This window comes from Tachyglossus aculeatus, chromosome 10 (assembly GCF_015852505.1).
Source record: "Tachyglossus aculeatus isolate mTacAcu1 chromosome 10, mTacAcu1.pri, whole genome shotgun sequence".
NCBI lineage: Eukaryota > Metazoa > Chordata > Mammalia > Monotremata > Tachyglossidae > Tachyglossus > Tachyglossus aculeatus.
Window position 1 is genome coordinate 7,001,158 of NC_052075.1, and position 72,089 is coordinate 7,073,246.

Below are 72,089 nucleotides of genomic sequence, written 5' to 3' on the forward strand. Positions count from 1 at the left end.
CCACATGATCCCTGTTAGTGGACACTGTTCTCTAGGAGCTTACCATCTAGCAGGGGAGACAGGCACTGAAATAGTTTATGTATAGGAAGAAAAAAATAAAGGAGATTGATACATGAGTTATCAGATTTTTTAAAAAAATGTGAATTATTCCAATAGTGAACTATTATTTTTTATATATTAATATTTTTTTTATTTAAATAAAAAGTATGTTTGCATGAGGTGGGGAAGTATGCTGACAAAGAAGCGTGGCTCAGAGAAGCAGCATGGCTCAGTGGAAAGAGCCCAGGCTTGGGAGTCAGAGGTCATCTTGGGAGTCATCTGTGTGACTTTGGGCAAGTCACTTCATTCCTCTGGGCCTCACTTACCTCATCTGTAAAATGAGGATGAAGACTGTGAGCCCCATGTGGGACAACCTGATCACCTTGTATCATCCCCAATGCTTAGAACGGTGCTTTGCACATAGTAAGTGCTTAACAAATGCCATTATTATTATTATTATTATTATTATTATTATTAAAGAGGTGTCCAGATTTCTTTAGTGCCATTATTGAGTGCCATAACCTTTGTAAAATGCTTTCCTGAAGAATAAGATATTGGGTGCAAATGCAGATGAAGATGAGAAACGTTTTTCTTCTTTGAACATGTTAAAACAGAAATGCACTTTTGATGTGGACATGTATTGAAAAATCTGTTTCGATAGCTCAATATCTTAGACTTTACCTAACAAACACATTCTTCTATGAGAGGAGTAGGGATTGTACCCAGTATGGTCATTCAATATTTGATAAGCAGGCAGAAGACAAATGAAAAAATAGTTCTGGATGATTCTCCTTTGGCATATTTTCTTTTTGACTAACTCTTTCAAAATTGCACATTGTGGCCTTTTTACATCCATGCTCTGTACAACAAATACCACTGATCAATTACTTTTTATAGTGTTGGTGGATTTTTCTATTTTTGAAAAACAAGCAACTGCTGTGTGACCTTGGGGAAGTCACTTCATTCCTCTGTGCTTCAGTTCCTTCTACTGTAAAAAAAAAAGGGGATTGAAACTGTGAGCCCCAAATGGAACTGGGACTGTGTCCAACTCGATTTGCTTGCATCCACCCAGCGAACAGCGCCTGGCACAAAGTAAGCATTAACAAATACCACAAAATATAACTGCATCACATATTAATAAGATGGTTTGGGAGGGGATTCCGTGACTTTGGAACTTACTGGATTATAAAGATACTCTTCCACTTAGGTTAAAGTGGTTTAAGTCCAAAAATAATCATCCTTTTGAATTACCTTGAGGCATTAGGTTTTCTTTTGTATTTAAAGTTGTATTAGATCTGTAAAAGTCGGCGAGCCAAGTTTGTCGGCAAGCTGCATGGAATTTGGGAGAGAATGGAGTTCAGGGTTAGAAGTTACAGGAATGGGACTTTTATATTAATACTGGAAAATAGCCACATTGATTCAAGAAAAACTAGAGTGTCTCTTTCAGTTTGAAACAACATGAAATCCCCGGCTCGTATTTCACTTCAAAGAGTTGAAACCGTTCGGAGTCGGACCGGCAAGGAATCAGTGCTAGAGGGAATATAAGCAAATAGAGTTGTGTGTCTGCTTCAAAATATGTGGGTCTCTTGACTGAGTCAGTTCATTTGCCCACTGCTCTTTGGTTTACATTAACTCCAAATTTTAACATCAATCACCTGGCAGCTTTCTGAAATGGCTCAGGCAATACGAAAAATATCAACTCCAACAATTTTAGGCTGCTGTACGCAAACATATTTTGTCTGACTCTTCAGGGAAGAGCTTCTGGGAGGAGATGGTGGACATGGGTATGAAGATACCTTCCTCTGAGTCTCCAGGGGGAAGAACCCCTGTGACGTGGGGCGGAGGAGAGGATGATGGAGAGTAGGCAAAGCCACAGACCACATCCATTAAGCAATCCCATGAAAGGCTCCAGCATTGCCCCCACCGCAAGCTGTTACCCACATCTAAAGTAATACACTATTGGTGGGCTGTATCTGGCCCCATTCCTGACACTCATCCAGGAGTTCAGGCTGGTGGTGGAGGAAGACTTTCCTTCCTTCCATGTGCAAAAGACCCCTTCCTAAAATCTGTGGGGACCCCATGGGGAGAATCAGTCTGAAGCCAGAGGCAAGATTCACAATAGGGTAGTTGGAATTTTCATTCAATCATATTTATTGAGCACTTACTGTGTGCAGAGCACTGTACTAAGTGCTTGGGAAATACAATTCAACAACAAATAAGGGGGACCACTTTAATGATCTTAAAGTGGACACCAGAGAGCCACTGCTTTGATGCAATCCTCTGGCTCAAACAAACGTTTGTAATCAATCATATTTATTGAGAACGTACTCTGTGCAGAGCATTGAACTAAATACATGGGAGAGTACAATATCATAATATAACAGAATTGGTAGATACATTCCCTGCCCACACAGAGCTTAAGGAGCAATTCTTTTTAGCATGCCATCTTCTGTGCAAAATCTTTCTGTGATTATAAAGTACATGAGCAATGCTGTTATTGAGTCTCAATGAATATTTATCCAATTAAGAATTCTGTTTCAGTGGCAACAGGACGATTAGAGGAACAGTGTGATGATTGCCCCCCGGATATTCATTCAATTGTATTTATTAAGTGCTTACTGTGTGCAGAGCACTGTACTAAGCACTTGGGAGAGTACACTATAACCATAAACAGACACATTATCTGCCCACAATCCATCCTAATGGTTAGGGGTGGGTATTCTAACAACCCTAGCCTTTTCTTTAGTGTTTATAAAGCTATTTGAGAAGCAGTGTGACCTGGTGGAAAGAGCAGCGGCCCAGTATCCGTAGGACCTAGGTTCTAGTCATGGCTCCACCCTTTGACTGCTGTGTGATCTTGGGCAAGTGTTATAACTTCTCTGACCTTCAGTTTCTTCATCGTAATATGGGGATCAAATCCAACTCCATCCTACTTGAATCCTGAGTCCCACGTTGGGACAGGGAGTGAGCAGACCTGATTATCTTCCATTTACCCCACTGCTAGTAAGTAGTACAATTCTTGGCACTTAGTGAGGATTTAACAAACACCACAATTACTACCAGTAATCTTTTGGAGTAAAGAATCAATAACAACCTATTATGTGCAGATCATTGTACTAGGAACTGGGGAGAGTACAACAGAATTGAAGATGGTGATAATGGTGGCTTCCTTGAAATCCTGTAGAAGAATGAAGAAGTAATAGAAACAGTGTGGCCTGGGAGTCAGAGGGCTTGGGTTCTAATTCCGACTCTGCCATTTGTCTGCTGTGTGACCTTGGATAAGTCAATTCACTTCTCTGAGCCTCAGTTGCCCTATCTGTAAAATGGGGATTAAATCCTCCTCCCTCCTACTTAGACTGTAAGCCCAATGTAGGACAAGGACTAAGAACAACCTGATAAACTTGTATCTCCCTCATCGCTTGGCACATAGTAAGCAGTAAACAAACATCACAAAAAACACTAATGTTCAACTCAGTTGTATTTCTCTCTTCCAAGTGCTTAGTACAGTGCTCTGCACACAGTAAGCACACAATGAATATTTTTGTCTTCGAAGTGCTTAGTACAGTGCTCTGCACGCAGTAAGCACTCAATGAATACCACTGATAGTTCGTTGTGGGCAGGGAATGTGTCTACCAACTCATTGTACTCTCCCAAAAACTTAGTACAGTGCTCTGCCCACAGTAAATGCTTTATAAATCCTAATGATTAATTGATTGACTCAGAAGAAACACTTAGATTTAGTCTAATCCTTGTTGTGCTGAGCAAGGTTTTTAGTATTTCACTTTCCCCTTCTTTGAAATGAAGATAACCAATACTTGGTCACTCACTTAACAAGGTAATGGAAGAGTTAGAGTTTGAATTGGGTGGCCTGCCTCAGATCTCACCACTTGATCTCTTTAAAAAATAGCATTTCATTGCCTTCTAATGAGCATACAGGGAAAAGGAGCTTAGAAATTGGCAAGGGACACGATCTTGGGCTACTAAAGGGTAATTCTCATTACTATTGCCGAACATATAATGGGATTCAGAAGAGTTAGGAGGTACTTCTATTCCAGGCCTCAAAAAATGGAGGGTTAAAATCAAATTTCCCTCATGGAAAATTGAGGGAAAGACTTGCTATTTGCTTCACCACTAAAAAAGTATTAGTGTTCTGGAAACACTCACCATGCTATTGAAATGTGCATGTGAAGTAAAAATACAAAAGTGAGTTTTGCTACGTATTTTCCCCAAAATGTTTCCTCGGAGGTAAACAAGTAGTTCTGTAGTCTGGGTGCAATATTTAAAAGCCAAGAATTGAGTGGTCAACTTCTTTGGGTTCATACATCTCTGTAAATAGATCAATAGTATTTTCATGTTTTTGTGGCTTTATAATAATTACTCGTTTTGAATTTCCTCTGAATGTGTTTGGTTGCCTTGGTCTTATATCTGCTTTTCTAAGTGCCCTTTAGTAATTACTTTAAATGAAAGTTTTATTCCTGAGATAATGTGCTTTCATGAATTCTTGGCAGCAGATTATTTCATATAGATTTTAGGTCAAGGGTTTAACTGGAAGAAAGAAATAGAACCAAAATAAATGGCAGAAGAGAAAGAGCTGTAATAAGGGATTATTATTACCACATTATTTCTTTATTGGGTCTGATTGTGTCATTCTCATTCTCTCTTATGGTTTTGCATCTGGGAGATTTTCTATTTCTTCTCCTTTCCAATGAGTCTGTGATTTGCTGCTATTGTAGAATCCTTAAATGTTCCCTTTTCTATGAGCTTTTTATTATTAAGAATGCAGTGTGCTTCTATGTTCCCTGGGCTTTTGTTAAGAAAGAATGTAGAGTCTCTTTGACTTGCCCATTTTTCTTGATTTTTGTGGTCACAAGTAATTGAGGGTTTACTTAGTTAAGCATCTGCAATGCCACCCCCTTTGCCTTTCCTTTCTGCCCTGACGTTTCCTTCAGCAGAAGAAACATTCGAGATTCTTTGGAAAATGGAATATACCCAGTTTTTCAGAGTCTGGGCTGATAAATTACCTCTTGGTAACTTGCAGGATATTCATAGTCTTGAAGAGTGGAATCGGTGCTATTTGCTTCAGGATATTTTAGTTTGAGGCAAAATCCTGGGAAGCATTTGGTAAATCCGGTAAAGTCTATAAAAGGATAGATATCAGTCGCTTTTAGAGTAATAATAATAATAATAATATTGACATTTATTAAGCACTTAGTATGTGCAAAGCACTGCTCTAAGTGCCGGGGAGGTTACAAGGTGATCAGGGTGTTCCATGGGGGGCTCACAGTTTTCATCCCCATTTTACAGCTGAGGAAACTGAAGCACAGAGAAGTGAAGTGACTTGCCCAAAGTCACACAGCTGACAAGTGGTGGAGCTGTGATTTGAACCCATGACCTCTGACTCCAAAGCCCAGGCTTTTTCCACTGAGCCACGCTGAGTAGCTTCAGATAACTCCTGAACATACTGATACTGCATCTTGCCAATGAACGAGATACTCCCGATTAATCTGCTTCTAAGAGTAAGAAGCCATGAGATTTGGTGGAGAGAGCAAGGGCCTGAAAGTCGGGTGACAAGGGTTCAGGTGACAAGGGTTCTAATCCTACACCGGTACATGTCCCTTGTGTGACCTTGGACAAGTCACTTAATTTCTCTGTGCCTCAGTTTCTTCAACTGCAAAATGGGGATTAAATCCCTGTTCTCCTTTCTATTTAGATTGTGAGCCCCATGATAGGCAGGGAATGTGTCCCACCTAATTAACCTGAACCTACCCCAATGCTTAGAACAGTGTTTAACATATACTAAGTGCTTAACAAATACCATTGAAAAAGTCAGAAAGCCACTTGGGGAAGCTATGTTAACATTCTTAAGACACTAGGGTATCATTTAGTAAGCTGCCGCTTCTCATTGCTTTCATTCAAATGTGGTCAAGTGTGGAGGGTATTTTTCACCGTGTTTTTCAGAGATAGGGAAGGAAGGGAATCAGTCTATAATCCAGACATTGAAGGACAAATTGCTTAACTGGTACACGAAGTAGCCTGAAGAGTTTAAGCATTTCTTTAAAATGTCTGACATAGTTTAAGTGCCAGGAATCTCTGGGTCATTAAAAGGCTTGTGGGGTGTGTGTCTATGTGTGTGTGTGTGTGTACACCATATTTTGCTCTGATGAAGCCATAGTTGTATCTCCCTCCATAAATGGGCTCTGACTTGGGCCAACTCCCCCCCACCAGGTCCCTGCCTCCAGCCCAATTCTGTTTTGCAGCCATTTTAGGTTTCTTTTTAAGTTTTCTATGTGAAAGGATCTCCTTCATATTTACCTTGAAGAACAATTGCACAAGAAGATCATTTTGATAAAGGCAGATGACTGGCAGTGAGCGACCAAAAAGTAAAACCCAGGAACAAATGACATTGTAGAAAGACTGGTCTCCTGGAACTTTCCTTGCCTAATAGCTTTTGTCAACGCATAATGAAAACTTAAAATACTTAAGTATCAGTGGAAAAGCAAACCTCTATGTCCATCACTTGAAGGTTTTTTTTTCAGAACTTGGTGCTTAGCTAATGTAAAACATTTGTGTTTAAAACAAAAGCAGCTGATAGCACTTTTCTTGGCAGTATTGATATTTACTAAAAACCATTCTTCTTTGGAAAAAGAAAGGAAAGGCAATTTCTGTGCACTGTTTGAAACAGAATAAAAGATATTTTGCCAAGTGGGGCTTCAGCAGTCAAAGTCCATTGTCTTTGGTGTGGCTTAGTGGAAAGAACACGGACTTGGAAGTCAGAGGGCACGGGTTCTAATTCCGGCCCCGCCACTTGTCAGCTGGGTGACTTGGGGCAAGTCACTTAATTTCTCTGTGCCTCAGTTACCTCATCTGTAAAATGGGGATTAAGACTGTGAGCCCCACATGGGACAACTTAATTACCTTGTATCTACCCCAGCACCTAGAACAGTGCTTGGCACAAAGTAAGTGCTTAACAAAGACCATAATTATTATCATTATTAATAAATACAATTGAATGAATTGTATGATGATGAATTGTATGATGATTACCTTGTATCTACCCCAGTGCTTAGAATAGTGCATGGCACATAGTAAGCGATTAATAAATCCCATTGTTATTATTATTATGACATTCCAAATCCATGGAGAAAATGGAAACTCCACTGTCCCATTCTGACTTCCTCTCGGACAGAAACTTGTTCCATGAGAGATGGAGAACCATGACAGAGACATTCTTATGACTCACCAAATCACTTAGAGTGGCTTAGTGGAAAGAGCATGCGCTTGGGAGCCAGAGGTTATGGGTTCAAATCCTGGCTCTGCCAATTAGCTGTGTGACTTTGGGCAAGTCACTTAACTTCTCTGTGCCTCAGTTACCTCATCTGTAAAATGGGGATTAAGACTATGAGCCCCACGTGGAACAACCTGATCACCTTGTAACCTCCCCAGCACTTAGAACAGTGCTTTGCACATAGGAAGAGCTTAACAAATGCCATCATTATTATTTCTAGACTGTGAGCCCATTGCTGGGTAGAGACCGTCTCTATATGTTGCCAATTTGTACTTCCCAAGTGCTTAGTACAGTGCTCTGCACACAGTAAGCGCTCAGTAAATACAGTTGAATGATTGAATGAATGCCAAGATGCAGGGTAAGACAAATCACTGTGAAGAGAAACCTGATTTATGTTGGAGTTGAGAATCTGGTAATTTTTCGTTAGGTGAAGATTTTCTCCATTGCTTTTTTTAAATGGAAAGTCTAAAAGGTTTTGTGACAGGAGAGGAAGGAAATTTAGTGGACTTTGCCTGAGCTCCTTGAGGGAGAATCCTAGTCACTTGACATGAGATCACACTGTAGGTCATTAGATGATCAGATATCTAATAGGGAATTATTTTGCCTACATTCCTTCCTACTAATCCTGAAAAGACTTTAGAAGATTGTGTAGCTGGGGAAGCAGCATGGCTCAATGGAAAGAGCCCAGGCTTTGGAGTCAGAGGTCATGGGTTCAAACCCCGACTCCGCCAATTGTCAGCTGTGTGACTTTGGGCATGTCACTTCACTTCTCTGTGCCTCAGTTACCTCATCTGTAAAATGGGGGTGAAGACTGTGAGCCCCCCGTGGGACAACCTGATCACCTTGTAACCTCCCCAGAGCTTAGACTGCGCTTCTAGACTGTGAGCCCACTGTTGGGTAGGGACCATCTCTATATGTTGCCAACTTGTACTTCCCAAGCACTTAGTACAGTGCTCTGCACACAGTAAGTGCTCAATAAATACAATTGATTGATTGATTAGAACAGTGCTTGGTACATAGTAAGTGCTTAACAAATGCCATTATTATTATTATTATTATTATTATGTGGGTGGAGAGTGAGTAAAGATGGCATTTTTTAAGTGCTTACTATGTGCAAAGCACTTATGGGTGGAGGCAGACAGCATCGACTCTTCCTAGTTTGATCCTAGAGGTGTCGGAAAACATGTTGCGTTTTAGGACCTTGAAAAACTACTCAAATAATAACCCCAGTTTTTAGCTGCTAATTGTCTAGGAGCAAGTATACGACCATCCACAACAACATAAGTGATGTGCTTGGCCAGACCTCTCTCATTTCCTGTTTGCTCCAAAAGTCACTGAAAAACTGAGGAATAATGTCTTATGTTTGGGACATTGCTTTAATATTTCCACAGGACTGTCATATCAGTTATGCCACTTGATCCCTACAACATACTATTGTGAGCTCCATGTGGGAAAGTGGTTGTGTCAGCTGTGACTTTTTTTAATGGTATTTGTCAAGCGTTTACTCTGCGCCAGGTACTATACGAAGCACTGGGGTAGATACAAGCTGATCAGGTGGGACACAAACCATGTCCCACGTGGGGCTTAAAGTTTTCAACTTAATTTATGAAAATCGTGTCTCTACCCTAACACTCAGTACCTAATAAAGCCATATTTAATGAATGCCATAATTGTACACATACACATATATATGTCTGTGTGTGCCATACATATGAACTGTCTCAAAATGGTATACATGTGACTGTTTGTGAATATAAAAAAGGTAATGATATTTTATAACCAGTGGACTTCTCAATTGCAGCAAGACAGTTTCTACCAGTGGCGTTTTTAAGAGCATCTTATTTGCGTTCATTGATTGGCGGTGTTTTTCTTAGGATCTGGAAGGGAGCAGAGATGTCCTTTGTAATCTACTCTGTCTCTGAACCAATTTCCTTGATGTCTTTAGGAATATCCAGGCCTTAGAGACCTGCCATTGTGAGTTAAGCACTGATGCAAAGCAGCAGGAGAGCTCACATGCAATTTTTTTTGCGACCTTCATTTGTACCGTTGGTTGGATTCTATTTTTACTTGATTTTTTGTGTCCTTTAAGATGGATAGATATTTGGAAGCCAGCTCATTAGAATTCAGAGAACAATCCTATTTAGAGTTTTGTGGAAGACTAGATTTGTGTGGATCCTAGCAGGGCGAGACATGCAATCCCTTCAGCTTTCCATTGAACTGATCGGAGAAAGGAGTCATTTATGGTACTCATGGATATAACATTTATTTCATAAGGAGAGGGAATTTATTAACTACTTAAAGCAATTGAAATTTAATGTGGGAGCAAGATGGGGAGGAAAACAGTGAACAAGAGGACTACGGATGGAGATATCCTGTGGCATGGATTGTTTCAGGATGGATAAGGCACTGATCGCTAGGTGCTTGGACCTTATGGAAGGGTTTTTGGGGTGGGATGTATAAGAAATAGTTCTGAGTTGAGGACTTGTACGAACTCTGTACAGTGTTATAAAATGTCTATTAAAAATAACAGTTGTGGTATCTGTTATGTACTTATTACGTGGCAAGCACTGTCGCAAGCACTGCAAGAGATACAATAATACAATACAATCACTATACCACAGTCCAAGGGAGAGGAGGAAGAGATATTTAGATTTTACAGATGAGGAAACGGAGCCATGGAAAAGTTAAGTGACTTGCCCAGGGTCACACAGCAGGCAAGTGACAGAGCAGGGATTAGAACCCCAGCCTCCTGATTCCCAGGCCAGGCCTGTGATCCCACTAGCCAGGGTGCTTCTTTATATATCTTAGAAGACCATTAAAAACTGATTAGGCCACCTTCGGCAGTCCCCCCATTTTGCTCACGACCAGAGGGTAAATTTCTCGAGGGCACTGATCAGGTCCACTAATTTCATTGAAATCCATCTATCACTGGTATTTACTGAGCACTTACTATGTGCAAAACATTGTACTAAGTGCTCAGGAGGTACAATACAGCAGAATTGTACTCTCTCAAATGGTTAGGGCAATGCCGTGCATAATGTAGTGCTCAATAAATTCTAGTTACCCAGGCAGTTTTCCTTGGTACTCTGTTGGTAGTAGACATGATGTAATAAAGCACAATCCATATTCAAAAGGCCTCAATTCAGAACAATCTCTTGTTCTCTTAGGAAATCAAGTGCAGCCATTAAGAGAGTTCCTTAGAAGAAAACCATTTTGGGGACTCCTTGTTTTCTGGGCTAATCCAAGGGAGGCAGAGAATCCAGGTTTGAGCCTGAGTTCTCCCACCGACTTCCTGTGTGACCAGGGGCAAGTCGCTTGACGTCTCTGTTCTTAAATTTTCTCATCTGCAGCATGAGGATAATAATACCTGCCTTTTCTACCTACCCTGTAGGATTGTTGTGAGGGCAAAAATGAGTAAATAAATGTGAGGATGCGTTGCATATAAAAAATGCAACAAAAAAGCAAGGAATCCTCTAGATTGTAAGCTCTTCATGGGCAGGTTCATGTCTAGCACATCTACTGTATTGTACTTTCCCAAGCACTTCAGTGCCAGTAATGGTTCAATCAAAGCTAAAACTAAAATACGAATAAAATTAAAAACAAATTGGTTACTGCATTGGCTATTTCTGCCTTGAACATTAAATAGGCAGAGTCCAAGTTGGCTCTGGGCTTTCTGTTTGGTCTGTTCGTCAGCAAACTCAAACAATTAGGATGCTTTCTACTCTGTAAACTCAGGACTGACCTTTCTTCATCAGAGCTAAACACTAATAGGAGTCAGCATTCTTCCTAGCAGCAATGCATGACCAATCCGTTAACAAGTCAGTAGACATTTTAGCAGTCAAATTACTGAACATTTACAAGCGCCCATTGATTCCCTCCTGCTGGTCTTTCGTCCAAATCTCCCACTTGCTTCAACAAATGAGTCAAACAGAAAAAAGGGGTGGTATGGGGGAGTTTGGTCCCAAAGATTTTCTGAAAGTCAAAAAACAGATTTTCCAGATCAGTACACTCCCTCGGTTTAACTTTGTAATACAGAAAATATAGATTGCATTTCTATGTATCTGAACATATGTATATATATATAGTCACTAAATAAAGACTTGCAGCAATTGGTTTTCATTATAACTAATTGCTTGTCAAAATCTGCTTTCGGAGAACAAAGCCATTTTGAGTTATTCAAGGACAAAATCTGGTATTAAACCCTCAAAATGTACATTTTATACATTCTTATAATTCAAAAATACCAAAAGCATATTTCTTCCTATTGGAAGAACAGGCTCTGATACTGAGACCATTCAGTCCAGTTTCAGGCAATGCGAAATTTTCGCATAAAAATCATGACTAAAAATAGATGGTAACCTAGAATGACAATATTATATCAATTTTAATAATAATAATAATGGCATTTATTGAGTGCTTACTATGTGCAAAACACTGTTCTAAGCGCTGGGGAGGTTACAAGGTGATCAGGTTGGCCCACGGGGGGCACACAGTGTTAATCCCCATTTTACAGATGAGGTAACTGAGGCACAGAGAAGTGAAGTGACTTGCCCAAAGTCACACAGCTGGCAAGTGGTGGAGGCAGGATTTGAATCCATGACCTCTAACTCCAAAGCCTGTGCTCTTTCCACTGAGCCACACTGCTTCTCTAATTTTGATTCTACTCTACTGTTACATGCCAGAGGCCATTTGATATATAGGAGTTTTTTTTAATAGCATTTATTAAGCACTTACTATGTGCAAAGCACTGTTCTAAGCACTGGGGAGGTTACAACGTGATCAGGTTGTCCCACGTGGGGCTTACAGTCTTAATCCCAATTTTACAGATGAGGTAACTGAGGCCCAGAGAAGTGAAGTGACTTGCCCAAAGTCACACAGCTGACAAGTGGCAGAGCCTGGATTTGAACCCATGACCTCGGACTCCAGAGCCCGGGCTCTTTCCATTGAGCCATGCTGAGTTCCTGAGAATTTTGCATATAGAAAGCGCTTAACAGTGTGACCTACTGGGAAGAACCCAGGCATGGGAGTCAAAGGACCTGGATTCAAAACCCTGTTCCACCACTTGTCTGCTGTGTGGCCTTGAGCCTATTACTTAACTTCTCTGTGCCTCAGTTCCTTCATTGGTAAAATGGGGATTAAGACAATGAGCCCCGTGTGGGACGTGGACTGTGTCCAATCCAATGATCTTGTGTCTACACCTGTACTTAATAGAGTGCTGGCACATAATTAGTGCTTAAATACCATTCAGAAAAAAAATCACTCACTGGACTGCTCATTCCTGATTCTTGGTCTCTATTTTGACTTCCCTAAGTCCAAATCAGCAAAGCATCAGTGTGTCGAATGTGGTAGGGATGACCTTAAACAGGATTTTCTCTTTGGACCGGTGAAACTGTGCCTCTGCCATTTGGATGGTAAAGCTCTCCCTGGGCCCGGTGGCTCACAGGGACACTATGAATTGGAAGGAATTGCAGTGATCTGCAGGAACAATAGGCCAGTTGAATGGGCAAGACCCATCAAGTTCTGTCTGGTCTGTTGGTTACAAAATTGGCCTGGGTTTAAGAAGGACTTGGGTTCTAATTCCCACTCCGCCACTTGTCTGCTGCATGACCTTGGGCGAGTCTCTTCACTTCTCTGGGCCTCAGTAACCTCATTTGTAAAATGGGTATTAAGACTGTGAGTGTCACATGTCCAGCTTTGTATCTACCTCAGTGTCTGGCACATATTAAGTGCTTAACAAATGCCATAAAATAATAATAATGATAATAATAATGGTATCTTTCTCCGTGCCAGGATCTGAACTAAGTACTGGGGTGGATACAAGCAAATTGGGTTGCACACAGTCCATGTCCCATGTGGGTCTCACAGTCCCAATCCCCATTTTACAGATGAGGTAACTGAGGCACAAAGAAGTGAAGTGACTTGCCCAAGGACACTCAGCAGACAAGTGATGGAGCCAGGATTAGAACTCATGATCTTCTGATTCCCAAGCCTGTGCTCTATCTACTATGCTAAGCTGCTTCCCTGTCAGGACTCCCTGGGCCTTGGACTCTCACCCCAATTCTCTGAATTCTTCAGCTAGAACCCATCCTATTGTATAACTGTATTGCCACTGGTCCAGAGCCCCGTAAACAAGTATCTGTACCGACCTGTCCTACCCAGCATTGTCCTAAAATCATTCCTAAATTGTCCCCAGTGCACTCAGCCTGCTCCTACCCCTCCTGTCTGGGAGCTTTTAATATTGTATCCCCAGACCTGAACTCAAAGCATCATTAGGTCACCTCACTTTAATCCACCACCAGATCCAACCAACTAGGTTTGGTCTGCAATTCCTTATGCAGGCTGGACCATCTCCGTCAGACAGAGCAGGTGAGAAGCAGAGGAAGGAAAGAAGGGCTGACAATCCAACATGAATGAAGCAGGAGTAGGATTCAAGATTCAGAACTGGACATAAATACAGTTAGTGGCTGAAGGCAACTTTGAAATCAGGGGCAGCGGATGTTGTCCTTTTGGAGTTACTAGGAATAAACTCATCCAGCTGTCAGGAATTACGATTGAGTTTGTGAGATAAATATTTTAGGTGGGAGTGGATCTGGGAGAAGTATGTTGGCAGGGGGTATGAGGAGGGGAGATGGGAATGTGTCACCTCCAGAATTTCAGTTTGCTCCAAAGGCAGCTTGGAGGTGGGGTTTGAAAGGAACAGTCTCAGAGTGTTGTTGGAGCTGGAGAAGAGGTGATTAACATTTAGGATGGACAAGATCTATGACTGAAGTCTATGCAGTCACAAGGATGATGAGCAGTCAGGGGTGGAGGAATTGAAAAGCTGTTTTAGGATTGTTATAAATGGTTAAAACATTTGAAGGTTGGGAAACTGAACCAAAATAGATGGACAAATCATGGTCAAGGACATGAGTCCATTCATTCAATCACATTTATTGAGCTCTTACTGTGTGTACAGCATTGTACTAAGAGCATGGGAGAGTATAACAATAAATGGGTACTTTCCCTGCCCATAATGAGCTTACAGTCCAGAGGGGGAGAGGGAAATATTCAAAATATTAGGATTCTTCGGCCTGCAAATTCCAAAGTGAGGAGATAGCAAGATTGCACATTAGATAATCTGATAGGTGGTGGGCAGGGCAAACATGGAATTGTTGTACATCAAGACCCAAAACAGAAGGACAAGAATGCACCCAATGAAGCTGGTCCAGGAAAAAATACTTCTTTGCACAAAATGGTAAGTGTATAGAATTAATTTTCTGAAAGTTGTTCCAACAAATGATACCAATAGGATTAAGAAAAATTTGGATGATAGATCCAAATTATGTTATTAAAGGCAAAAGTTAGGTATGCTTCAAGAAAATAGAGATTTAGGAAGAATAATCCAAACATTTGGGATGGTTGTCAAGGAGAGCAACCATTGCAGTGTTCCTTCAGGCATTCTTTGGAGTCATTCTCCAAGACAGACTATGGGGATGGTGGGATCATTTATTCATTCCATTGATCTGACCCAATATGGAATTGCTTCTGTTCAGATAAATGACTCCTATTTCAGAAAACATTACAGTATTACAGACTCCTATTGAATTGAATCAGAATACATCCACAAGGTCCCATCAAACTTTTTTTTTTTGCCTCACTTTGTTTTAAAAGGGTACTTGACATACCTACTATGAAGAGTGGATTGACCTTCTGGAATTTCAGATAGAGTGAAGACCTCAATTATTTCAACAGTAGTGTTTGTGATCTCCTACATTCCAGAGTCTTGCCTTGAGGATAAAAAGGAGATATTCAGGCTCAATTCAATCAGGTAAATTGGTTTTCTAGTTTATTGGCTCTTACTGAGCAAATCAGTTAATCTCTCTATGTCACTATAGCATCCTAAGGATCTTCAATTAAACGGAAGTGAAGTTATTAGAGCTAATATTGGTATGGAAAAGTAAAAATTCTATAAAACGCTAATCTCATGATGTACTAAAACAATCCTTTATGAATATGTTGTATTCAAATGGTCTGGTTTAAAGAGAATAATCTTATTCAAACACAGACAAATTCACAAGCATATACAGAATGCTGAATTGGATGAAGATTCCACTCAGAGATGATGCATGATTTTCATCTGCATCATTTAAAAACCTGAAATACAGTCATGGCTAAATCATGTGGATTGTTTAATTAATATGTATGATAAAATGGAAATGTGTTGAATCATAACAATATATAAGAGGTACTCTCAAGCACTTAATACAGTGCTCTGCCCACAGTAAGTGCTCAAAAAATATTAATGATTGTTCATGATTCACCAACGGAAGTCACACATTTTCTCTTTCTTCCAAATGAATTTTTAAGCCAAGGACATTTTGCAGTCTCTTGCAGATCATTTAAAACATTTTGGATCATCACCTTCTCTATTTCGAGGTATTTTTAATGCCCTCTTTTGTTTTTGTTTGCTTACTGCAACAGACTCTTGGAAGAAAACTTCAGGTGGTTCATATTGCTCAACTCGGAGAAACCCGATGTTAAAGTTCTTTCTTCCTGGTTCAGCCCAGAAAGCTCTGATAAGGGAACCTTGCTTTTATTTGACTTGTTCTTTTCCATATGACCTTGGGCTCCCTTCCACTGTAATCGTTCTGTAACTGGAACCACCAGTGATCTTTCATGTGGAGCTGGTTATGCTAAGGCATGAGAACAAAAAGTGCAGCATTATGACAAAATAATTGCTACAGCTTGTGGGAGATGACAACTCCATTTGGGCACCTGACTGCAAGCTTTTGGGTTCCATTAAACCAATGTGCTAAGGACTCTTTTTTTCCCTCCTACATGAATGGATAAATATGGGGGTTATAGAAAAAAATGTATGGTTATCTTTTGTATTCCAAGATGGCGTTGGTATTATTTTCTATATGTATGAGGGTAACTTCCAAGTTAGGTGCATGTTGAATAATATTTCCAGCATAAGAAGAGTGACCTCACCATCTGTGAGGCAGATAATGTTTAAGGCATGGACCAGTTTGGGCCCCTTGTTGGTGGAAGCACTGTTCAATAGCATCCTGGAGAGGTGTAGGGGTCAAGGTGGATGGAGAAGTCTCCAGGAATCAAATTAAACAAATGTAGAGCTGGGTCCAGTAGGTGGGTAGTTTATAAACGAGATGGAAAATTATTCCTGTGCATTATTTCCAAATGAGAATATTTAAGGACTGGATGAAGGTGCATTTCTTAGAGTCTTTACAATCCAGCATTTGATTGATCAAAGGTTTATGGCTTCGATGGAACCAGACAGACAACCACTCTCCCTCGCTTTAAAGTCTTATTGAAGGCACCTTTCCTCCAAGAGGCCTTCCCAGACTAAGCCCCACTTTTTCTCTTCTCCTACTTCCTTCTGTGTCACCCTGACTTGCTCCATTTGCTCTTCCCCCATCCCAGTTCCAAAGCACTTATGTACATACCTGTAATTTTACTTGTTTCTATTGATGTCTGTCTCCCCCACTCTAGACTGTGAGCTCGTTGTGGTCACATAATGTGACTGTTTATTGTTATATTGCAATTTCCCAAGCACTTAGTACAACACTCTGCACACAATAAGCACTTAATATGATTGATTGAATAAAACCGAATAGTTTGAGGGATAAGGAAAATGTGCTCATGTCATTATGTGCTTACTTTCTCACTCTGTTTTGTTACAGGCCATGAAGACAGTGAACTCTGTGTGGGCAGGAATGTGTCTGTTGTTATATTGTCTCTCCCAAGCACTTAACACAGTGCTTTGCACACACTTAAGCGTTCAATAAATACAATTGAATGAATAAGGCAATTAATGTACAGAGGGGGATGACATTTTGAGTAAGCCAGTGCCCTTGGATATATTTTCCTTCTGTACACATACAACCTCAGAGCCCCATCTCAGATACTGCCTGAATCTCCCCAAAGCGAAGAAAGGAAACTGCTACCATTCCTGATTACTTTTCCCCCTGAACACTGAGGCATGGCTGTACTCACTTTGGGATTTTGTAATGCAGAGGAAAATTTGGGTTCCCTTCTGGACAGAATTAGGGGTATTGTTACTGTATACTAGTAAATCAGGATCAACCCCAGCCATGCTGTGTTTAGGAGGCTCAGAGACAGGTATGGAGCTAGAAATTCCACACAAGAATTTGTTAAGATTCCATAAGCTCCAGAGGCTATGGCTGAGTTGCACCCATACACAGGCCACCCAAACCAGACATTCTGACAGGCTATTAGAGGAACAGTTCACAAGATAATTATCTGCAGCTCCTGAAGGATTTTTAGACTGATTGGCACACCATCCGCATAGAGATCAGCCTTAATTAATTGGCCATGTGGGCTGAGACCTCATGCTGCTTGAGAGATCCAGGGAAACCCTGGGTTTAAGATGAAATGATCTACAGGATGCTAGAGAAGCAGCATGGCTTAAGCACAAGGGCTTGGGAGTCAGAGGTTGTGGGTTCTAATCCCTACTCTGTCCCTTGTCAGCTGTTTGACTTTGGGCAAGTCACTTAACTTCTCTGTGCCTCAGTTACCTCATCTGTAAAATAGGAATTAAGACCCTGAGCCCCATGTGAGACAACCTAATTACCTTATATCTACCCTAGTGCTTAGAATCAATCAATCAATCATATTTATTGAGCGCTTACTATGTGCAGAGCACTGTACTAAGTGCTTGGGAAGTACAAATTGGCAACACATAGAGACAGTCCCTACCCAACAGTGGGCTCACAGTCTAAAAGGGGGAGACAGAGAACAGAACCAAACATAGAACAGTGCTTGACACATAGTAAGCATTTAACAAATGCCATAATTGTTATTATTAATGACATTTAGAGCCAAGTTAACCCACACTAACCTTTCTTTTTATCCCCCAAATACTTACCACCTGAAGCAAATTAGGCCTAGATTTTCCAGGACAGGAGTCAGAGCCTCCTATATCCTACCCAGCTCTCAGTGAAATAGAGCCAAATCCCTTTCCTCTCTCCTCTTCAGAACTCAACTCCACCCCCAGAATGGAGAATGTTCCATCCTATTGGCCACTAAACCACAGCCTGCCCAGATTATTCCAAACACCCTGTAAGGTGGGAATAGATTGTACCAATCTACTTCCACCCTGTGGTTTGGCTAACATGCATTACTCTCATCTCACAGTTCTGAATGAGTGCATGCCAGTAGAGCAGATGGGCCACAGAGGATCTGAAAACCAGACAGAAAGGGAAAAATCAAAGATAAATTAGTTTATTACATTTCTTTCATACCTCCCCTGCCCTCTTAGGCTGCGAGTCCCATGCAGGGCAGGGATGTGTCATATCTGATTGTATTGTCTCCATCCCAACACTTAATACAGTGCTTAGCACATAGTAAGCACCTAACCCATACCAAGGTCATTATTATTAGAAGCTTTGAGGAGATCTTAATACCAGTACTTGGAACCGTGCTTGGCACATAATAAGGGCTTGACAAATACCTTAAAAATAGAACAGAACCAAAGTACTGGATTCTGCCATACACAAAGCCAAAGGCACAGCTAGGGTCTCACCACGTTGGCTGTATGGCAGATTGCCAGACCTGCACATCTCAGAAGTGTAAAAATCTCACTGTCAACAGCACCATATTCAGATCCAAAGGACAGCTCTAAATAATGTGTTTCATATATATATATATATATATATATATATATGTATGTATATATATGCATAGATGTGTGCCTATATATAGATAATTACATATATTATACCTATAAAAACCTACTATATGTATATATATATAATGGAAATGTGTAGATGCATACTACCATACACTAAAATACATACATCTTATGTAGGGCATCAGTCTGATCTCTACTGAAATGCTTTTGGCTAATTTTTGTATTGCTGAGATATATTTAACGTTTAAAATTGAACTTCTTTCACCCATGAGTATGTGCCTCCGGGGAATAGGCTCCATAACTTAAAAATTGGAAAAATGCAAAAGAAATAAACAGCAGGTGGGAACAAGGAACACTGAGGAAATAGCCTGCACAGCATTGTTCGAAACAATCCAGTTTTGATGTCTGTTTTTAAGACTGAGCTAAAGGAGAAACACATGAACTCATTCTATCCACTTATTTTGGAAACTTGATTTCAACCTTAGTCTCTCTGCCACTGATCTCGTTGACTTAACTGTAACTACCCGTTGCTAAATTGGGATGTTGCACAGCCTAATACCTGGTAATAACTCCTTAATGTGAGTTAGGTCTGCCATGCATTTCTAGAAGACTCATGAAATAATTTTCAGTATCACAATTGTCCAGAATTACTCATCTGTATTTCTTCTCAGTGACAAATCCCCTTACCTATGCTTTCCATTATCTACCACTGCTGGTATTCTGCCTTCACTTCATTTTCTGTTATATAGGAAGTAACATCAAAGACAACTAGTTCCTGACTAGTTTTGCAAATAGGCTAAGATGACATTTTTGACATTTTTCCACTTTTGCTGTGGGGGAGCAAAGCAAAGTTGCCCCCAAATATATGTTCTTGAACCCCACCACTTTTCGACGGACTGAAAGTACTTGCAGTTAATAAAATGAAATGGCAACAGACCCTGAAGTGTTGATTTAACAGGAAAGCCTCACATGGTTTTAATCTACATTTTACACCAATATAATTGGGAAACACAATGATCCCAGTAGAGGAATGGTGGAAGGGGAGTGAAAATGGAAGGAAAAGTGTTGGGGGAAGCCAGTTCTGGTTTCTCTTTGCCTACCAACCTCTGTCAAGTCTCCCTTTCATGGCAGTCAGAAGAATGTTTTCTTATTCCCTTCTCTTCAAAGCCATGGTGAAAAAGGTAGCAAATTTAGCAAAATCCCACTCGATGAAAGTCATGGGAATTTCCCTAGAGGAAATGAAATGGCCTTTCAAATCTTCCAAAGAGGTTGGCCTATTTCTTATAATTATTGTTCAAATATTTTTCCTTTGATGATTACAATGTTGACAGGAGGGGGAAATGAAGTAAGAATTCACTGGTTAAACATCCACTGTAAGAAAAGAGGTCTTCACATTCGTTTGCTGAAAAGTGAAAAAAGAGCGAGGAAGCATTTGCCATCCATTTCAATTATGGATATTTTTGTAGTAAGGTAGCTTCTCCCATAACTTCCGTAACTCCGTGCTTTGAGTAGACTGTTGTTGGGAAATCGGGGAACATTCTTCCCACAGCACCCAAGGGTCTGATTAGAACACGATATGATATTGGAAGAAATGGTAGTGTCCGTACATGAGGCATCGGCCAAGGTGCATGTTTGAAAAAGGAAGTTTTCCTTAATGTGGAATTCTTCAGGAACGTAACCCTTACGCTTCTGGAAAACCGGGTCTCTCTCTTTTCCCTGAGAAACAAAGTGACTTTTTCAGTGGAAGAGAGGGGGCACCCCTTCACTTTTTATCCCACTCACCTGAACTCTGGCACGGCTACAGTAACACTTAGGCTAATCATCGCTTGTCTTGCTCGCCCTACTTATTTTCTGTTCCAATGCATTCTGCTGGCCCTCTCCACTCGCTATTTATGGCCTCTACTTTGTTTCTCTATTATTCTTTTCCTAGTTTAGTTTTCCTCCCTTCCCTTTCCTTTTTCATCTTTTCTCTTTCCCACCCTCTTCAATTTCGTTTTCAGAAAAGCTTCTTAGAAGAGGCAGAAGATAATATACCAGGCTACAGCCAATGCCAAAGGTAGAGAACGGACAGATTAATACATTCTTCTAAATTAAGAGGGAGAAAGATTGAGACAGCAACTGAGAAAGAGAGTGAATGAGGGTGAGGTAAAGACACTCCATATGGTTGCTAGAAAACTAAAACCCTTCTTTATTCAGAAATGGTACAAATTAGACACTACCTTGAGTTCCTTCAATCTCCCATTCTTTATTTCATCTCTTGTCTTGACATTCAGTCTGAAGTATTTCCTCTAACAGAGAAAAGGGAGTTTTTCAAACTCAAGAGCCTAATTAGGAACAAAGTTCCCCCATCCTTTCACCATTCCATTCCAACTTCAGATTCTCTCTACTGCACTATCCACAATGGGGGCATTTATAATCAAGAGTGTCCCGGTAGGAAGCCGCACTCACTGATTGAATAAAAATGGGAGCCACAGACAGAAAATAGACACAAGTTCAAGTAGTGCATGAACCTGCTTTGTGTCTGTTTTTTTTTTTCTGAATGCAACAATGGTTAGACACATAACATACTGGAAATACCATGAACCGACTGGGAAAATTCAGGACTGCCATGTATACTCAAATTTAGACCACGTAGGACAGTTTGAAGAATGATTTCCAAAAGTCACAGGTTCAGAGAGGACACACTGTTTTGATTTCTCATTTCTCAGCTTTAGGAGGTGCCTTTATCTCATATTGGTAGCAAGGCTTAGACCTCTCTAGTATCTTATTTTGAGGGGTGTGAGCGGTGATGGAGGGTCTGAAAATGCTTCAGTGGCTGGCATGGAGGGGTGAGCCTCCGAACCCTGTTTAAACCATTAATCGTCTCACCTGTGGCACAGCACTTAGAACAGTGCTATGTGCATAGTAAGCACTTAACAAATGCCATAATTATTACAGTGGTTCTGAGCGAAAACCATGGTCTTCCACATTCTTTCTCAAGTAAGGATAACTAGGAGGCACGTAGCGTGGCTTAGTGGAAAGAGCACGGGCTGTGGAGTCAGAGATCATCAGTTCAAATCCCGGCTCTGCGACTTGTCAGCTGCGTGACCTTGGGCAAGTCATTTAACTTCTCTGTGTCTCAGTTACCTCATCTGGAAAACGGGAATTAAAACTGTGAGCCCCAGGTGACACCCTGATCACCTTGTAAACTCCTGAGTGCTTAGAACAGTGCTTTCTTTGCACATAGTAAGTGCTTAATAAATGCCATTATTATTATTATTATTAGGACTCGGATGGTACCAAAAACAAAGTGTGCAGTCCTGGTTCAATTGAACTGGCAGAAATCTCTAGAACTCTGAGACTGCTTTCTTCCAGGAGCTGGGACACTGATGGTGATGGTGATTACGATGAATCAATCGATCACTGAAATTTATTGAGCCCTTACTGAATGCAGAGCCCTATACTAAGCACTTAGGAAAGTAGAATGCAATCAAGCTGGTAGACACGATCCCTGCCCACAAGGAGTTTACAGTCTACAGGGAAGATATGCATTAAAATAGTTTAGGGATAGGGGAAATAATAGAGCATAAGAATATTTACAGAAGTGGGATTGAGGTGAGTATCAAAGTGCTTAAGGTTTACAAAGGGCGCAGTCAACCCAGGGGGAAGGTGGATGGGAAAATAAAGGACTTAGTCTGGAACAGCTCTTGGAGGAGATGGGATTTTAGGAGGATTATGTGATTTTACATGGGTGAGGTAATTTATAAAGCAGAAGATTTGTCTGAAGGCCGGTTGAAGTAGCTACAGCACAGGCCCGGGGGTCAGAAGGACCTGGGTTCTTGTCTCGGCTTCACCATGAGTCTGTTGTGTGACCAGGGGCAAGTCGCTTTAATTCTCATTCCTCAGTTACCTCATCTATAAAATGGGGATTAAGACTGTGAGCCCAGTGTGGGGTAGGAACTGTGTTCAACCCAATCATCTTGCATCTATCCCAGCGCTTAGTACAGTGCCTGGCAAATATTATTATTATTATTATTATTATTATTATTACTAATAAAGCTCTTAAGTGAAAATGCATCATTCCAAACTTAGTAGCGAGACTGAGAGCTGCCTGTTTCTAGCCAGTAATAGCTACTTTTCATGGCTTCATTTTAACCAAGCAGAAATGTCTTTTTCCTTGATTCAGACAAAGGCTAGTACAGCTGTGGAGATTTCCTATGGATCTACTTTCCTTTGACAGCAGGGTAAATATTATCCCTCCCTCCCCCCCCGCCCCACCCACCACACCACACCACCTATGGCTCTGGTCATGCTCCTTGATTTGGTTGGATCTCAATCTAGCACCATGTTTGTTGATACTCTGACCTTGAGTGACAGAGTGCCTGGAGGGTTTACTCACCTCAGTAGACACTAGGTCTAAAAAGTACTATTATATCCCATTCTATCCTGGTTAGTGCTCTCAGATGATTCCATGAGAACAGAGTGGTAGGTGAAATAAAGTTAAACAACTATTGTTTCCTGTTGTGGAAGAAGAGCAGGTAATCCCTCCCCAATTTGCAAATTAAGGAACTTTGGAAATAGCCATTCATTCAAAGCTATAGGTGACTTGATGCAACCTGTCTTTCTTAACAGAACTCCAGGATGCCAAGTGCAGATCACTCTTTTACTTACCACCTCATCTCCACGAGGTAAAAACGCTCACCCTAGCAGGCAGATCTGCTTGGAAAATGGAGTTATTTCTTAAACTTGAGGACACTGAGAGTTCTCTCCCAGCCCAATGAAAAGCGAAAAGTGGATTAATATTGCACTTGCAAAATTTAACACCGAGACAGGAAACTCTGTCCAGCTGAGCTCCTGACTGTCTCAGGGGCTGGCGCCTCGCCTCACTAACACTGAATGAGAGTAGGCGGTCCCCAGGAGCTTAAAGAAAAGCTGCAGGAAGGGGGGATTTGAGGAGAGAGAGGTGAGAGGGGCTTAGAAAAAAGGGGCAGGATAGGAATACTTAGCAGTTCTGTTTTCACAAAAACCATGGTACTGGTGAAAATTACATGCCTCACATTTTTATTTACTTGCACGATTATGTTCAGCCTTGGTTTAGGTTAAAACACCTAGGAATTTTCATTAGTCAAAGGAGATGCCAGTTCCTATCATCTGTACTCATCACCAAGGCCAATCAAAAGGACTTTCTGTTGCTCTTGAGCTTCAAAAGACTGAGTTCAGAATTATGACCCTCACATGGATTGGGGGCTTTGGTTTGAACAAACAAAAAAACCCCAATCAAATAAGGTTCTTTATCAACGACATTTTTGTAACAGTAGCTGCAGAGACTGAGTCACTAAATTAATGACCATTCGAGGAACATAAGTTAAGTGTGACAGTAACATTACAAAACTCCCTAGTCAATTTTTAATACTGGATGAAAGTTGGGGAAGGAGAAAAAAGGGCAAAAAGAGGGGGAAGGAGGTGGAGGGAATTTGGGGAGCAGGGGAAAAAAGAGAGAATATGAAGTGAAACAAAGACAAATGTCAAAGAAAGTGGAAACATATTTCATTGGTGAAAGCAAAATTGAAAACATAATCACATTTTTAAAAATACTTCTATAAGAATTCAGATCATCTCCATTAACAACCATGAGCCCCCATATCACAGGGTTAAAATAAATGATACTGTGAAAATCTCAGCACAGAAAGACCATTTTGGGAAAACAGTTCAGATGGCTGACCTGGACTTTGAGTGCTAGTGTTACATCAAGGAATGAAGGAATAATATTAACTTCTATTCATTAGCACATTGCAACTAGTGTTAAGGAGTGATCGATCGACCACAGACACAGGTGCCTTAGAGAAAATGTTCTTCCAAGAAGAAATCTTTTATTCATAAATTTTAAATTAAAGGTGCTTGTTTTTTTTGAAAGCTAAATCCAGAAATGAATAAATATGCTCATTAAAGGGAGAAATACCTCATATTTTAATAAAATAAATGCATTTTGCATCTTCATTTCCGTCTGAAGACATAAAAACCCTTCCATATGTTTTCAGATGGGACATGGAGGAGAAGCCAAAGTAATAACAACAATCAATAATGACAACAACTGAAATTAGAAAATTGTATACCTACAGCCAGAGCCTGGGACTGCATCGTGAATACTGTTAATCAAATCAGACTTGGAGCATTGCAACAGGAGATCGAACTTGATGGAACAGGTGACTGTTTATATTTTAATGGTCAACCTTAGCATTGAAGTGAAGGCAGCAGCTTCTCTGAACAGATGCTGGGCTTCATCACAAAGTCCTGGAATTTTTTTTAATCTAAAGATCACACTGACAAGAACCTTCCTACAAATGGGTCTAATCAGAAAGAGTTGGGCAATTGAGAGGTTCCACTGAGTAAGTCAACAGTATTTCCCGGGAACCCATCTGCCCAAGTCACATAGAGGACAAGTGGCAGAGGTAGAATTAGAACCCATGACCTTCTGACTCCGCGGCCCATGCTCTATCCACTAGGTCATGCTGCTTCTCATTCTAGATAGAATAAGTCCCAACCCCTACCCTCAAGCAGCTTACATGGAGGAGGAGAATGTGCAAAACACATAAATACACAGGTATTCAGCTAGCCATAGCGACTAAGAACATGGCAGACACAGGTAGCAGGGCAAATATGTCAATTTAAAAAGCTATAAAATCCTGGAAGGAATGGAATTAGGTCAAGGTAATCTGGGAGAGCTTCCTGGACAATGAGGGTGTTTATTTAAAGAATGTCAGAGATGTAGTTTGGCCAATGGAAGAGGGAGGGAATTCCAGGCAATTACACATTAGTATATATTTGAGTTTTTCCAGTTTCTTTTATGTGAGTTGACTAAGTTCAAGGTTAAAAGAGGAAAGAGTTAATATCCTCTTCTGGCTCTGCTATCATTATCATCACCAGAAAGAGAATGGAGACTGGGAGAGAATATTTAATGGCCAACCCAGGTTCGTTTATATGAATGCCCCTGCCGACATAAGCCAGTAAATGTAGAATATCTTGCTCTAAGATTAATTCCTATTCTTCCAATGACTGCTGCAGTGCCCTAATGTCCAACTGAATGAATGTCAGTCCTACAAGCTTCCTTCGGCAAATCATTTAGTCTCTTGATACCTCTTTTTCCTCCTCTGAGAGTACATCTGCTCTCCCTTTCTTTAGCCTGTGATTCCTGTGTGGGACAGGGATTGTGTCTGATCTGATTATCTTCAATCTATCCCAGTACTTAGCACAGTGCTTTGTCCATGATAAAGGGACATAATAACCTCTCAAAAAATATCGTCATTAATATAGAGCTTGAGTCCCCCTTTGGATCGGGAAGCATGAGACCTTTCAGGTGTGAGGGAGAAAAGAGCTTTTTCCTCCCCTTCGGTCCTAGATTCTTAAGTCCAGGAGACAAGGGTAACTAGCTTATTTTCTTCAGGATCAGTTTCCTGATTGTAACTTTCCATAAAGTTCAATAAATCCTGACACGTTTCAGGGACATAAGAAGAGGTAGAGTTCAAAAGTACTGAGGCAGTATTTTAAGAAATGATTGATTTGGGCAGCTTTCAAAGTCAGAAGGTCAAGAAGCAGATAAATGAGTATCAGGTGAGAGATTTTAATAAACATTCAAACGCATTACACTGTATGTACTATCATGTGCTTGGAACATCTTAATAATTGCCAAAGAGCTTCATTAAGCATGATCTTCCTCTGTCTTAGCCTTCTAGTTTCTTTCTAATTATACTATTACTATTCTCTTCTAACTTGCCTGTCCTGCAGTTTCATCTGCATTTCTTATTACACCTAATGTCATGCTGAACTGATTTTATAGGAGGCACATTTTGTAGCTTGGGATAAAGTGCCACTCTTAGAAACCCTGAAATTCTCATTCTGAAATTTTAATTTCTTGTGAGAAAAAAGTTACAAATTATCCTTCTTGTAGGATATTGGAATCAGGCTTATTGGTCTAAGGAAAATTAGTCCTAGCACACTGTCTACCATCTTTCCATCACTTTCAGTACTGGGGGAACCCATCTACCAAGTCTATAATACTGTACTCTTCTAAGCGCTTAGTACAGTCTTCTGCACCGATTGATTATTTATCAAGAACTCCCTCTGTGCAGAACATAATATCAATCAATCCACGATATTTATTGAGTGCTTACTATGTGCCCAGAATGTTCTGCACACACTAAGCGCTCAATAAATATGATTGAATGAATGAATGAATTAGCAGTCACTTTCACTACTCATAATGAGTATACTAGGTGCTGTGGGTGTGGAAAAACAAGTTCTGGCCCTTCCCAGAAGCTAAATGGATTTATTTCCCAAAATCTTCTGGGAATAGTACAGTGCTCTGCACACAGTAAGTGCTCAATAAACACAATTGAATGAATGAATAAAATTCAATCAACCCGGCCAGGAAGAATTGTTCCATTCAGAATCAGGTCCTTAGTAACTCCTCATCCTCTCCCTGTCTAATGGGTCAGAGTCAGGCAATGCAAACAAACTATGCAGGATAGTTTGTTCCCTATGGTGAATTATATGCACACATGCTTAGCCCTAAAAATTTTGGTTGCCTTTTGCTCTTTGTCTCTGTAGGTATGTATGTCTGGATACGTCTGAAGCCTGCATAATTAATAGAGTGTAAGCCTTATGTTCTAGGGTACTTTACTCTTCCTTAAATCTATGACTGAGCTTGGGGTGCTTCTCAAAATGCCTGGTGGCATATAAACAGATTTCTTCACTGCTCTTCTATCACAAACCCTGGGAGTCCAGCTTACATTAATAGTATGTTTTCATTGTATTTGTTAGGTGATTATTGCATGCTAGGTACTCTATTAAGCACTGGAGTAGAGATACAAGCAGCTCAGGTTGGACACAGTTTATGTCCCACATTATTTCCTCTTCTCCCACTCCCTTCAGTGTCACCCTGATTTGCTCTCTTTACTCACCTCCCCCATCTACCCCACAGTACTTTTGTACGCATCCATAATTTATTTATTTCTATTAATGTCTGCCTCCCCGTCTAGATTGCAAGCTTGTTGTGGCCAGGGGATGTGTGTATCAACTCTGTTATATTGTACTTTCCCAAGTGCTTAGAACAGGGCTTGGCACACAGTAAGGACTCGAAACATATGGTTGATTGGCTCAGAGTCTTAATTCCCATTTTACAGATGAGGTAACTGTACTTAGGTACCTGACCTGAGGTAAGTGAAGTGACCCCAGCACTTAGTATGATTATTATTATCCTGAGTTCCCCTTAGGTGGGAAGGAGATATACCAACTGCCTAGGCCCAATTTCTGCTAATTCAAAGACAGTCTCATGAATTACTGAATACTGGAACTACTAATGCTTGGAGATACCTAATGACAGTGTATTGATTTATTAAGAGCTCACTCTATGCCAAACACTGTGATAAGTGGTAGATAACCTCTGAGGTTCCACTCACCTTTTGAGACACAGTCCCATGAGCTAAATCCCTCCCTTCTGATCTATAGGGTGTTCTTTAGCCTTAGAGGCTCTTCAGTCATATTCTACAAGAACACATTTTGACTTCAGATGTGTTAGGAGTTTTCAGGTTGAGACAAATTAGTCTGATAAAAGTGGATTTTGTGCTCTAATATTGTTGAAGAAAATGTTCCGCCGTCTAACACGACAGACCTTGGAAAATCTTTGGAAGCGAGTAGCCTATTTGAAACCCTCCAGTCACCACCTTGTTCTGGGTTAATAAACAGGGTTGCTAGCCTTGCAGTTATGAAACAATCCTACTGAGGTTGGTATCAAGAAATTTCTTCAGATAACTAGGAACATGTATTTCGGCCTAGTAGAAAGACATGGGCTTGGGTGTCAGAGAATCTAGGTTCTAATTATCTGTTCACTTATCTGTTCTGTGGCCTGGGGCAAGTCCCTTAACTTCTCTGTGCCTCAGTTCCCTCATCTGCAAAATGGGAATTGAATATCTGTTCTCCTTCATCCTTAGACTGAGAGCCCCACGTGAGATCTGATTATCTTGTATCTACCTCAGCGCTTAGTACAGTACTTGGCATATAATAAGCACTTAGCAAAAACCACAGTTATAATTATTATTCAAAATCTGTTGGATTTTAATCCAATTCCAAATGATACTGAATACTCTCTTGGTAGATGGAACGAATCAGGCATAACCCTCATTTAACAAATTTATGTTCCTCAAAAATGTGTTTGCATCATTTATGGTTTTGTACATTTTTGCAATAGATTTCCATGTTATAAATTAGAATAGCTTCTAGAACCTCTGGAAAAGTAATAAGCAATTCCTTTATATGCAATATACTGCGATGACGAATGCCAACCTACTGCTTAATCTTTCTTAAAGAAATTCAAAGCTAAATATCCCCATTTCAAATAAATGGGGAATGGTAATGTGATCATGAGACTTGGCAGGAAACTGTAGCTGTTCGCTGTATGTATGGGAGAAGCAGCGTGGCTCAGGGGAAAGAGCAGGAGCTTGGGAGTCAGAGGTCATGGGTTCCAATCCTGGCTCTCCATCATGTCTGCTGTGTGACCTTGGGCAAGTCACTTAACTTCTCTGAGCCTCAGTTACCTCATCTGTAAAGTGGGGATTAAGACTGTGAGCCCTACATGATCACCTTGTATCCTCCCCAGCGCTTAGAACAGTGCTTCACACATAGTAAGTGCTTCACAAATGCCATCATTATTATTATTATTATGTGGAGGTTGTCTTTCGACTTTAGCAAAGAATTTCTTCAAATTAGGTTGAGCAGCAGCTCTCTTATCATATTAAATCTCCTCGTAGCATGCTAACCCTGGAACACCTCTGCACCGTTGGACTGACTTCATCAGGATTTTCTTCTTCAACGATATATATATATACATCAGTTTTTTATTCATTCATTCATTCATTCATTCATTCAATCGTATTTATTGAGTGCTTACTGTGTGCAGAGCACTGTACTAAGTGCTTGGGAAGTACAAGTTGGCAATCTATAGAGACAGTCCCTACTCAACAATGGGCTCACAGTCTAGAAGGGGGAGACAGACAACAAAACAAAACATGTGGACAGGTGTCGAGTCGTCAGAACAAAATACTTCTTATACTTTATGGTACTTTATGATATGATACTTTATGATACTTCTTAAGGACTTACTAGGTGCCAGTCACTGTACTGAGCATTTATTCATTCAATTGTGTTTATGGAGTGCTTACTGTGTGCACAGCACTGTACTAAGCGCTTGGGAAGTACAAGTCGGCAACAGATAGAGACGGTCCCTACCCAGCAACAGGCTCCCAGTCTGGGACAGATACAAGGTAGTCAAGTTGGAGACGGTCCCTGTCCCATATGGGCTCATATTCTTAATCCTCATTTTACAGATGAGGTAACTGAGGCACAGAGAAGTAAAGCAACTTGCCCAAAGTCACACAGTAGACAATGTCTTCTAACTCCCAGGCCCACACTCTGGCTACTTGGGAGAGTACAATATAACAGAATTAGTAGACATGCTACCTGCCTATGAAGAGCTCACCTTTTAAATACCAAGACTTTAAAGCAGCATGGTCAGTGGAAAGAGCCCGGGCTTGGGAATCAGAGGTCGTGGCTTCTAATCCCGGCTCCACCACTTGTCAGCTGTGTGACCTTGGGCAAGTCACTTCACTTCTCCGGGCCTCAGTTCCCTCATCTGTAAAATGGGCATTAAGACGGTGAGCCCCACGTGGGACAATCTGATTACCTTGTATCCCCCCCAGTGCTTAGAACAGTGCTTTGCAACAGAGTAAGCACTTAACAAATACCACTATTATCATTATTATTGGCTGGTGGCAGAGAAACCATAGCCTCTTCATCTGGTTTGATATCTTGGAATTATGCTTTGGATCATCCATGTCGAGATCCTCTTTTGACAGCAACCCCTCCAAAGGGAATGCCAGTTTCTCCATCAACATCTGTAACATCCATTTCTTTCAAGTTATCTGCTAATGGACCTTTTCAACATTTTGAAAATCTGACTCCAATTAATCCATCAATCATATTCACTGAATGCTTACTGAGTACAGGGCACTCTACTAAGAGTGCAATATAACAGTATAACAGACACCTTCCCTGCCCACAGTTAATTTACAGTCTATAATTAACATTTGATATCAATTGCTTAATCTTAGCCCTGGAGGGCCAGAAACAGAAAGGGGTTAATGTTCCTGCAGCATAATAATAATAATGATGATGGCATTTGTTAAGCGCTTACTATGTGCCAAGCACTGTTCTAAGCACTGGGGGATACAAGGTAATCAGGTTGTCCTACATGGGGCTCACAGTCTTAACCCCCATTTTCCAGATGAGGGAACTGAGGCACGGAGAAATTAAGTGACTTACCCAAAGTCACACAGCTGACAAGTGACAGAGCTGGGATTAGAACCCAAGACCTGATTCCCAAGTCCATGCTCTTTCGTCTGAGCCACGCTGTTTCTCCATGCTCATATTTGTGTAGCAAGGTATCAAACAATCCAGGTTGTGTCTCTCGAGGAATTGTATCCTGGGGTTGTGGTGGTGATTGAGGATATATTTTCGATTCATCGGAGAAAGGTCTATCTTTAGAAGACTAGCAGAGCCATTTTCTCTATTTCAGAAATGAAATAATTTGGATAAACATGTAGGGGTGACTACAGATTTCAAAATTAGCCTTAAAAGGTGTCTCACAGAACTGAATAAGCTCTTAATTTGAAAATGACACCCAGAGCACCATATGCCGTGTATCTTTATGCCTGTCTCTTTAAATCTGTAGCAGCTGGGATAGATGAGATGTTATTTAAAGGATTTTGAGAGACGGGAATTCCCCTTGTGAGGAGAAGCTGTCACTTTCTGCCAGGTTAATTGGTTCCTCTATTTGACAGCTATCAAAATTACTTTTGGAGTGTTGGAATACTGAGAATTTAAGAGTCAATATGAGGAAAGTGTAATATTAAGATCACCACCTTTCTTGACAATGAGAAAAGGTGGCTAATTAAGACTGCCATGGCATTTTTGTGTATGAAACCTAATTCAAATGATTTCTAATAAAGTTCATGCAATGCAGTCCTATAAGGTTATCTTGTAATACGCTCTATTTAGAGAGTCATCCTCGACTCCGCTCTCTCGTTCACCCCTCACATCCAATCTGTGACCAAAACCTGCCAGTCTCACCTCTGCAACATTGCCAAGATCCGCTCTTTCCTCTCCATCCAAAGTGCTACCTTGATGGTTCAATCTCTCATTTTATCCCGACCGGATTACTGCATCAGCCTCCTCCCTGATCTCCCATCCTCCTGTCTCTCCCCACTTCAGTCTATACTTCACTCTGCTGCCCAGATCATCTTTGTGCAGAAATGCTCTGGGCATGTTACTCCCCTCCTCAAAAATCTCCAGTGGCTTCCTGTCAATCTATGCATCAAGAAAAACTCCTCACTCTCGGCTTCAAGGCTGTCCATCACCTTGCCCCCTCCTACCTCACCTCCCTTCTCTCCTTCTACAGACCAGCCCGCACCCTCCGCTCCTCTGCCGCTAACCTCCTCATTGTACCTCGTTCTCGCCTGTCCCGCCATTGACCCCCGACCCATGTCCTCCCCCTGGCCTGGAATGCCCTCCCTCTGCACATCTGCCAAGCTAGCTCTCTTCCTCCCTTCAAAGTCCTACTGAGGGCTCACCTCCTCCAAGAGGCCTTCCCAGACTGAGCCCCCTTTTTCCTCTCCTCTTCTCCACCCCCCCACCCTATTTCCTTCCCCTCCCCACAGCACCTGTATATATATTTGTACAGATTTATTACTCTATTTATTTTACTTGTCCAAATTTACTATTCTATTTATTTTGTAAATTATGTGCATTTAGCTTTAATTATATTTATTCTGATCATTTGACACCTGTCCACATGTTTTGTTTTGCTGTCTGTCTCCCCCATCTAGACTGTGAGCCTGTTGTTGGGTAGGGACCCTCTCTATATGTCACCAACTTGTACTTCCCAAGCGCTTAGTACAGTGCTCTACACACAGTAAGTGCTCAATAAATATGATTGAATGAATGAATTTAGAGATTGGAAACAGATGAGCAGAAAAATGGAAGTTTTGAAACAGATTAGATTCAAAAATTATACCTGGATCAAGCTTCGCCTTTACTTCTTGTACTTCTAACATTATAATCCCGATGCACCAGGTAGCGGTGAGCTGCAGAGCCTGGAAAAATACAATAATCGTTTTTGTTTGAATATTCCAACTTTAGAACAGCATTCATATTTCCCAACAGTTTCTCTTTCCAAGCTCCATCTGTAGGCCAGAGCTAAATTGCATGCTTTGGTTAAGATGACTTTTCCATGCAAAATGGCAGGAAGCCGAGGCACTAGTTTTGATATTAGCATCCTCAGTTGTATATATGGAATACCCAGTGCTTTGCACATAGTAAGCGCTTAACAAATGCCATCATTACTATTATTATATTAAGCGCTTACTACCCACCAAATCCTGAATTTTCTAAGCCCTGGCTAAGTACAAAACCTTGGTTATGTCCTCCAAGGAGCTCACAGACTGGGAGAGAATAGACGTATAGAAGAATAAAAGAATAAAATCAACCGATCGTATTTCTTGATAATAACAATCACAATAATGATGATAATTATGGTAGTTGTGAAGCATTTATTATATGCCAAGCACTGTTCTAGTTGCTGGGGTAGACTCAAGGTAATAAAGTTAGACATAATCCCTGTTCCACACGGGGCTCACACTCATAATCCCCATTTTACAGATGTGGTTACTAAAGCCCAGAGAAGATAAGCGACTTGCCCAAGGTCACACAGCAGACAAGTGGCAGAGCCAGAATTAGAACCCAGATCCTTTTGACTCCCAGTCCCATGCTCTATTGAGCGCTTACTATGTGAGGAGCACTGTATTAAGCACTTGGGAGAGAGTATAATACCAAAGAACTGGCAGACATGTTCCCAGCCGATAATGAGTTTACAGTGTAGAGGAGGAGACAGACATAAATATGAATAATATGAACTAATAGCAATAAATTACCACACAGTGAAAGCAGTGAAAACTTCAGTGATTTAAATGAATAACATTAAAAAAGGTATGGAAAAACAATATCCTCTATTCTGCTATAACCACTATTTTCACGATGCATTTTGGCTACAACACTTGGTAAATAATGCTTGTTGGCCCCTTTATACTGTAAGTGTTTTGAACATCGGAATAATAATAATAATAATAATAATAATAATAATGATAATAATAATAATAACGTTGGCATTTGTTAAACACTTACTATGTGCCAAGCACTGTTCTCAGTGCTGGGATAGATTCTAGGTAATCAGGTTGTTCCACGTGGGACTCATAGTTTTAATCCCCATTTTACAGATGAGTGAACTGAGGCCCAGAGAAGTTAAGTGACTTGCCCAAGGTCACACAGCTGACAAGCGTCGGAGCCCGGATTAGAACCCATGACCTCTGACTCCCAATCCCATGTTATTTCCACTAAGTGATGCTGCTTTGATTTCAGATGTACTCTCCTAAGCTCTTACCACAGTGCTCTGTACTTAGTACAAGACTCCACACTTGGTTGGAGTTCGATAAATACCACTGATGGCTGTGCAATTTGGAAAGACACCTTCTTTCTCTAGAAGACTCCAGAAGGTCACCATTCTGAACAAGAAGGTCCTTGCTGCCATCCGCTAAGAATGGGCATGGCATTTGGAAGGCAGCTGATGCAGGAATACAAGACTTTAGAAGGGATCCCTAGACAGAGGGCATCATGTGTTCAGTATTTAGTCCCCAAATGCATAATATCAAACCATTAATCACTTGCAGTAGAGCAAAGGCCCCAATTAAGTGCCCCGAGGGGTAACACCATTAATCGCTCGCCAATTGGAAGAAATACGATTGACTTTAACCTGCTGGCTAGGGTCCATAGGAAAGCTCTGACCCATATAATTGGTTTGGAATGTGTTCCATAAACTTTGAGGGTGGATCATAGAATGTCAAGCTCTGAGGAAGATTTTATTTAGTCAACCATGACCGGTAACCTCCTTATTCTCTGCAGTTGATGTCAGAGATACAGTGGTTTTATAAACACGAGTGGTTATTTTTTTCCCTGAATCTGACAAACTGTCCTTGGGACCAGATGGACCTGAAAAATTTCACTTCACTTGCCTGTATTCTATTTTATCTACTCTTTCGGTAAAATCATGAAATTTGTAGTCCCTGCTTTCCATCTGTCATCTAAGCTAGTCCAAGGATAATAATCATGTTTAGCGTCTTTCAGTTCAGGGCAACTTTCTGGCAGAAATGGAATGATTAATAGTGGAATATATATTGAAAGCCTGAATGCTTCCTTCTATCTCTGTTTTTGCATTGCTGTCCCTGTTACCATAAGCTGATAGCAAATTGGTATCCAGGGGCGTACTGTTCAAAGTATTTTTGGACTAATGTTCAGCACATTAGGACAATAGAAAGCAGCATGGATTAGTGGCTAGAGCATGGGCCAGGAGTCAGAATGTCATGGGTTCTAATCCTGGCTCCACCACTTGTCTGCTGTGTGGCTTTGAGCAAGTCACTTTACTTCTCTGTCCCTCAGTTACCTCATCTGTAAAATGGGGATTGTGACTGTGAGCCCCACAGGAACAGTGACTATTTCCAACCTGCTTAACTTGTAACCACCCTAGTGCTTAGTACAGTGCCTGGCATATAGTGAGCACTTAACAAATACCATAATTATTATTCTCATTATTAGTTCAGGACTAATGTTCTAGACAGTAAGTTCAATGTGGGCAGGGAATATATCTGTTTATTGCTGTATTGTACTCTCCCAAGTGCTTAGTACAGTGCTCTTTACACAGTAGGCACTCCATAAATATGATTGAATGAATGAATGAAAATCAGGCAGAGCTGGTGAGGTGAGATGGCTGGCTATATCGTTCATTCAATTGTATTTATTGAGCCCTTACTGTGTGCAAAGCACTGTATTAAGTGCTTGGAAAGTACAATTTGGCTATAAATAGAGACAATTCCTCCCCAACAAAGGGCTTGGTGGGTCAATGCTTCCAGCCCAGTGTCACCATTGGCACTTTCTCCTTGGAAGTAACAGATGCACGTTGCACTGTTTGTGTTAGACTGGAAATACAGGGTAACGTTATGATGTCATGGGCAACATTCTGTGGAAATCAACAGAACCTAGATCAGGGGTCAGCAACCCTTTAGTGCATCACAAACAAACTAATACCTCTGAGCAGTTGGGGTGCAAAGAGCCAAGCTTACCGCGGAAGCAGCTCACTTCATTGTGACTACGAGGGTTTGGAATGGCCCGCCTATTTCCCTCCATGGACATGCCAGTTTTCAATATCCTGCCCCTTGCCCTTCACCCCTGCTTGATAGTCATGTCTGGTCCCGAACAGAGCTAGAGATGGCTCCCGGGCCTCTAGACTGTAAGCTTGTTGTAGTCAGGGCATGTGTCTGTTTTACTGTTAGGCTGTACTCTTCAAACACTTAGTACAGATCTCTGTACACAGTAAGCTCTCAAAAATGATGATTGTCTGACTGACTGACAAGCCACAGGCTGCATACCCCTGACCTAGAGTGTGTCCTAACATTTCCCCTTGATCTTGCACAAGAGTCAGTATATTCCCCTCGCCGATCCCTGTAAACAGGAACATTGATTCTGCGCTGCAGGGAGGAAGCAGAGGGTGACCAGAAATGTTAAATAAAGTCATCTACTGCCATATCAAGTACATGATAGGGGACAGACTAGCTGAAAAAATCAACTGTCTGGTGTAAATCCAGACGAATGACCACCCTACCTAAAGGACAAAAAGTAGGGACACAGATGAATCAGTCCAGAGCAAGAGCTTCTGGGAAAACAGCCATTGCTTCTCCCCTCACTTATGCACTTATATGGTGAGGCTTTTCTGCTCCCTCCTGCCACTGCCCAGCCGTGCCCAATGTTTATCATGTCGGGATGCCATTGTTCAACGTTTCCTCCTCTGGAAAGGTTGTAAGGCTCGTCACCAGTAATTTATCTCATGGTTTATCTCCCCCACTAAATTGTAAGCTCCTTGAGAGCAAGGATTGTGTCTACAATAACTGTCGAGAGCTTACTATGTGTCAAGCAGCGTGGCTCAGTGGAAAGATCATGGGCTTTGTAGTAGGAGGTCAAGAGTTCAAACCCCAGCTCTGCCAGTTGTCAGCTGTGTGACTTTGGGCAAGTCACTTCACTTCTCTGTTCCTTCATCTGTCAAAATGGGGATGAAGACTGTGAGCCCCCCGTGGGACAACCTGATCACCTTGTAACCTCCCCAGCACTTAAAACAGTGCTTTGCACATAGTAAGCGCTTAATAAATGCCATTATTATTATTGTTATATTATTAAGCACTGTTCTAAGTGCTAGGGATGACACAAGATATTCAGGTTAGAGACAGTTCCTGTCCCACACAGCGCTCACAATCTAAGTAGGAGGCGGGGCAGATATTGGATCCCCAGTTTACAGACGAGGTAACTGAGGTACAGAGAAGTGAAGTGATTTGCCCAGAGTCACACAGCAGGAACATGGTGGAGCTCACATTAGAACCCAGTCCTCTGAACGCAGGCCTGTGCCTTTCCACTAAGCCTCCCTGCTCCTCTTATTTATTCCATTCTACCCTCCCAAGTACTTAATAGAGTGCTCTGCACAAAATAAGGACTCAATAAATACCATTGCTTGACTCTTTTCCCTATCAAAGACACAGGTCAAAGTTTGTCTTTGGAGTCTGCTTCTTTTGATTTTTAGGAGGAACAAATTTAAAATTTTTTTGGTTAGCTTTGAAGGCCTTTTTATGGGTGTTGTTGAGAATTTGTGGAAGCTGTTTAAATGCTCATAGCACTGGATTTTAAAAAGCTTGAATAGACCAATGCATAATATAAAACAACTGTTACAGCCCTGAATTGCTACTCTGCCTTGATTCTGAGCACCCCACCTTCCTGCTTGCTTGAGAATAGATGCTGAAACTATGGGAATCTCAGATAATCCAAATCCTCCTTTGTGACTTGATTTTAACTGGCTTCCTCACTCAACCAGTCCCGTGGCACTTGTGACCCAGCAAAAACCAGTGATTTGTGGGTTTCTTTGTGTTTTTTTTCCCTTTGGCAGTCAATCAATCAGTGGTATTTACTAAGCCTTACTGTGTGCAGACCACTGTACTGAATATTTGGGGGAGAATAATGCAATAGGTAGACATGATCCCTGCTCTAAAGAAATTTATAGTTTTGTGGGAGGACAGAGATTAAAATAAATTAAGAGAGTGGAAGCAGCAGGGTTTAAGGATGCCGTGGGGGTGGGGTGAGGGACTATCTCTCTTTATTGCTGTATTGCACATTCCGAAGTACTTAGTACATGCTTTGCATACAGTAAGGGCTTAATAAATACGATTGAATGAATAAAAGCACTTTAAGGGCACAAACCAAAATTCATAGGTGATAGTCCAAATGTAGAAGAGGATAAAGGACAGTGACCCGGCCAGAGATCAAGCAAGAGTGTCAGAAGAATGTGAAAGGAGAGACACAAGGATAGTGCATAATCAATCAGTCCAGCAGGAGAATTTACTGAGCATCTATTTTTTTTTATAGTATTTGTTAAGGGCTAACTGTGTGTTAGGTATTAGACTAAGCATTGGGGTAGATACAAGCTAATCAGGTTGGATGTAGTCCATGTCCCAAAGGAGATTCATAGTTTTCATCCCCATTTTACAGATGAGGTAATTGAGGCACAGAGAAGTGAAGTGACTTCCCCAAGGACACACAGCAGACAAATGGCAGAGTCAGGATTCGAAGGTCTGTCCTTCTGGCTCCCTGACCCATCTGCTATCCACACTAGGCCACGCTTCTTCTCTGTTTTGTGCAGTGTACCCTATCAAGTGCTTGGGAGCATACAATACAATTAGTAGACAAGATTCCTGCCCTCAAGGAGCTTCCAGATGGATCACCATTTCTGGGTTATTGTTACAGAGTATGATTCTGTTTCCTATTTTGTTACTGTTACCTGTAGTTAGGGTGGCTTCACAACAGATACAGTGTGATTCCTTCCCAGACCAAGCCCTCTTTTTCCTCTCCTCCTCCCCATCCCCCCCACCTTACCTCCTTCCCCTCCCCACAGCACTTGTATATATTTGTACTGATTTATTACTCTATTTATTTTACTTGTACATATTTATTCTATTTATTTTGTTAATGATCAATCAATCAATGGTATTTATTGAGCACTTCCTGTGTGCAGAGCACTGTACTAAGCGCTTGGGAAGTACAAGTTGGCAACATATAGAGACGGTCCCTGCCCAACAGTGGGCTCACAGTCTAGAAGGGGGAGACAGAGAACAAAACCAAACATATTAACAAAATAAAATAAATAGAATAGATATGTACAAGTAAAATAAATAGAGTAATAAATACATACAAACATATATACATATATACAGGGAAGGGAAGGAGGTAAGGCAGGGGGATGGAGGGGGGGAGCGGGAGAGGAAGGAGGGGGCTCAGTCTGGGAAGGCCTGCTGGAGGAGGTGAGCTCTCAGTAGGGCCTTGAAGGGAGGAAGAGAGTGATGTGCATATAGGTTTAATTCTATTTGTTCTGACGATTTTGACCCCTGTCTCCATCTTTTGTTTTGTTGTCTGTCTCCCCCTTCTAGACTGGGAGCCCGTTGTTGGGTAGGGATCATCTCTATATGTTGCCAACATGTACTTCCCAAGTGCTTAGTACGGTGCTCTGCACACAGTAAGCACTCAATAAATATGATTGAATGAATGAATGAATGAACAGCACTCCAATAGGGAAAACTTTCAAATTCATCTGAGAAATGAAATCATTCCATTTCAGACTTGAAATGAAGAAGGGAGAAAATAACTGTACCAGAACCTCACTGCTAAGGAGCCCTTTGGAGAAGAGCTGCTCTTTGGCAAGATTTTTCGCATGGCGGGGTTTGTGAGGTGCAGACTGATGCATAATCTGAATCTTCTTCGGCCACATATTGAGTCCTCGATCCCCTCACTGATTCTGAACATCATTATCATATATGCGTGTCTTCTTGGACGAGTTTCTAGAACGCAGCCAGCAGCATGGAGGGATGTTTGCATTATTGGCTCCAAGACCTTTGATGATGCTGCCAACCTGTTGAGCTGAAGACTTTTCCAGAGTATCAGGACCAAATTAGAACATAAGCTTCCAAATTCCTTCTCGGAACTCAAGGACGGTGGCAAATTTTGAGCAGCGCTATCTCCAATTACCTCGAGGTTTTTCTTACCTCTTTTTTTCCAGTTCTAGAAGAGGGATTGAAGTTGTTGTCTGTACTCATTTTTAAAGCTGATCATTAGGAATCCTTTTTTGCTTAGTCAAGCTTTTAGTGAAAAATTTCTCTCTACATGAAGCCACGAACCTGACACGGTTAACATAGTAAAATATGTACATTTAATAGGTGATTGTTAATTGGATTTTCTAAAATTAAGCACGGCATCCATTTGTCATTAGAACAAAAAATGGTTGGCTTTCAGAAGTAGCACTGTCACCCCAAAAAGGCCCCAAAGATATGAATAATAGCAGCCCACAAACATATTGATGATAACAAGCATGCAAAATGTTGTGTAAAAAAATTTGACAAGCATGAATGGTGACTGATGATGATCAGAATTTTTAAAATTTATGATCATTGCAACATCAAAAAGTAATTATGAATAATAAAAACCTGTTACAATAATTAGCTATAATGAATGCAGGGAACAAGCTAAATCAGCTGGAACAATTTAAGGCAATAGCACACAATTTGCATTTTGTGCTATGTCAGATCATTTTATCATTAGGGAGGAAACTGCAAAGTCAAAACCTACACATCACACAATTCCTGGCTTGTGGAAGTTGTAATTTATGGGGAAAATACTGCAAAGAAATACATTCGTGGGACTAAAATACAGCTTTTTAATGAACGTAAGAGATGTTTCATTTCATTCATTCATTCAATTGTATTTATTGAGCGCTTACTGTGTGCAGAGCTCTGTACTAAGCACCTGGGAAGTACAAGTTAGCAACGTATAGAGACAGTCCCTACCCAACAATGTCTAGAAGGGGGCTCACATCTCTCCTTATGTATCAATGCTCTCTGCCCCTTTGTATTTTTAGATTGTGAGGCCCCCAAAGGACAGGGCCCTTGTCTAATTCTCATTTGCATATTCTTTCCTACCACTTAGGGCAACACCCTTCATACAGTAAATGCCTAATAAATACTATTAATACTACTATTTCTAACATTGGTTTCACCTCTCAAACACAGCACGGGTAAGTGGGAGACACACGTGTGTGTATGTGTGTGTGTATGTGTGTGTGTTGATGTGTGTTGGTGGTGTTACTTTACTAATGCTCAAGTCTGCAGTCAGATGGGAGACTTCTGGAATTACGGTAGTGTGCTCAGCTTTCGGTTTATAAGACACATTCCAGCAGTGATCCGTGAATGGCAAGAGGATAGAGTTACAACACATTTGACTCTCACTGTTGGAGAAGAGTTGTCACTCTCAGTTAGACTGGCATCAGCGGCCTTCCCGCACCCTTTTTCATTCCCGTAGATGTTTCTGGGAAGTGATGATTTATCAGCCCTTGGATGGTGGAGGCATCGTCTTTGGGGGCAGTCCCCAGATTTAGTTGGTGTGATGGTGACCGAAAGCTTCATTTACTCTCTGCTGTTCCAGCAAAAGCCAAACTAAATTCCAAACCAGTGGCCCAGATGACTTGCTGGCCCCAGATGACAGTGAGGTGGAAGGCTGGCTCAGGCATTACAGTTTAAAAACAAATGAAACAACAACGAACCTTAAAGTTTTTTAGGTTTCTCTTAACGGGTGAAAAATGTCTTTTGGGCACAATAGACCTGAGCCCATGTTGGCCTGACTGCTCTGTTTTCTCACTACAGCTTAGTCACATTTCTTTCCTGTCCTGAATCCTCCTTATCCCCAATTCCCACACTACCATTCCCTTTCTCTGCCGGTCTTATGCTCAGAGTTATCAAGTGAATGTACAGGCAGCTGGAAACTTCCTCTTGTTTATGAATTTGGCCAGTGGTATGATCGCTGGAACATGCATTTCAATTATTGATTGCGATTCTTTCTAACCTTCTTTAGTCAGACAGTTCAGTGTCCTTGAGACCTAGATCAGTTGTTTTTTCATTAGCTGTTGCCCTTTGTTTTTTCTGGGTGAAACACATTTCACTGCTCTTAAGGATGATAAGGACAGTAGGATATTAGACTTTATATGAAGATTCCCAGGGAGGCGGTTTTAAAATTCTTCTTTGGATGACACTCTGGCTGACACATCCGGCACCCCGATCAAGTCTAAGCTTATCCCACTTGAAAAAAGAAACACACTCATTCTATTTTTCTCAAAGAAGGGCTGTTTCACTTCTCTATTAAAAATCAATTATGAGCCTTCCAAAAAACCCAAATTTCAATAACTTGAGTGGAGATGCAGTAGATTTAGGTTTGACTTGATTTTATACAATTTAGGGACAGATGTGCTTTGGGAAAGGTAATTAAAGGACATCACTCTTGGGCCACGTGTTTAAGTCACACATCGATGAGATGGAAGGGAATGAAAGCATTCACATTCTAGTCCTTTTATAGACTTTTCTATGATGGCCATGGCCGTACAGTGTGTCACCTTTCATTTATTATCATTTTGAATGCATGCTGCTCTCATTTACAATCAAGTTGGTCATCCATATAAGTTATCATAATGGAAAGGGGTCAGGAAGGGAACAACAAAAATGAGGGTCTATAAAAGACTGATTACCACATCCCTGTGGATGGAAACAAATTACATGGAGCTCCAATGTCAGGAAGAAATTTTGGCTACTTATATGTCCCAGATTATAACATAATACATTACATGCCCCTAATTATAGCATCTGTGTTTACAAATTCTATATTATGGTTAAGATAACAGTTCCATTTACTCTACTTTAGGCCCACTACATCCAGCATGATAAACAGAGTGGATTTCAGATAAGAAGCACTGTGGTTTCCCTCTTAGTACCCTAAGTTGTTGATATACACCCAGCTTTCTGGGGAGGGAAGTAACAGAGTCAGAGGTTTATCCGTACTAGGCAAATGCTAATGGCTGGTTGGAAAAGAGCCCTATGGATTCTGTATCTGTGCTGACAGCATCTGTCTCGTTAGTCACCCAGTGATAAAGGAACTAGTTACGAGGTCCATACTGACCCATCAGGATATTTGGAAAATCCATGGGTAATGATGCCCCCATGGGCCAGTGGGGACCAACGTGGGACAGGACAGGTGCATCAGGCTCTGAGCTTGGGTCTTAGAGCCAGCAGGAGCTAAATAAGAGTATCATAATGCATGGAAGAAGAGGAAATTCATTGGCTCCTCAAATCCTTACCTCCTTGATCCCAAGCATGAAAACCAGGATTCTCCCAGAAGTAGCCAATCTGGCCATGTTTGTCGCTGATAATTTTTATCCCAGGTCATGATGGGTGGACTGAAAAATGATTCATTGTGCTCCTGTTGACAGGACATATTGGTCATGAGATGGTACTCTCTTGTGGTGTCTACTGATAGGCCCAGGGGCTGCACCAACCTCTCTTCCCTTCTTCTTCACTCCCTTCCTATCCCTGCCCAAACTGTAAGCTCTTCTCTAGACTGTAAGTTTCTTAGGGGCAGGGATGGTTTACTCCAAATCTGTGGTACTGTACTCTCCCAAGCACTTAGAACAATGCTTTGTATACAATAAAGGCTCAATAAGTACCATTGGTTATTTGATTAATTGATGGATTGATTGCCTGCCTAGGTTCTAGGGACTACCTTGAAGCCTCCCAGGGCAGTAGAGAGGCAAGGGGGACAAGATTGGAAAAGACAGAAATACCAGCAATCTGTCAAGATTGTCAAGAAGTCTAGAACAAGGTTAAGGATAAGTAAATGTTGGCGAGGTATTGATTTCACAGTATTAGAAAGAGAAAGTCATCTCCTTGAGGACAGTGATCATGTCTACCCACTCTGTTATATTGTACTCTACTCTGGGTTCTAATCCCGGCTCTGCCACATGTCTGCTGTGTGACCTTGGGCAAGTCACTTAAATTCTCTGTGCCTCAGTACCCTCATCTGTAAAATGGGGATTAAGAGTGTGAGCTCCATGTGGGAGAGGGACTGTGTCCAACCTGATTAAGTTGTGTCTACCCCAGAGCTTAGAACAGTGCTTGACACATATTAAGCACTTAAGAAGTACCATAATTATTATTATCACACTCCCCAACACTTAGTACTGTGCTCCGTGCACAGTAAGCACTAACGGAGACTGTTGATGCTGGATAAATACCATTGACTGACGGATAAGGATAATTTCTCTAAGATCCCACTGTAAACACAAGCTGGAATGGAATTCAGTGCCCCTAAAACAATAAGCATTTGGCCATTTCAGTTTCTTTGCTATGAGGGGTGAAGGAATTGAGAAAGACATGATGGTTTTCCCATACACTCAGAAGATTGTGTCAAAAGTCTTCAGTTGAGGGGATCACTGGTTACAAAGTGTTAGATTTTGGGTTTTTTTTTTATTTCTGCAAACAGATTTTGTGATTCTATCCATTTAGAGTCTGGAATTTCAACTGAGAAAAGTGCAACCTATCCCATTCAGTGCCTGACTAAGAAGAGCTCAGTCCCCTTCACCGTGATCCAGTGATGCAGATGGCTTCCCAAAGTTTGCTCTTAGATGTCTAATTTTGCGGAAGATGCATAACCTCTCAATTGGCTAGAGAGGTCCCTGTTGGCAGAAACGTTCTCTCCCGGGGTCCTGCTTTCAGCAAGAATGACTTTGAAAGTATTTGCAGTCATGAAACATGGCTCAACTCTCTTAGCTTCTCAAGGAGCACATTATTCAGTGATGCTTAGAGCCAAAGTTTTCCCCCGTTGGGGCCATGACTCACCTCACACACATCTCAGGATGTATGAGAAAACACCAGAGGCGCAATAGACTTATCGAATGCACTACTTTAATATTCTAATCTCACCCAGGAGAAGGAGTCGCTGCATCCGTTCACTACTTTTAGTAAGGTCTAGGGAAGAATCTGTCAGTTTCAGCTTCAGAACTCTGTGGAAGAATGCTGTTGTTTGAGCCCAGCTTTTGGTGATGAAAGATGGGTGGATGTAAAACAAAACCCCTACATTGGATCTGTAGTAGCTTCAATTGTATTTATTAAGCATCTACTTTGTGCAGAGCATTGTACTAAGCAGTGGGGAAAAATTATATGGGTGAAAGTTAAATAAGGTCCCTGGTCCTTAAGGAGGCTCATGTTCTAAGGCCTAGGTGGGGGGAGAAAGGACGGGCAGCAGACAAATAAGGAAGGATGAAACAACACACAAAACAATATAAAATGAAGGACAAGGAACAGTGAAAGAGTGCCTGGAAGAGCAGAGTGTCAGGTTCCCCGTAAAGTACAAAACCCACTAACACAGTGAAAACCGTTCAAAACCAACATCAGTAAAATCGAAGCATGAAAAAACATGTACAAAATGAAATAAATGCTGGGAAATGAGTGCACTTTAGTGGAAAAAGCACTGGCTCAGGGGCAGAAGGCACGGATTCTAATCCCAGTTCCATCACTTGCCTGTTCTGTTACCTTGGGAGAGTCACCTAACCTCAGTGTCTCAGTTCCCTCATCTGTAAAAATGGGGGTTGAAAATCTGTTCTCCCTCCTTCTTAGACTGCACGGCCCATATGAGATAGGTACCCTGACCAATCTGATTAACTTTTATCTACCCTGGTTCTTAGCATACAGTGAGCACTTAAATACTGTTATTATTATTATTATCATTATTCTGAGGTGAATTATCTTCTTCTTAGTGGTTGGCGGGGGTGGGGGTGGGGGAGCAGGGCTAGAGGCATCCAGTCAGGGATCCTACATATTCCTCCGGAGGAGTTGGTATGTGAGGAAGAATCCCATGAAGTGGATGGTCCTGCCTGGAGGGGTGGCTCTGAATGCGAGGCGGTTGGAATGTGCTAAGGGTAGAGGTGAGTAGCCATCCCATTGCCTATTTACCTAGCTTCAGAGGTGCTGGGAGCCATAGAGTCTCAGGAAGGGTTACAGGAGGCTCTTCTCTATGCTAGTGTGCTCCCAAGCAAGAACAGAGAAGCAGCGTAGCTCGGTAGAAAGAGCCCGGGCTTTGGGAGGTCAGGGGTTCAAATCCCGCCTCCGCCAATTGTCAGCTGTGTGACTTTGGGCAAGTCACTTAACTTCTCTGTGCCTCAGTTACCTCATCTGTAAAATGGGGATTAAGACTGTGAGCCCCCCGTGGGAAAACCTGATCACCTTGTAACCTCCCCAGTGCTTAGAACAGTGCTTTGCACATAGTAAGTGCTTAATAAATGCCATTATTATTAACCAAGCTTATTGTTCGAAGCCTCTGTCTTCAGTATCATTGTCTCTGAAGCTAACTTCAGTCCCTCTGGAACCATGTCAACTCTTCCTCCTGGTCTGAAAACTCCCCTTCCCAGGGACAGTGATTGACAGGATGCTGGCACTTTCCCATCCCCTGCTGACCTGGAACATCCTGGATCCTGTTTCTCGGTCTTAACCCGGCTCACGGAGCTGCGGTAATGGCTGTGCTGACAGTCTCTTCAGGATGAGGGAGCAGGGCCACACAGCCTTGGAAATCCCCAGGGCCTACCTGCAGCCATCAGCACCACTGGCCGAAGTGTCTTTCTGCTGACCCTGACTGAGCAATCGACACAGCTGCACAGTGACTGAAATGATTCCAGGACTGTGGAGAATTTTTTTTTTTTGTATGACGTTCCAGAAGTCTAGTATTCAGCAGAAATCAGCATATGGAAGAAATATAGCTGCTTAAACTTAACCCAGATAAGACTGAGGTGGTGTTGATAGGGAGGAAAATGTCTCTTATAGAAAATGAAAAGGAAAATAGCAGGAGGGTTGATTAATGGGGTGTATTTCTCTGGTGTAAGATAAAACCCAACCTCAAGGCATTACATGATTTATCACTGCATAACTTTGGGGTGGCCTTTCCCCACCACCACCCTGAAAGTGAACCTAGATCTTCTAGGCAAAGAGTTCATCAAGGCATCATCATTTTAGCCAGGCAGATTTTGGACAATGGTACCTTCTCCTGATGCAGGTGATTGGAAGACCACCATTCCACTTCACCGATTCATCCAGATGAAAGCCAAAACCAGGAGGCTCCTTATCTTATAGAGATAAGATAAGATATGGTACCTCAGTGGTAGTGTTATTCTCCACTTAGCCCAGCTTGTCCACACAGACTCTCTGGATGACGATGTGACTATGAAGTAAAATGAAAAGAAGTGACCAGAAAATGTTTTCTATCTCTTCTGGTTAATGGTCATTCTCACTAATGTCTGCCTAACTATAGCTTATCTATTTTAACTGTAACAAAAACTAAAGCTTAGCTCATCTTATTTTGTTTATTTTTTATTTTTTTGCAGGAGGTGTAGACTTCTCCAGCTGCCCAAAGAAAACAATCCTTGTAAGACTACCCTCGAAGGGAATGGTGAGGGTGGGAAGATTCTCTGTGGTGTTTCGGAAGAACATACTGCTCTATTCTCCAGAACTATTTTAGGGAACTCAAATAACAGCACAGTGTAGTGGATAGAACAACAGCCTGGGAGTTGGAAGGTCATGGGTTCTAATTACTGCTCTGCCACTTGTCTACTGTATGACCTTGAGCAAGTCACTTCACTTCTCTGTGCTCCAGTTACCTCATCTGTAAAATGGGAATTGAAATTGTGAGCTCTATGTGGTATGGGGCTGTATCCAACCTGATTTGCTTGTATCCACCCCAGCATTTATTAGAGTGCCTGGCACAGAGTAAGGACTTAATAAATACCATAATTATTTTTATTAGTTGTAGTAGTAGTATTTATTGAGCGCCTACTGCATGCAGAGTACTGTACTAAGCACTTGGGAGAGTAGTAGAGTAGTAGACCTGATCCCTGCCCTCCATTATCTTATTATCTAGCAGGAGAGACAGACACAAAAATAATTTATCGGTGATAGTGATGGAGCAACTAAAGGACCTTGGACCCAAGACTTTAGACTGAGAAACTCTTCAGAAGAATTGAGTCTAATGTTATGACTTGCATCGTGCCATTCACATTCTTCAATCTATGCAAAACTATGCAAAACTGGAAAAATACGGGGATGCATCACCAGAGCACAAGAGAAGTAGGTGTCAAATTCATTACTTTAGAAATAGATTCATTCCTCCCTTTCAGAGCACATCTGTCCTGGCTAATTGGAAAAGACTATGACCCGCTATCCTTTTTGGGTATGACAGCTCCATAATTTTCTGTATACCCTTCCCCTCCCTAAATTTGCATTGGGTTATTCTGCTGACATCCTGTGTATCTGGTATAGTACATTTGAAGATGCTCATTGACTTCCTAGAGCAGTTTTGCCAGTAAAATTTCAGGGGACACAATCCAATGAGCATTCTGTAAAACAAATCTAATCAAATTCATCCACTGGGATTCTTTCATCTACTGATCTTGAAATCTCATGGCAAAAATGAATCATGTTTTCTGGCACGATTTGGTCTCTTGCAAATCTATGGTTTTTTGCTGATAATTCTATTGCCCCCCTGAGATCTATGTATCGATACATGCTCCATAATTTTGACCAAATCAAATCAGAGTGGATAATAATGGCTTTTTAAAATTGATAGAGAACCTTTTCTTGTGGTATGTGTAGTTTCTCATTTTTCTGTCTTTTTCAAAAATTATTTTTATCTTCAGAATAAATGATCACTGTCAGTCAAACTGCACTATTTAGAGGCCCTAGAGTTTGCCCTCTAGGAACATACTTTCTAAGAAGAAATATCCTAGTAATTTTGTCAGTCTATATCCATATCCAGAATTGCATGGCAACCACTAAACAGGTGCGTTTACCCAATCGTTGAGTAATTATTGACATTTCAAATTTCTGTTCACTGCAAACATCTCTAGGCACCGACTGTTATCAAGATATCACACGCGCTTAGCCTGCCAATTGTATCCTTTGTACCAATTTACATAAGAGCCCTCAGCATGGAAAAATGTATTCTGTCAGATCACGACTGAAAGGTAATTTCAGAGATGCAGGGTTTATCCTTCTGCAGTCTGAAACTCCGCTAATTGAACTGACGCTGCTCTTCCTTATACCACGAATCAAGCAGCAGCAGACACTTGACGCACAAATGGCACGACTGTGCAAGCGACTTTCTAGAGGATGCTTCCATAGTAAGAAGATTCAAGCATACAAAAATGGCTAAATTTACATCCAAACGTGGTTTGTTTTCAATTATTTGAGGTTCCAGAGCAAATGCGGGCCAATGGAAACACCCAAGAACTCCATCAGGCAGCTTCAGTTGGTTTTAGTGGTTGATAAAATGGTCTCTGCCCCCACCAAAGTAATCAAATTCTTGTTGAAGCAACTCAACCCCAAAAACGGGGGCAATGGGATCATCCAAAATTTAAAGGCAGAGGAGAAAAAAACTGGGCATCAGCCAACAACGCACAGAAATCGCAAGGTCTCCCCTGCCTAGCTGTGAAATGATGGCGGTGGGGTGGTTCAAATCTCTAGGGGAGTAAATGTTTGAGAACTTTATAGGAATATGTTGGCTCATACCAAGGGTAAAATGTAAAGATTGGCTCACAGAGTAATGAGGGCTGGTGAGAGAAGGGGAGAACAGAGAGGAAGCAAGGGGTTCAAAGGCACCCGGGCCTTGGCCTCACTCTTGTCTCTGTCTTGCCATCAAGTTTCTGTTCATGCCCTTCCTCCATCCTAACTGGAACTCCTTCCCCCTCCACATCTAGCAGACCACTACTCTCCTGATGATGATGATGATACTAATAATAACAATAGTATTTGCAAAGCACTTTCGACTGTAAACTCATTATGGACAGGGGATGTACCCACTAATTCCATTGTATTGTACTCTACCAAGTGATTAATACAGTGCTCTGCACATAAACAGTGCTCAATAAATATGATTGATTGTGTGCTAAGTGTTGCATTAAGCACTGGGGAAGGCTCAAGATAATCAGGTTGGGCACAGTTCCTGCCCTGCATGAGATACACAGTCTAACTGGGAGAGAGAACAAGCATTTTATCCCTATTTTACAAAAGAGAAACTGATGTACAGAAAAGTAAGTGGTCTGACCAAGGTCACACAACAGGCAAGTGGCAGGGCCAGGATTAGATCTGAGATCTTCTGACTCCTAGCTCATGATTATCAGTCTTCAAAGGCCTACTAAAATTACTTTCCTCCAGGAAGCTTCTCTAACCAACCTCTCATCTCCTCATCGTAATTTCCACCTTGTTGCATCACCCAAGCACTCCACCCCTTCCCCTCACCACACTTACGTAAATAATTGATACTCTGTTGCTTTCTCTAGTTGTAATTTATTCTAAGTGGCCGTCGTCCCTTCTAAAATATAAATTTGAGGGTAGGGATCATGCACTACCCCTACAATAATTTCCCAAGTGTTTACTACAGTACTTTGATCACAGCACACACTCAAAAGATATGATGCATTCATATTCATTTTAAGGTCCTTCTGAAATAATCCCCTATCAATATCACACGTGGGTACTTAGAAAAAGGTTTGTCTTACAACTGTTTAGCTCTCGTTGTGGGCCGGGAAGGTGTCTGCTTATTGTCAAATCATACTCTCCCAAGTGGTTAGTACAGAGCTCTGCACACAATTAGCGCTCAACAAATACAACCAATACGTATCATTACAGAATAATTGGTAATATGAAGGGGCAGGTGGATTCATTATAGGAACTTCAGAGGATATTTACCCAGGTGTGAGAAAAATGATTGAAATGGGATTTATTGTTTCAGTTTCCTGAGAAACATTTCTTTCCCACTTTCAAACTTTAAGGTTATTGGTTGCATAAAAAGCCCTGAATTTAGCCTAAAGGATGGTGGAGAGAGAGAGGGAAAGAGGGATGAGGGATAGAAGAAGAGAGGAACCCAGAAGCAGAGCTTATGCTAGGTGCATTTCCACAGCGGCCTGAAATAAGGAAAGAGGAGCCTCCAGTTATCTGGGGACTCAACTCCAGGCAGAGAAGAATCACATATTAATCATACTCTAGAGAGGCATTTCCTTCATTTTCCAATCAAACTGATGTAACTGAAAGCCCTCCTTTTTTTTCAGGTTTCCTTGAAAATCATTATTTGATTAACAGCCGCAAGCTCTGAGAGAGGATTACTTTTCCTCCCTTTTTAGTTTCCAGAACTAGCATAAATAATCCACTTAGTGCAAAAAGCCACTTCTCCCAGAGTGCTTGCTTATCAGGAGAGAACTCTTGTTTTCCATAGGCTAATGCACTGAGAGTACTTGGCTGATTCTCTGCTGCAAATTGCGGGCAGGCACTCTGGCCCTTTGTTTTCCTGCCAAATGTTTTCATTTTTACCACATTGTGTTTGACATATAAATATATACTGAAATTGTTCTTCCACTTAAAAAAGCCCAGAGCCGAGACATTTTTGGAAGGGCACATTAATAAAAATGATTTAGCGAAAACAACTTACTCTGTGTTGGAGAGTGTCTTTTAGCACCAAATGTTGGATACGATAGGCATAATAACGAAACATAAATAAAGGGGCTGTATGCTAGAGGACTGGCAGAATAAATGCCCAGGGGATTTTTTAAAATTTTAGTTTCTGATCCGGGTTTAAATAATCCACAAATAAATAAGAAAAAGGTGTGCGTCCTGTCCGGTGAGAAGCTGGATGAGGAGCAGGTATGGTTAGACATCCCCGTTTCACATGAGCCCCCAACACTGAGGGCAACGGTTTGATTTCACCCAACTCTTCCCCCAGGACACCCCACTAAGTCAGTCAGTCAATCGTACTTACTGAGCACTTACTGTGTACAGAGCATTGTACTAGGCGCTTGGGAGGGTACAATAGAACAATGAACGGACCCGTTCTCTGCTCAAATGAGCTTACAGTCTAGAGGGGGAGACATTAATAAAAATAAATAAATGACAGATATGGCCATAAGTGGTATGGGGCTGGGAGGGTGGAGTGAATAAAGGAAGCAAGTCAGAGCTACTCAGAAGGGAGTGGGAGAAATGGAAAGGAGGGTTTAGTCAGGGAAGGCCTGTTGGAGGAGATAAGGACTCTTGGTGGGGATGGAGATCAAGAATTCAGTGGGACTAGTCACTGAATATTCATTCAAAGCCAACTGAAGTGATAGGCTCAGTGAAACCTCTCCTGTGGCCCAAGGAGGAATGTATACAGATTTCCCTGTTTTTCATTTCATAGACTGAGAAAACAATGTCAGGACAGCTCTAAGGTGAGAAATTCTATTTAGAAAAGATTGTGAATTTCCATTTCTCTCTTCAGCAGTGTTGAATGAGCACTTTCTGCATGCAAAGAATGGCATTAGGTGTTTGGAGACCGGCAGGAGAAGAGTGTGATGAGATCTTCATCTTTGAGGAGCTCACAATTGAATGCACTGTTTAATTTGAACTGTTTCTGCCGGGATTAATGTTTTCTAGACTGGAAGCTCATTAAGGGCAGGGAACGTTTCTGCTAACTCTGTTGTATTGCACTCTCTCAAGTGCTTAATATAGTGCTCTGCACACAGTAAGCACTCAATAAATACGATTGATTGATTTCCTATTGGAAGTCTTAGGCGGTTCACAAAGTACAGATGCTCTGAGCCTTTCTAACCAGGCTCAGAGGATACTGAGGCCCAGAAAGGTTATGAGGTATCCAAGACCATGAAGGAGCCAGTGAGAATGCTGGACTAGAACTAGATCACCTGGTCCTCGATTCAGGCACTTTCTGGTAGGCCACAGTGTCTACTTCCAGTGGGGAACTTTAAGCATAGGATAATCCCAGATCTGTCACTTGCTTGCTGTGTCATCTTGGGTAGATCACTGAGGAGCGTGACTCAGTGGAAAGAGCCCGGGCTTGGGAGTCAGAAGTCATGGGTTCTAATCCCGGCTCTGCCGCTTGTCAGCTATGTGACTTTGGGCAAGTCACTTCACTTCTCTGGGCTTCAGTTACCTCATCTGTAAAATGGGGATTAAGACTGTGAGCCCCACTTGGGACAACCTGATCACCTTGTATCCCCCCCAGTGCTTAGAACAGTGCTTCGCACATAGTAAGCCCTTAACAAATACCACCATTATTATTATTATTATTCTCTGGGCCTCAGTTACCTCATCTGTAAAATGGGGATTAAGACTGTGAGCCCATTGTGAGCAACCAGATCACCTTGTATCCTCTCCAGCACTTAGAACAGCGCTTGGCACATAGTAAGCCCTTAACAAATGCCATTATTATTATTATTATTATTTTAATGGTATTTTGGTTCCTCAGTTTTCTCATCTATAAAATGATGATGAAATTCCTGTTCCTCTTCCCACTTCAACTGGGAGTCCGTTGGGAGAGGGGGACTGGGTCTCATCTGTTTATAGTATACCTACTACATATATTATGTGTATTGTAGTATGGTGCTTCACCTCTCAGGGTCACACCTGGAGAGTTTCCAGTACTCTACTAGTCTCGACTATGGGAGGGAGAGTTAAGCAGAAGCCTACCCATTCCATTCCTAGCTTGGGCAGTGGCTAGCGAGTGGAAGGCAATGTGCTACAAGTCAAAACTCACCTGCCCTGGGCAGCGGTGTGGGAGACAGTTGGGGTGGAGACCCAGGTTTACTGCACAGAAGGAGACAATGGTAAACCGCTTCCATATTTTTACTAAGAAAACTCTATGGATGCACTACCAGAACAATTGCAAATAGAGGTGGGGCGTTCCGGGAGAGATGTGTCTATGATGTCGCTTATGGGTCGGACACGACTCGACAGCATTAAACAACAAGTATGGTGCTTGACACACAATAAGCAATTACCATGGACCTCAATTATTGTTATTAATCTGTCTACTACTGAAATCATAATCCTATTAAGTGCCTTTTTTGTGCAGAGTATTGTATGAAGCACTGTGGGAGGAATATAAATGAGCTACAGCTATGATCCCCAACAAAGAAAAGGATTGGGGTGGGGGGAATAAAATGGCAGCAGTCAACCGAAAGATTCGAGGAATGGTAGGAGGGGAGAGCAGAGAGGAGAAGGAAAAACTGGTGACCAATCATATGATCCAAGCCCAGGCCAAAAAGGTGGTTATGAGCCTATTGAAAATGGAAGTCTGCTCACTGCTGGTAGCACTTGGCTCCTTCTTCCACTTCAACAAGGTGGTCTTCCCTTCCACAGTCCAAGGAAGAGATGAGGAGCCTGCTGTCCCTCCTCCTCTCGGTCACTCCAGGGAATTTCTGGGGGTGGGCCCCGGATATGTGCAAGGGAGCAAACAGAATACCACCCTTTTGGCAATCTGTAGCGTTTTAAATGTTTTCATCTGCAAGCTGTTTCCTGCCAAGTGAAATTAAGACGTTGTTTACAAACCACTTTGTTGTTTTAAGGGCACGAACAACAGAACGAAGAGGGGAGCAATACTTTGAGCAAGGAACAGAACAAACAAATAAAATACATTTTATAACAACCAGAAGGTTCCTCTGCCATGAAAATTCTACTGAAACAATTCCAGAAGCCGTCCTAAGTTCTTTTTCATTGGAATGCCAAGTTGGGCACAGATGCTTATTTTACAGAGCCAGTATGATAAAGAAACTCACATAACCATGAACCCGTTTTTTAAAACATCTAGTGCCATTTAGGAGGCGTGTCTGAATTTTCTGCCATGGTGGAAGGTTTGATACCACAGTCTGTCAATTTGATGACTCTTTAAAGGTCCTATTGAAATTGGGAACAAGAAAGGAGAGCAGAAGAGGAAAATGTTTGTTTGACCTGGAAATATACCTCTGGCAGCTGAATTTATTCTTACATTCCCCAACACAGGTCTAGGATCCATATTGCCATAAATGGGAGTAAGATTCCTCCTGTTTTAGCCTGGCCCTTCTACTCAATCCTCAGCCCTGTTTAATCAATTATGGGGTCAGAGCAAAGAAAGAGTTTCTAATTGCTCAGTATCCAGACAGTTCAGGCACATCTCTGCCAAAAGACCTGTTCTGACTAAGCCCTCATTTCCCCTATTCATTCTTTCAATCGTATTTATTGAGCGCTTACTGTGTGCAGAGCACTGTACTAAGTGCTTGGGAAGTACAAGTTGGCAACATATAGAGAGGGTCCCTACCCAACATTGGGCTCACAGTCTAGAAGGGGGAGACAGACAACAAAACAAAACAAATTAACAAAATAGAATAAATAGAATATGTAAATATGTACAAGTAAAATAGAGTAATAAATCTGTACAAACATATATACAGGTGCTGTGGGGAGGGGAAGGAGGTAGGGCAGGGGGGATGGGAAGGGGGAGAGGAAGGAGGGGGCTCAGTCTGGGAAGGCCTCCCTATCAACCCTCCCCTCACCATCAGCTATGTACTTATTAGCTGTGAACCTCTTAAGCACATTGAAACTCCAGCCCCACAGCACCTATGTAAATACCCTGATACTCTGCCATTTTCTCTAGTCATAATTTATTTTAATGTCTGCCCACCCCTGCAGACTGGAAACCCCTCTTGGGCAGGGATAGTGTCTACCAAATTCTATGATACCGAAATCTCAAGTGCTTAATACAGTGCTCTGCATACAGTAAAAGCTCAACGAATATCACTGATTGATTGTCAGAAGAACCTTCCCTAATATTGCCTTTGCAATCCATCCTAAAAGAGCGTTCTGGGAAAACTGGGTGAGGATGGTTAGGGCTCCCTCAAGGTTGTGAGGAAATAGTATATATGTGAAAGAAATACCGCTGAGAAGAACAGGCACATTGGTGACAGATTAGATTTGGGCAGCAAATCGTAATTGTCTGCCTCCTTCATTAAGCATTCAGTGTCTGCCGAGTGGGGTATCAGGGACCGTGGGAAATTGAAAAGGAAGTAGGAGCCTCCGAGAAGCTTACGATCTAATTGACTAAATGCAAATCCAAACACAAATGAAATCAACATAGAAACATTACATAACTGTTGCACAGAGGCATATACAGAACCATAATATTTGGATTTCTCAAATTTCACTCTGGGGACCAAAAAGCCCTCTGGGTGTTTCCTGAATACACCAATCCTGCTAACTCACAGCAACTTAACACGCTGTGGTGCTGACTTCTAGGCTGGCTGTTCCTGACACTCTCTTTGTGCTAGCTAAGAAGAATGAGTTGAGAAGCATTGTGACCTAGTGGAAAGCGCATCGACCCGAGAGTCAAAGGTCCTGGGTTCTAATCCCAGCTCTGCCACTTGTCTGCTGTATGATCTTGGGCAAATCACTTAACTTCTCGGGGCCTCAAATACCTCACTTTTAAAATTGAGGATTAAGACTGTGAGCACTATGTGGAACCCAATTATCTTGTATCTACCCCAGAACTTAGTAGAGTGCTTGGCAAAAAGTAAGTGCTTAGCAGATACCATTAAATAAATTTAAAAAAACCAAAACTCGTTGAAGTGACTTTCTGCATTTCATTGCAGAAGAAACATCTGGAAGCAGAAGCCACTGTTTCCTCTGGTGTCAGAATGATATTAGTGATCTTTAGAATGAAACACCACATAAGATTTTTGACTACAGGTTGTTATACATAGATATTCATAGGTTTTCTTTGTGTCCTTAGTTTCAAGCCCAAGCGAATCAATAAATATTTCTCAAGAATGGGATCAGCTTTCTTTCTTTCTTCAAACCTTAGTGGATTGTTTCTGCTCCAATGGGAAAAGTGCCTCCATTCAGAATGGAATTTGTTCTACAGATGGGAATGATGTCCCTAAGCAGCTTAATCAAGTTGGTAGGGATTGGATGTATTTAGAGGAATTTTCATCTTTCCTCAGCAAACAGAAAGAATGAATGGTCACTGGCAATCAGCTATTATTGAGCTCCTGTTAAAATCCAGGGCATTATTCCCTCAAATTACTGTTCAGTCTGCAATCATCGTAGTTCATTTTGGTTGAAGTTCACATTTCTTCAACAGTACTCTCTTAAATGGGCAAGAAGGGTGCCATCAAGGTGTACCAAAGGAACATCTGGTCATCGCCTTCCAAAACCATGTGTTAGGATCAACTCAATCATTTGGTGACTCTTCCCGGGGAGGATCTGGGGCAGAAATGGCAATATTTCTTTCTCATCCCAGGGTCCAAAAAGCATGCTGATTAAAGACTTGAAAAACAAAATGCCTCCTTCTTCAGGTTGAAATCAATGTTTTCAGTGTAATCTTTAACGTGACAAAATGAATTCTTATCACCACAAGTTTGAAATGTCAAAATCAAGATGGATGAGCACATGACGAGCTGCTTTAATATATCATCTGTTGGGAGAGAAGTGAACTTCCCCAGCTGCAGTAATTTGTCACTTCTGCTGATAGATAGAGGACAATAAATTCTAATCTAGAATGAGATTCTCTCTGCCTCAGACCAACCAGTGAACATCTGTAATGCTTCTCCTATTCATCCTTTCCAAAGACCTGGAGCATAGATCGTTGCGTGATCTCTGGCTGCATCTTTAATAGAAATAATCAGATGGTCAATCTTCTTTAGAGCAGAGATGGAACTGGTCACTGGGGAGAGAAACTGGCTAGATGAACTTAAATCCCGTTGTTTTGCCCAAATTTCATGGTAGAGGTCAAGTAAGATGCATTTTCACCTGATGGTGGAAACAACTGCTACACAGAAGGAAGGAAACAGCACAAACACCTACTAACGTTCGGCTGACAAATCTTTGTAAAGGTCACCATTAGATTCAGTGTTTTACCTCTTTGGAAAATTCTAAATTTAGTGACAGTTACCATAGCATTATTAGTGTCATGAAAAATAGAAGTGAAAATACTCTACGTATGCTGTATGCACATTCATAGTAATGTCTGTCTCCCCATAGAGACTGTAAGCTCAGTATGGACAGAGAACATGCCTGCTAATTCTCTTGTACTCTCCCAAATGCTTACTACAATGTTTTGCACAGAGTAGGTGCTCAATAAATATGATTGATTGATATACATGTACAGCATATAAGTAGGTTGACAATGATAGAACTAAATGCATAATGCTACTTTTTTATTCTCTATACTTTTGAAAAGCTAGAAGTGCACTAAGCAAAATAATTGTAAACAAAGTACTACAGCTCCTGAGCCAAGCAGCATTCAGCATCAGACTTTTCCAGGCTTAAATGGTCTCTGAATCCCAAAGTTCCTTGATATTACTTAGTATTCCTTCAGAGTGCAGTCCATAGAGTTTATCAACTCCCTTTTTATCGACCCTTTTTTACGCTGCACATGGGTAAAATTCAAAATATGGTTGACAGTCTAAACCCAAGATGAGTTGTAGAGAGAGGAAATAATAAAAATAATAATAATGATAGTGATAGTGATATTTGTTATGTGCTTACTATGTGCTAGACACTTGACTAAGCACTAGAGTGGGTGCAAGCAAATCAGGTTGGACACAGTCCCTGCCCGATATGGAGCTCACAGTTTCAATCCCCATTTTACAGAAGAGGTAACTGAGGTATAGAGAAGTGAAGTGACTTGTCCAAGGTCACAGCAGACAAGTGACAGAGCTGAGATTAGAACCCAGGTCCTCTAACTTCCAGGCCTGTCCTCTGTCCACGAAGCCTGAAGTGAGGAGCTTCGTAGCCACAGCATCTTATGGGGAGAAGGGATAAAATTCAAGAGTTTTGAAATTGTTCTGTTCAAAATGTTCTTGGGTAAATAACCTTATTCTTCTGGGGTCACGAGTACACAGGAAAACTATATCACAATTTTTGCCTCAAATTGGGTATGCCAGCTTTCCAGTTATTGTTTGCCTTATGAAAATGGAGTTCAAGGTTGGTGGAAAAGTTACTCTTGCTCAAAGGTGATTTTAACATCATAATTTTTGGGGAAAATTTAGGCAAATATAACATGTTATTTAATTAATAGGAACTTTTAAATCTCTCTGTGTTCAGGATACTTACCACAGACTTTCCAGGTTTACTAAACACTAAAAACGGGTCCGTTCAATGAGACGGTAGCCAACCACCAGTTGACCTGAATTCTACTCTGATTGAAAGTTACATGTTTAATCCTCTTGAGACTGGTGGGTTTTAAGGATGTTAAATGAACGCAGCTACTTCTAGGATCCATTGTATTTTGTGATACACTATGTCTGGCTTCAGAAAATACCTTTCCATAATTTATCCCCGAATCTAAATGAATTCTCAAATAAAAGGATATCATATATTTATTAACATAATTTACCTCTAAGAAGTTCAGTGAATATTAAACTGGAACCATCACATCACAGTGTATATATATACACACACAACATCCTAAATAACCACAAATGGTCAACATTTTAATCTTTTAACATACTGTCAATGTTTTCTGGAAAGTATCTCACCCATCATAAGGAGGTAAAGTAATGCAAAATTTTAGAAAGAGAAAAACTTGAAGAACAGTGGGAAAATTCAGTGATTATGAAGTGCTTTCCATACTGACAGAAACATTTTAAAGCACTGCTCCATACTTGAATCAGATCTAAACATTTCAATGTCAAAGTAGTCAGTATTTTTTATTATGCTAGTGACACATTTTGTTTTTTAATTCTAAAGGAGACTGGGCATTTGCCCACTGAATCTGGGTAATAGGTCAGATTAACAATCTTCTATACACTAAGGCTTTGCAGATGTTATCGCAAGATCTCAGATTGTACTCATATTGCTGAGCAAACAGATCTAATGATCTAGAGAATATATGAACTTTGGACCTTAGTCAAGAAGACTTATGTGGAATCCAAGTTTTCAACTCCTACCTTTTTCAAAATCTTTGAAGCAGCATTTTTCAACTGCCATAAAATACTCATTTAACAAGTTATGGACCTACAATTTTACAATTTTCAGTGAGAGTACATGTGTAGAACTTTAACCTTTCAATGATCTGTCAGCAACGACGTGTTTAGGGTAGAAAAATAGAAATGAAACACCTCCCTTTCTATACATCAGCCTCTTACCATCAGATATCTCAGCACTCAAGTATTTATCTCTCATTCATTCATTCATTTTCATCTTTAACCGTTGTCTAGTCTCCCATTTTTAACTGTGGTTTATTTGTCAGTTTTTGTCTACTGTTTCCCCTTCGGACCATGAAGTCCAAGAGGGTAGGGATTGCAACATATACCTCTTTTGTGTTTTTATTCATATATTTACGTGCTTACTATTTGCCAAGCACTGTGCTAACTGCTAAGGTAGATATAAGATGTTGTGTACATGTCTTTCCTACAGTGTCCTGAAAATGGTAGGTGCTCAGTAAAGATTAATGTTACAATACTATTGATACCCCAATCAGTTTTCAATAAAACCATGAACACCAATACACTCATCGTGGGCAGAGAACATGCATACAACTCTATTTTATTATATTGTAAGAGCCCCACTTTTCCTCATCTCCCACTCCCTTCTGCATCACCCTAATTCATTCCCTTTTCTCTTCCCCCTCTCCCTACCCCCCAGCACTATGTGTATATATATATATATATCTGTAATTTTATTTATATTGATGTTTGTTTATTTGCATTTATGTCTGTCTTCCCCCCATCCCCTGACTGTGAGCTTATTATGGGCAGGGATTGTCTCTTCTTATTACTGAATTGTACTTTCCCAAGTACTTTGTACAGTGCTCTACACACAGTAAGCACTCAATAAATATGATTGAATGAATGAAATAATGAATGATTACTCTCCCACGTGCTTAAGGGCTCTGCACACAGCAAGCCCTTAGTAAAAAATATTGATTGATTAGCAATGACATTACCAGTACAAGCCAATGGTCGGTCATCAACCAGTGGCTTATATTTCAGTAAATACTGTGTACAGAGCACTGTACTAAGCACTTTGGAGAGTACACTAGAGTTGGTAGAAAGGAGCCCTGCCCATTGTCCGGTTTCCAAGAAGGATTCTTATCAGAGGGTGAGGGTCAAAGCCACTGCCATGCATGGGTTACTGGAAGTTTCAAGTCTACTGGTGCCACCTGAAGGCCTTTATAATTCAGCCATTTTGTCCCATCCCTTCAGACAGGCTCCTCATCGTAAGTGCTCTCAGTAATCCACGAGTATTGGCGAATGCGCCAGAAAATGGCATTTAAAGGGCTAGCCTGACTCAAAGACCTTGCGAGCTGTAAAATGAGGTCTGTCGGACAAAAGAGTTAAGGAAAAAATTCCTTTCCTGAAAAATTGCTGTCCAAGAGCCAGATAGCATTCTCCTGACTGGGAGCCTGCCCTCAGTGGGAGAATCCAGTGGGAACTCAGGGAAACATCCCTAAAGTGAACAAGCTGCCAAGAATCCACCGTTCAAAATGTCAGTTTCTTAAATATTGCCAGTGGCCAAGCAGATTTGATTGCCAAGAGAATGGTCTCAAAATGAAATTTTGAATTAATTACTATTAGCAGAATGAGCCGGTCAAATAGACAGGATATATTTCTTCTCCACCACCACACTTTTCCTATTTATTCCACATGCTTCAACCAATACATCAAGAGTTTCCTCTGAGGATAGAAACAAATAGCCCTTCTTAAGAGTAAATCTATGTCTGAACTACTAGGTTTCTGTGGGAAAGTAAATATTTTTAACAGGTAAAAGGGTTGTTGGAAATTTAGAAAGAACAAAAACCTTAAATACACTCTGCACATTATCTACTGCTCAACTGTTCAGCAAAATAAAATAGCTAACACATTTTAAAATAGTGTCAGAGAAGTTGAATGAGTAATTTATTTATTTTTAAAATTAGTGGACAACTTTTTTAATGGTATCTGCTTAGAACTTATTAAATAGCAGCACTGTGCTAAACGCTGGTGTAGATACCCCACGAGAAGCAGCATAGCTCAGTGGAAAGAGCCTGGGCTTTGGAGTCAGAGGTCATGGGTTCAAATCCCGGCTCTGCCACTTGTCAGCTGTGTAATTTTGGACAAGTCACTTAACTTCTCTGTGCTTCAGTTCCCTCATCTGTAAAATGGGGATTAAGACTGTGAGCCCCCCGTGGGACAACCTGATTGCCTTGTATCTCCCCCAGAACTTAGAACAGTGCTTTGCACATAGTAAGTGCTTAATAAATGCCATCATCATTATGATATAGATTTTTCAGGTTGGACACAGTTCATGTCCCAAATGGCTCTCACAGTCTTAATCCCCATTTTACAGGTGAGGTAACTGAGGCCCAGAGAAGTGAAGTGACTTGCCCATGGTCACGTAGCAGACAAGTGGAGGAGGTGGGATTAGAACCCAGGTCCTTCTGACTCCCAAGCCCATGCTCTATCCTCTAGACCAAACTGTTTCTCAACCCTTCTCTTTAGTACTCTTCCCTATGTAGAAATCATATTGATCTGGGGGTGAAATGTTCCTTGAAAAATCTTTTTAACAGGTGCTGAAATGGCCCCCAAGCTCAGATTTTACCCAGTGTCACAAAAGCAAAGTACAGTAATTTGGGGGCAGCTAGCCAGGTGACTGAGAACTGCCCAGAATCAGGCTAAGTGGGGATATTCCTGTCTCTGCTCCTCATCTGTGTGACATTAAGACATTTCTGAGTTTCAGGACCTCAGCCTCCACGTGCAGTCCAAGGCTGGAAGAAACAATCCTATTGCAAATTCATTAAGAAGGATTTATTTCCATTCCAGCTGCTCTAGGCTGAGTAAAGGGATTTGCATCCTGCAGGGGCAACTCATTATGAAATGGATTTATGCTTGGATGCAAATACTGGAAAGAGAAAATGAATTCCTAAGGACTCTGAGCTCACAGGAAAGCATGGTGGGTAAAAGGAAAGGAGAGCGATGGGTATCCTTGGTGTTGGCGTCCTCCTGCAAATTCCTTTTCCCATCTTCACTGTCCTCAAGCTAGATTGGAAACTCTTTGAAGGCAGGGCTCTTGTCTCCTAACTCTACTGTACTTTCTGAAGGGCTCAGGAGTGGGTTCTGCACAGATAAACTGAGAAACAGCATGGCCTAGCAGGAAGAGCACTGGGGCTGGGAGTCAGAGGACCTGGGTTCTAATCCCGGCTCTGCCAATTACTTGCTGTGTAACCTCAGGCAAGTCACTTAACTTCTCTGTGCCTCAGTGCTCCCGTTCTCCCACCTACTTAGACTGGGAGCCCCAAATAATAAAATAGAGTTGGTAGACAAGATCCCTGCCCACAAGGAACTGACAGTCTATGCATTAAGGTATGAGGGAGAGAAGAGGGGAATGGAAACTGGGCCATTTGTTTCTGTTTTTGGTGTTCCTGGGACTAGTGCTTTCTCAGGATTTCACAGTATGACATGATAGGCCCAGAGCTACCTTGAACCCTAATGAAACAGGAGAATTTGTTGGCTTGGAAGGTAAGCAGGGACACACAGAGAAGCAGCTTCACCTAGTGGAAAGAGCATGGGGCTGGGAGTCAAAGCACCTGGGTTCTAATTCCTGCTCTGTCTCATGTCTGCTGTGTGACCTTTGGCAAATGGCTTAACTTCTCCGTGCCTCAGTTACCTCCTTTGAAAAATGGGGATTAAATACTCCTTCCTACTTAAACCGTAAGCCCCAACAGGGCAGGGACTGTGTTTGAACAGATTAACTTGTATCTACCTCAGGGCTTAGAATAATGCTTCTAGACTGTGAGCCTGTTGTAGGGTAGGGACCGTCTCTATATGTTGCCAACTTGTACTTCCCAAGCTCTTAGTACAGTGCTCTGCACACAGTAAGCGCTCAATAAATACGATTGAGTGAATGAATGTATCTGCACACAGTAAGCGCTCAATAAATACGATTGAGTGAATGAATGTATGCTTTCCACAGAGTAAGCGCTCAACAAATATTATTATTTTTATTATTAATAATAATATTAAGACCCTGAGGGACTTTAGAGGTACTGCAGTGCCCCCTTGTGTCCCAACTGGGTGCCCGTGTAGAATGCAGCAATGGCCTCTACAAGATATTGTGCATCTTTAACAGTTTGCAAGTGGGGAGCAGTAGGAATGAAGTCCTAAAAATGAATTCAACCACTGGATACAGAGTAGAAGTCTGGCTGAGAATAACGTGATTCACCAAAAGCAATTTAGTCTCAACTTTGGGAAATCCTTCCAAGAGTGAAATGTTAGAACTTGGGACTCCAAAATGACCAAATCGACAACCCAAATGTGAGGTAGGTAGGTCTCGGCAACCACAGTTTGGTCATATTCTCAGTTTATGTAACCCCTGGGGAGGGAGTCCTTCCCTAAATTTACTCAAAATGAAATTCTTCTTTGTGGAAATTGTAGTAGAAATATGTTAAACTCCTTGCCCAAGGCTACACAACGAGCCAGTTCCGAAACTGGGATTTGCATTTCTATTTCTTATTCTCAATCCTACATTCAATTCAGTGGATACTCCATTTCTTTGACAATTTTCCAAGGCTAGTGGTAAAGAGAGAGGATATATGAAGCCAGAGTATACAGCTGTATATTCTCTGATCCTGTATAATATGCATGTGGTTACTGGTTTGGTTTTTATCAATTTACTCATGGAACGCTTCCTGGGCACTTGCACCAAGATTATTCACAATTTACCCAAGGTGTTTATATTATTTGTTTTCAAGACAAATCTAATAAAGGCATTTTAATCAGTTTCTGTTATAATCTTAGGAGAGCTTTGTTAAATAAAAAGGGGTCTTTGACTCTGGCCTCTTTTTTAAAGACATTAGAAATCTTTCTGGAAAGCAAACAGAATCCTGGCTGAATGGATTTTTGCAGCTCGGATGATGAAAATGGGCTCAACATGAAATTCCTGATCACTCATTAGCTGCAAAGCCCGCTTTTCTTCCTCTAACCTCAGAGTTTGACTGGAAGTGCTCTAAGTCTTCTCAAAGAATTCAGAGAAGAGCCCTAAATGAAATCCCTTGTTGGGTAGGGACTGTCTCTATCTGTTGCCAAACTGTACTTTCCAAGCACTTAGTACAGTGCTCTGCACACAGTAAGCGCTCAATAAATATGATTGAATGAATGAATGAATGAAATTCCTCTATCAAATCTGTTGTGCGGTAGTGTCCCGAAAGAGATGTTCCAAAATGTAAACTCAGAAGCCTATTATGAAAATCTCAAAAGTCATTTACAGTTAATATAGCCATATTCTCTGCGTAAGGATGCTCAAAAGTCAAATCATATAAGGCCTGGACAGTAGAGTTTATAAATCACCCAGTGATATCTGATTCATTCAATCATTCATTCATTCAATTGTATTTATTGAGTGCTTACTGTGTGCAGAGCACTGTACTAAGCGCTTGGGAAGTACAAGTCGGCAATATATAGAGATGGTCCCTACCCAACAATGGGCTCATAGTCTAGAAGGGGGAGACAGACAACAAAACAAAGTATGTAGACAGGTGTCAAAACCGCTAGAATAAAGATTCAACAAGAATAGTTTAAAGAAAACAAAACAAAAAATTGAATTCTACTTGTGGTGGGATAACTTAAAGGAGCTTTTGTCACAAAATCAGTCCTTCGTCTGTTCACTTTCAGGCCTAAGTCTGGTTCTGAGACAAAGGAGAATATTTCTACTTCCTTTTAGATCCTGGACTCTGAGGTTAGGGTTGAGAGGTTCTGAACAGCTGTTTAAATGATAAAGGTGATTATTAAATACCTACTATGCACTGAGCATCGTTCCTAGGTTCTGGGGGAAGTACAAATCATAATAATGATAGTAATAATAATTGTGGTATTTGTAAAGTGGTTAGTATTTGCCAAGCACTGGACTGAATACTGGGGTAGGCACAAGATAGTGAGGTTGGACTCAGCTCCTGTCCCCCATGAGTGCTTACTGTGTGCAAAGCATTGTACTAAGCGCTTGGGAGAGTACAGTAGAACAATAAACAGATACATTCCCCAGCCACAGTGAACTTACAGGCTAAATAGGAGAGGATATAGATATCTAGAAAATGGAAAGTTCGTAAACAGTAGGAGCTAATATTATTGGAGGGAGGAGAGGAGGATTCAATTACTATAGCATTGGTCACTGGACTTTTCACCGTATTTTGATGTTCTCTTCTGCACACCCTGGGGAAAAACTTCCCCTTATTTTGGATCTTCAGTTGCAGTTCATAGTCTCCCTCCCTTCTGTGTCTCCTATGCATTTGGATCCATGTTTCCTAAGTACTGTGATACTTACCCCACTCCCACAGCACTTATACTCCATTCTTTCCCCTATCAGTAACTTATAATAATAACCATGCTAATTAGGGTATTTGTTAAGCGCTTACTGTGTGCCAGGCACTGTACTAAGTGCTGGGATGGATACAAGGAAATCGGGTTGGACACGGTTCCTGTCCCACCTGGGGGTCACAGTCTCAATCCCCACTTTAAAGATGAGATAACTGAGGCAAAGAGAAGTGAAGTGACTCGTCCAAGGTCACCCAGCAGACAAGTGGCGGAGCTGGGATTAGAGCCCATGACCTCGTGATTCCCAGGCCCGTGCTCTATCCACTAGGCCGTGTCTGTCTTCCCTACTAGATTGTGAACTCCTCCAGGGCAGGGAGTGGTTATACCAACTTTAAAGTACTCACTAAGGAGGCACTGGATAAATACCGCTGTTGGACATCGTCAAAATGAAGTTAATGAAATGTGACAGAAAAATTTCATCTTTCTGAAAAAGGAGATTAGGAATAAGCTAGTCATGTGTTGGGACATGAAGGTTTGACTTTGGCCAAATGGGTTTAACTCAATTCTTTTTATTAACTGTTGGAGAGTGTGGTACAAGCTAATTTATTTTGTGAATTTCTATTCCCACTGTGAGAGTCCATTTTTCCCTTGTAATATACTTTAATCTTTCGGCCCTGTTTTTGTCGGTAGTATTAACGGCTTTGTCTGATATGAAATTACCTTCTTTTACTGGGCCTGTTCTTTTCAGGAACTTGAAAAAGGTAATGCTCTATAATAAAATAAAATAACCCATTTTTAATGATTCTCTTCTTTGTTGGTTGTGTTGCTCTCTGGTGACCATTACAGGTGGTTATTTGATTGAACCTTTTCCAGACCCTCAAAAAAGCTATTTGAATTGTGACCTGAGCGTTAAAATGGAAATGGTCGGATTATACTATTCCAAAGTGTTTTGAAACACATATAAAAATTCCTTGAGGTTTATATGGTGCTTTTATTTTCCAAAGAGTTTTCATATTTCTTAGCTAACCTTTGTGCTTTTAACATCCCAGTGAGGCAGGGAGAGGCTTGCATTATTATCTCCATTTCAAAGATGGGGAAACTGCAGAGAAATGTTTTGCTCTAGCAGGCCAAGGTCAGAGCTTGGAGTAGAAACACCAAGGCATGTTGCTTCATCTTGCACTTACTTTAAAAGACACAAGTGAAGACAATTCATCAACATTCCTTGCTGATGACTATTTCAACTTTTAAATGAATGATTAAAAGTGCTGGTAACAGAGAAGATTTTCACAAAGGATGAATGTCTTATATTTCTCCTAAATGAATAATGCATAAATGTATTTTCTTCTCCATCTAAGTAATATCTTTTTACATTTGTAGGTTGCTGTTTGGTCTCACCTTCAATTGTAGACTACCCCTGCATTGATATTTTGGTTTCTTTAATTTCCTCATAATAATCCTTTTTATTATCCTTTTTTCTTTGCCCTTTTTGGTAGTCTTTCCAATTTATAAACATCTTTCTGCTTCTGAGGTATCTGGATTTAGAGCTGAATTTATTGCTGCAGATATTATACAAGCTTTCTCAGCAGAGAGTTTATCATTTTCCGTTTCAGCCCACGATATGATCATGATCGCTTCTTGTGACCATTCCAAAACAATATCAACCTATGTAACTAGCATTTTTACTGCACTGGAAACATAAATCTCATTTACCATCTACAATTCCCCTCGATATGTTAGGCCATTGTTTCTTCCACATTGCTCTCGCCTGCTTTTCCTCTGTTTTTGCTATCGGCCAGTGAACCGCACAAAGTTAATGAAATGGAAGTCATCTCCCCTTGGAGACTACTTGATTCTTTTACTGTTGAATCTCTCTATTGTATGCATTAGGTTTTCTTGTGAGAGTGTTGGGAATATGGTTTACATATTTGGTATAGTAGGTAAGATTCTTTACGCTACAGTCTACAGAAAATAAATAAAAAACTGGGAAATTCAGAGAGGGGAGAAAATTCACGGCGGTGGTCCACCACAAAAGGCCCCAAGTGGGTAGCTGAATAAAAGAAAGCCAGTAGACAGGGAAGAGAAGATAATAAGCCAGTGGAATTCCCTGTCCCTCCTTAAACCAAACCACAAGTACCCTCCACTTTCCTCTCACCACCCTCATCCCGATACATTTTAAACCAACCAGGTCAACAGGGATCCTCAGAAGGGAACAGTATGACCGGGGGACCTTGGAGAGGAAGACAAAAGAAGCATGAGACCCATGATTAGGGTATTTGCTAAGCACTTACTATGTGTCAACCGATGTACTGAACGTTGGGCTAGATACAGGATAATCAGGTAGAACACAGTCCGTGTCCCACATGGGGCTCACAGTCTAAATAAGAGGAAGAATGGTATTTAATCCCCATTTTACAGAAGCTAAGTGAATTGCCTATGGTCACACAGCAGGCAAGTGACAAAGTGAGGATTAGAACTCAGGTCCTCCTTCTCCGAAGCCAAGATCTCTTTCCACTAGACCAAGGTGTTTCTCTACACCAAATGCCATTGAGAAAGCCCAGAGACGTTTTGGTGGTTACAGAAGCGGTGAGGCTGCTTGTTCATTTCACCCGAGACAAAGCAGCTACCATGAAAACAGAGGATAGTGCCGCAGGGAGGGGACAAAGAATGGGGAGCAACACAATAGCTACCTTAGTTTTGTTGGACTCCCTCAATCAGTGATATTTATTGAGCACTCATTGTGTGCAGAGCTCTGTTCCAAGTTCTTGGGAGAGGACAACCCTCTGTTGGGTAGGGACTGTCTCTATATGTTGCCAACTTGTACTTCCCAAGCGCTTAGTACAGTGCTCTGCACACAGTAAGCGCTCAATAAATACGATTGATGATGATGATGATGACAATACAACAGAGATGGTAGGCATGTTTCCTGTCCACACATTCCCTCTTACCTTTATCCTGACACTCAGAACTCTGCTGTGGATATGGAGGTGTAATCACCAGCACGGGCTTTGGAGTCAGAGGTCACGGGTTTGAATCCCGGCTTTGCCAATTGTCAGCTGTGTGACTTTGGGCAAGTCACTTAACTTCTCTGGGCCTCAGTTACCTCATCTGGAAAATGGGGATTGAGCCCGGGAGCCCCCCGTGGGACAACCCGATCACCTTGTAACCTCCCCAGTGCTTAGAACAGTGCTTTGCACATAGGAAGCACTTAATAAATTCCATTATTATTCTTACTATAATTATTTAAGAGAGAGTGAAAGAAGCTAAACTGGAGAAATTGAGGAAGAAAGAAGCAAGCTATATATTTTGCGGGGGTGGAGGGGGTGATTTTAAAAATGTTATTCCCGTGATTTAATTCAGGAAACTTGACAGTAACCTAGACAAGGAATTTCAAGTGGTTCTGAGGCCAGACTGAAGAGATCAGAGCTTTTAAGTGCACTGAGAGGGGATATGATTGAGGAAGTATAAAACCATGAAAAATGTGGACAGAGGAAACAGCAATCTTTGTTCACTAAATTCCCCAAACACCAGAAGCAAAGAAGTACCCGCTGAAGCTGTTGAGTGAAAACTAAAATAGCAAACAGTGTAAAATGTAGGCAATCTATTTTCTCAGAAAGTTGCCTAGGCCAAAATATCAGTACATTCAAGAAAAGTTTGGACATCTTCATAGACGAGAGTTTTATAATGGGCTACCAGAGAAATATCAGGCTGGGGGTACAAAAAATTAGGGGTGTTAAAATAGTAGATGGTACATATGTCCAAGGAGGGCAGCTACTCACTGTTTCTCATAATAATAATAATGGCATTTATTAAGCGCTTACTGTGTCCAAAGCACTGTTCTAAGCACTGGGGAGGTTACAAGGTGATCAGGTTGTCCCACGGGGGGCTCACAGTCTTAATCCCCATTCTACAGATGAGGGAACTGAGGCACAGAGAAGTGAAGTGCACATAGTAAGCACTTAATAAATGCCATTATTATTATTATTATTATTGTTATTTAAGGCTTCCTGAGGCTCTGCTATCATTCCAGAAAGAGGACATGTGATGATGACTGCACTCTGTAAACACAAGCACACAGACAATGGCATGGAGGTGGTTAGAAAGCACTCATTGGAATGAGCAAAGCACTATGGATGGACAGTTTGTCTGAAAAAGATGAGGGTTTGATAACAGTCCACTCTTGGCCAACCTTATGCCCCATGTTTATCGAGCGCTTACTGTGTGCAAAGCACTGTACTAAGCACTTGGGAGAGTACAACAACAAACAGATACATTCCTGCCCACAATGAACTCACAGTCTTTAAGTATAGACAGATGTAAATATAAATAAATAAATTGATAAGCAAATCTATTCTCCTTCATGAGTACCTAAAAAAGACCGTTAGATTTGGTCACCTGGTTGCCAGGATCATTTTTCTGCAAAACACTTCAGTCCAAGTTTCCCCACTCTTCAAGAGTCTCCACTGGCTTCCCATCTACCTCCTTATCCAACAGAGACTCCTACCATACTTCCCTGATTTCCTACTTCAACCCAGGCAGCACATCTCGCTCCTCTAATTCATTCATTCATTCATGCATTCATTCTATCAATCGTATATATTGAGTGCTTACTGTGTGCAGAGCACTGTACTAAGCACTTGGGAAGTACAAGTTGGCAACATACAGAGACGGTCCCTACCCCGGCCCACGTCCTTCCCCTCGCCTGGAATGCTCGCCCTCCACACATCCACCAAGCTAGCTCTCTTCCTCCCTTCAAAGCCCTACTGAGAGCTCACCTCCTCCAGGAGGCCTTCCCAGATGGAGCTCCCTTTCTCCTCTCCTTCTCCCTATCCCCCCCACCTTACCTCCTTCCCCTCCCCACAGCACATGTGTATATATTTGTACAGATTTATTACTCCATTTATTTTACTTGTATGTATTTACTATTCTATTTATTTTGTTAATGTTGTACATATTTATTCTATTTATTTTATTATGTTAATATGTTTTGTTTTGTTCTCTGTCTCCCCCTTATAGACTGTGAGCCCACTGTTGGGTAGGGACCATCTCTATATGTTGCCAACTTGTACTTCCCAAGCGCTTAGTACAGTGCTCTGCACACAGTAAGCGCTCAATAAATACGATTGAATGAATGAATGAATGGATATAGCTTTAATTCTATTTGTTCTGACAATTTTGACATGTGTCTACGTGTTTTGTTTTGTTGTCTGTCTCCCCCTTCTAGACTGTGAGCCTGTTGTTGGGTAGGGACCGTCTCTATATGTTGCCGATTTGTACTTCCCAAGTGCTTAGTACAGTGTTCTGCACACAGTAAGCACTCAATAAATACAATTGAATGAATGAATGAATGGGCTCACAGTCTAGAAATGACAAGTATCTCAAGGTAACCCCATCTCGTCTAACTCACTACTGACCCTTCGCCCTCATCCTGCCTCTGGCCTGAAACACTCTCACTCTTCACATCCGACAGATGACGACTTTCCCCAGCTTCAAGCCAAGAGGTCTTCTTAGATTAAGCCCTCATTTCCTCTTCTCCCACTCTCTTCTATATCACCCTTGCACTTGGATTTGCATCCATTATTCACCCTCCTTCACTCATTCATTAAACTGTATTTATTGAGCACTTACAGAGCACTGTACTAAGCTCTTGATAAGTATTTGTTAAGTGCTTACTATGTGCAAAGCACTGTTCTAAGCACTGGGGAGGATACAAGGCGATCAGGTTGTCCCATGTGGGGCTCACAGTCTTAATCCCCATTTTACAGATGAGATAACTGAAGCACAGAGAAGTTAAGTTACTTGCCCAAAGTCACACGGCTGACAAGCGGTGGAGCCGGGATTTGAACCTATGACCTCTGACTCCCAAGCCCGTGCTCTTTCCACTGATTCACACTGCTTCATCTCTGCAGCACTTATGTATATATCCTTAATTTATTTATTTATACTAATGACTGTCTCCCCCT

The 72,089-nt window shown here is 41.3% G+C and overlaps 1 long non-coding RNA gene and 1 other non-coding gene across 2 annotated transcripts; both read left to right on the forward strand.

The window, feature by feature from the left end:
* The first annotated feature begins 14,980 nt into the window (after positions 1-14,980).
* LOC119933517 lies at positions 14,981-49,379 on the forward strand. The gene is made up of 5 exons (XR_005452557.1): positions 14,981-15,131; positions 24,992-25,156; positions 47,443-47,483; positions 47,976-48,181; positions 48,961-49,379. It is a non-coding gene; the product is annotated as an uncharacterized LOC119933517 (long non-coding RNA).
* A 4,100-nt stretch (positions 49,380-53,479) lies between these two features.
* Positions 53,480-53,617, forward strand: LOC119933755. The gene has a single exon (XR_005452628.1). It is a non-coding gene; the product is annotated as a small nucleolar RNA SNORA7 (small nucleolar RNA).
* The last annotated feature ends 18,472 nt before the right edge of the window (positions 53,618-72,089 follow it).